The following is a 72,089-nucleotide window of genomic DNA, read 5'->3' as shown; positions in this document are numbered from 1 at the left end:
GTGGCCCTCGTCTGATCTCACAGCTCGTCCTTGTTTGGCCTCAGCTGCATCAGAGCGCCACTTCTCCCCAGGTTCACCAGAGGAAACACCACTGCACAAAATGCTTTTCCTCCCAGCTGCTGCTCTGTGCTGTCTGTGTTCAGGTGAGTGTTTCCAGCCAATCAGGAGCCAACAACCTGGAACAAACACTGTCACACTAACCTTCATCTATCTGTCTGTGTCTCTACAGCACTGGTTACCATGGCAGCAGAACAGCTGATTCAGGACGATTTAACATTGACCAGGAGAGCTGGAGAAAGTGTCTCCTTCAGCTGTGGAGGGACTGAACAGTGTGATAATGATTATATAATCTGGCTCCAGAAGAAAGAAAATGAAACATTCAAATTAATTTTTGTTTTTCATAAAGATAACGGTGAAGCTCCACCTGGTTTTGAGAACAGTACTTTCACAGCTGTAAATAAAGGGAACGGCTGGGAGTTAGAGATTAAGGATATTAATTTAAATCATTCAGCCACCTACTACTGCACGTGTGCAAAGAGAGATCCCCACAATGAGAAATGATCCCTGCAGCCTGAACAAAAACCAACAGATGAACAGATGTCAGTGTTTGTGACAGGAAGAGAGCAGTAAACCACAGCCCAGGTTCACAGATTTCACCTCCATCTCAGAGTCACAAACATACTGAGCTCAGGGATGATTTTTATTTACTGAGATATTTGTAAATAAACAAAGGAGCCAGTTTGTGCCCTTTTTGAAAAAGCAAAATGTTTTAGAGGTTTTCCAATTTGGTTTTAAGTCCTTTCACAGCACTGAAAGTTTTTAATCACATATTTTTAGCCACTGATGCTGGTGACTGTGTTGTTCTTGTCCTTTTAAATTTGACAGCTACATTTGAAACAGTCAGTCATGCTATTTTAATCTCTCGTTTGGAGCAGTGGTGGGCATTGAAGGTGCTGCACTGGAGTGCAGTTGTAAGCAGCCTCCTCTTTTGTTAGTATCTGCACCCTCTTGCTTTTATACTGAGAAAACAGGTCATTGCTGAAGACGGTTAGATCTATTCTGTACAGCCATTAATCCAGTGTGTTGATGACATTAAAGCTTGGATGTCTCTTAACCTTTTAAAATTCAGTAACAAAATGACTGAGGTGATGGTTTTTGGTAGCCCAATCTGTATTTAGATACCTTGGCCCAGTATGTTAAGCTAACTGTCACAAATCTGGGGGTCAAAGTGGACTCTGAACTGAAGCTTGACAGCCAGATTAAGTAAAATCAAGTTTTTGCCCTTTGTCTCATCTCAGACAGCTGGCAAAATTTAAGCCAATTCTTTAACAACAGCACTTTGAGACAGTTATCCATGCCTTTGTTAGCACTCGGCTGGATTACTGTAATGCACTTTATATCGGCGTCACTGCATCATACGTTACTCATTTACAGAGGGTGAAAAATGCCACAGCTCATCTTTTAACTGGCACTCGAAACTTTGAGCACATTTCCGCTATTATAGTTTCACTTCACTGGCTGCCCATTCCTTCTAGGACTCATTTTAAAATTATTTTATTTGCTTTTAAAGCTCTCCATGGCCTAGCCCCATCTTAAAGCGCTATACAAATAAAACTTAGAGGAGATTATGCTTTTGCTATAGCAGCTCCAAAACTGTGGAGTGATCTGCCTTTAAAGATTAGGCAGGCCTCTTCTCTGCCTGTTTTTAAATCACTCCTGAAAGCAAACCTCTTCACCTTGTGAGATGTTGGTTTTTATTTTATGTTCATTTCTGTTGTTGTTTTAGTTGATTGTATGTTGTTTTATTTATTGATTGATTGATTGATTTATTGATTGATTCTTTGGACTTTCATTTTATCTATTGTTCTTAACTTATTAACTGTACATCACTTTGGTCGTGTGCTATTTTAAAGTGCTTTATGAATAAAGTTGTATTGGATTTAGTGTTGTCAGAAATGGAATTCTATTTATTTCTGTTTTTCATTTTGTTCAATGTTCAATTTTTCATCTTGTTTTAAGAAAATAATGGAACAGATGACATCAAACTTCCAAATGTAAACAAATGTATCCTCAGTCCCACAAAAACATTTATTCAAAGTGAAAGAAAAACAGGTTGCGTCAAGAAACTGAACTCAAATCCCATCCATTGTAAGTCAGTGCTGCTACTATCAGTCAATGCTGCTTCCAGAGCAATAGAAGTAACTTTTAGGATGCAGCACCTTTTTCATCCCGATCAGAGTGAACTTTTCATTTTTCATCAATCTGGACAAAGATCTGTAGTTGATTCATGATCATAAAACTGAAAACAGTCAGTGGAACTGGCTCTTCAGTATCTACATGTTCATCTTATTTTTTATGGCTACAACTTTTTGATGACACCTGTTCTCCGTTCAGACATCACTCTCTTCATGTCAGGAGCTCTGAATCGTTGCCAACGTCAGCCTCCGCCTGCTTCAGCAACTGTGTGTTTTCTCTCTTGATTCATCTTCTCATCCCGGCTCAGCTCGCTTTCCGTCTGTAACGTCGGTTCCGAAGCCGTGCTTTGTGCCCCGAACGTTACTAGAGTAACTGCGTGCCTGTCCCAACCCATCGCTAGCCTTCACTGCGTTTGGGTCTAGCCAGCACGCCACACGGGCACCCCGAATTACTGTGTTTAATTCGCGCATTTCCCTCGATCGTGACAGGATGTCTGAGCCCGTAATAGACCCAGCGGAATTCGAACGGCTGAAAGCCGAAGTAATATACCTTCGCGTTGTGGTAGATCGGCTGAGCACGAAAGTGGAATCTCTCACTGGAACTTTCCACTTCCGTCACCGCGCTGCAACGGCAGCCTACGCCGGTGAGCGCGGAACCCCGGATCGGACTGCCAGATGAGTGGAACGGACGACCTGATGTCTTGCTTGCTACTCTAGACATGCTGTTTGAATGTTAGCCCACTAAATACGCCACCGCCCGCGCAAAAGTTGCAATGTTAACCTCTCTCTTGTCTGGCCAGGTCCAGGAATGGGCCACGGCTCTCTACAACAATAAATCCGCAGCTTGAAGTGACTATGCCCTGTTCGTGGAGGAATTAAAGAAGACATTTGTGCCCCAGAGCAGTGAAGTGGAAGTGGAGTCACAGCTGCTTCATTTACGCCAGGGCAATCGACCAGTTTGTCACTTTGCTTCACAATTCCGTACCCTGGCCGCTAAGCTGAATTGGGGAGATGCTTCTCTCCGATCCATGTTTTTGGAGGGGCTGGCTGATCACATCCGAGATGAGATGGCTGGTTGTGAGGCCTCCAGAACTCCGTGGCCGTGGACCTCGCCCGTGGCCATGGACCAACGCGTGATGTCGCGGCCTCGCCACACCCCTCGGGCCTCGAAACCCTTCCAGCCTCGGAGGGCCACGTCTTCGCAGTCTCCTCCCCCCTCTGAAGGAGCAGCCGCTAGCCCAAGCAGTACGTCCAGCGGTAGCCCATGCAGCTGGGTAGACTGCCCAAAGAGGAGAGAGAGAGAGAGATGCTGGCGTAAGGGTCTCTGTGCCTACTGTGGATCAGCTCGACACTGTCTTCCCCAGTGCCCGCTATGCCCGGGAAATGTAGACTGCGGGGGTGTCCCACCTGGCCCATCCCATTGCTCTGACCCCTCTCGTTTTCTGTTACCAGTAACATTTCACCTGAAACACCAGCAGTACTCATCTGAGGCTCTCCTGGAGCAGCTGAGAACTTCATCGACCAGAAACTGGCTTCTCGACTTCGCATTCCGTTAACCCCTGTTGATCGATTTCTCCTGGTGACCTCCATAGATGGGCGACCCCTCCAACCCTACCCAATCCAATTCCAGACCCAGCCGGTCCACATGTCGATCGGGGATCATCAGGAGGCGATCGGGTTTCTAGTAGTCTCGGCCACTTCCTCCCCTGTCATCCTAGGATATCCCTGGTTCCATCGCCATGACCCCCACATCTCCTGGTCATCCTGCCAGATCCTGGATTGGGGCCCCCAATGTCCCTACCACTGCCTTCTCTCTCGGACCCAAGTGAACTCCAAGTCGGAAGAGGCCTCTCCCCTGGAGCCCATTGATCTGGACAAGATCCCTCCGGCCTATCACGACCTATCTGAGGTCTTTAGTTTTTTTTTTTTTTTTTTTTTCCTCTGTCCCGTTTGGATCTTTAGCCATCAGAATTGTTGTCTTAAGGCCAAGAGAGATGCCAGATTTACTTTACCAAGTGGATCATCATGGCCTTGCCATATGGGTCCATTTGATTAACCTTTATTACAATTTATTTTATTTTCAGTTGTTACAGTCGGGACAGACATGACTGGAGGATAGGACAGGGAGAAAGAATGAAAGAAAGAGAGGGAGAGAAAGAAAAATAGAGGGGAGAAGAGATGGTGAGAAAGGGGAGAAGAAAGAATAAGAAAACAAACAAAACACCTGGATCACCTGTATGGAGAAAAAAAAACAGAAGAGAAAACAAACAAACAAAAAACAGCAACATAATAAATACAGCACCATCACAATAAACTAGCTAGCAGTAGATAACAGGAGATACTAAATATTAAATGTTATTGTGCAGCATGCAAGATAGACAGCGCACAATGTGCTTTGAGGTAGCAGCCAAGAAAGGTGTAGTTGGTGTCTGTGAACACCCGTGTGTACACCTGTGTGCACAAGCACGCTTGTATTCCAAAGGTTTCTCCATGTAACGATCCGCTAGGGAGTGTGGGGAGCCATAGCCCCATCCCCCTGGGCATGAAGCAGGTATGGAGGAGATCCAGGCCCCAGACATCCAGAGGCTCCAGAGTATGATGACCCAAGGAGGACCACCAAAGAGGGGGAACCGTGCCACCCTCCTGGGAAGAGCTGAGTAGAGCCCCAAACGAGAGGTCACCCAGCAGCCACAGAGCAGAGGCCAGAGGGGGTTCCAGTGCAGCCCGCGGGCTCTGCCGGCGCCAGCTGCGCCAGAGAGGACCGAGCTTCAGGCCTAGAGGCCAGAGGCCTGAGGGCACCTCATCCCCCGGAAGGGGCCCAGCCGGGCCACAGGCACCAGGCCCCGCCAATCGGCCACCAGGAGTGAGCCGGTACATCCATGAGTGCCCAGCCCCAGTCGACAAGAACCACCAGCACACCAACGTCTGAGGGCATCAGCCACCGGCAGGGAGTGTGGTGAGGTGAGATAGGCCTCCGTACTTTGGAGGGCCTGAGATGTTCCCAGAGAGGTTGAGTCTAAGGCCCAACCTGACATATGGACACAGACTTACAGGCACACACAGATACAAACATCCATTCCCACCCTCATGCTCTCATATGCAATTACTCAACACTCAACCAATGTGGAGACAGACACAGAGAGACACTGTAGACACAATCACAATCGCCAAGCTTACTCTAAGCCCCAGGTCTAGGTACCCTTGCCCCTGGAGGGGGAAACTGCACCCAGACCCAGGTGATGTTACCCTTTTCACTGAGGTGGGGAGAAGCAGACCGCCCCGACTCGGCAGCAGCAGGGAGTCCCCACATTCCAGACCCCAGTCGGACGGCCAACTCTTCCTCCTAGCCCCCCTGCTCCAGCAGGCCGCAGAGAACGGGGGTGTGAGAAGACTCCAAACCTCCCTCCACCCGCTCAAATGTAGTGTTGATGTATGTTTGTTCTAAGGTGCATTTAAAACTCAGGAGGGCCTGGAGCTACCTGACAGAGAGCAGCATGCAAGCGGATAGCCCACCTGATAGCCTTCAATGTCTACGTGTATTTAAAATTGAGAGGTGGGCAACGACGCCAGGGGTGAGGTGTACACCCTGATGGTAATTTGGAGTCCGTGTAGCGTGCCCACCCCCAAGATCCTATATGTATGTGTTATGAGAGTGTGAGTAATGTGAATGTCTAAGTTGTGGGGGCTTGGGGGGAGTGCCTCCCTGCACCCTGGTGACACACCCTTACCCCAAGGCCCTACATGTGTGGGTGATTGTGGTGGAGCAGGAAGAGGAGGCAGCTGGAGACGGGGGACGGAAGGAAGGGATGGGCAAGTAACCCTCTCTGGGGCCAGATCCCCCGCTGACCCCAGTAGGCACCCCCATACTCCACAACCCGCCAGGAAAGGGGCCCAGGCCCATCCGGACCAGGGCCCAGTATAGCAGCGTCGCCTGACCCCCCAACCGGACAGCCCACCCAACCCCCACCACAGAGAAAACTGCACCCACCCCGTCATCCACTCATCTTCCAGACTACACAAGACAATAGACGCCTCAACCTCTCCTGTATCTCCCCCTCCTGCAGAAAGAGTTCCTGAAGAGAGGAGAGCTCCTGAAAGATGTAACAACCTCCCCCACAAGTTGAAGAGCCCCTCAGGTGGCTCAATGCACTGGCGGCACCCTGCGCCAGAGCCCTTAATTGGCCATGACCGCTACCCCGGGTTGAGCCCTCCAAGGAAGATGCTCCTGGGGAACCCCCAACGCCCTAAGCCCGTCCCTACCCCACAACCATCACAACAGTGAAGGTGGGACCAAACTATGACCCCCCACCCCCACTAGGTGATGGAGCTGATCAAAGTAGCCCAGAGCAATTGATCTGATGTGGTGGCAGAGGCTGTATCAAGACTAATGTAATCTAATAGATAATTTCTATATTGGTTAGAATTACCATTATTTTTATTTTTCCAGTTCATGAGGACTGTTTTCTTGGCTATGCATAGGGCAGTGAAAACCATATGGGCTATATTCTTTTCTGTAGTGACATTATCTAAGCTGCCCAACAAACACACTAAAGGGGAAGTTGGAATGTTACAATTTAGACACTTTGACAAGTCTTCACATATCTCGCGCCAAAACTTCTGAACTGGTGGACAGAACCAAAGAGTGTGGATATAATTGTCCGCTGAATTGGTTTGGCAGTGTGAGCAGTTGTTGGTAGATGTAAAGCCCATCTTGAACATCCGATGACCTGTGTAGTGCACTCTATGTAGTATTTTGTATTGAATTAATTGAAGACTGGGATTTCTAATTAGATGAAAGGTTTTTAAGCAAATCTGAGACCAGAAGTTTTGGTCTAAGTTAACAGATAAATCCGCTTCCCATTTTGCAATAGGAAGTGATATTGATTAATCTATTTTAGAAAGTATTCCGTATATTTTAGATAGTAATTTGGGGAATTTAAGAGTAAGAAATTGAACCACACTTGGTGGTGTTTGTAGTTCAACTTGATACTCTAAAAATCTTTTCTTGTTGATCCCATATTGTGTAACTAGTCTGTCAAATAGAATAAATTATGTTCCTTCTAGTATATGTTCTAAATATTTGATTCCTTTACCATTCCAATCTGAAAAGTTTATCATATTATTGTTTAGTAATATGTCAAGGTTGTTCCACATAGGTGTACGTTTGCATGGGATTAATGAAGACTCTGTCAACTTCAGAAACTCCCACCATGCTGTCAGAGAAGAGCTGATGTTGACGCTTTTGAAGCATTCATGTCGTTGGATGTTTGAGCTGATAAATGGTAGATCTGAAATCTCTAGATTACTGCAAAGTGCTTGTTCTACATCTAGCCAAGGTTCATCTAAGAGGGTATGTTTTAGCCATCCTGAGATAAACTGAAGCCTGTTGGCTAAGAAGTAGTGCTGAAAGTTAGGTAGTTCTAATCCCCCTTTATCCTTGGTCTTTTGTTGTGTTTTTAAACTTATGCATGGGGGTTTATCTTTCCAAAGGAATTTGGACATATATGAATCTAGAGATCTGAACTAATCTTGTGGCGGTTTAGTTGGGATCATTGAGAATAAATTCCTTCTACACCTTCTACTTTCTTTAAAAGTGGGATATGGTTTAATTTAGTTATATCTGCAAGCTTGGGAGAAACATTAATACCTAAATATTTTATATTTCCTGATTGCAGTGGAGAAGAAGAGGAATTATGGAAGGAGCAATTAATTGGAAGGACTGTAGATTTTGAACAGTTAATTGAGTAATCTGAAATTTTTGCAAACGAGTTTATCAATTCAATCACCCCAGAGATATTGGTTTGTGAATTTTGGAGACACAGTAACACATCATCCGCATAAAGGCTGATTTTATGTTCCACATTCTTGCATTTTATGCCCTTTACTGAATTCTGTCTAATTGCTGCTGCTAATGGTTTGATAAAAATTGCAAACAGTGAAGGGGAGAGTGGGCATCACTGCCTGGTGCCCCTCAGGAGACAGAAGCTGGAGGATGTCTGGTCATTTGTTCTGACACAAGCTGTTTGGGAATTATATAATATTTTTAACCAGTTGATGAAAGAAGATCCAAAACCAAATTTGTGTAAAGTTGCAAATAGAAATTTCCAGTTAACTCTGTCAAATGCTTTTTCTCCATCTAAAGATAATATTGTAGTTTCAAGGTTTTTACTGTATGAGTAGTCTATCAAATTAAGTAATCTATGTGTATTTGTTGATGAGTGCCTACCTTTTATGAAACCAGTTTGGTCAGTGTTATGGCCCTAGCTGGGCCTCCTGAAACTGCCCTTGTGTGGGTGTGGTTTTTCTCTCCGCCTCCTCCTCTCTTGCCACTCCTACCCCCTCTGTCTCTCTCACTCTCTTCTCTCCCCAGGACACAGCTGCTTTTGACTAGCCTCGTTTGCCACCTGAATCCAGTTAGCGATCACCTCTAAGGCTATTTAAGCTGGGGATGAGCTGTGAGCAGGGTGGTATTTCCCTCTGTGGCTCTACACGTTTTTGTGCTAGGTTTTGGACAGACAGCCTCCTTTTGACTAGTGAGTAGATGGGCTTGTGGGCCCTGAGAGTGTCTCCCCGTGGTGAGGAGTAAGTGGGAAGTGCCTCCCTTTTTTGTTTAGTAGTTTTCTTGTCTTTTGTTGCTGTGAGTGTTTCCTTTGATTCTTTGGCATTATTGATAAAATGGCGTTGCCGGCTCTTTAAGTTAATGTCGTTTGTAATAAACCTATATCATTTGTAATAAAACTATATTATTACAGAACAACTTTCTCTGTTTTCCTTTTCATTCTGTTTCCGGACTCATTTGTTACTGGTCCCCTCACTCGTATGCCTAGACCCCTTTGGGGGGAACATAACAATGTGGGAGCTCGTCCGGGATCTGAATGGAAGGAACAGCAGTTGAGTTTTAGCGAATTGTTTGCCGGTGGCCTGTTTAGTTATATGGTATCTGCTGCGCTCTCTCTCCAGTTATCAAAGGGGGTCTAGCTGAGCGTGAGCTTCTCCTTCAGGCGCTCAGTTTTTTTATTTTGCCTTTTTTATTTTCGGAGTAATCCCGGGTGGGGATTAATTCCCTGTTGGGGGTAGGCTTTAAAGTTGCCTGGAGCCTGGTACACTCCAGAAGCTGACTATGCTAAGATTTTAGTAGGTAGGCCTGGGGAGAGGGTCGGTGGTATTTTTATTTATTGGTTAACCTGTGGCCACACATATTTCCCACCTGTTTTTCGTTTGTGTATTGGAGGTGGTGCTTCGTTGTTGTTGTTAGCCTCAGGTAGTTTTTGTTTTGGATTTAATAGCTACCTTTGATATTGCTGTGTTTAAGGAAAACCCTTCGCTTGTCCAGCTGGACGCCTGTAGGAAGAGGGATTTGCATGAGGTGGCATCATTGTATAGCATTTCTGTCTCCACGGCTCTGCGTAAGGCTGAGCTGAAAGCTGCTCTTGTGTCTGGCTTGGTGGAGAAAGAGATAGTGGCCTTGCCAGTATCTGCCAGTCCACTTGAGCATGGTGTAGCATCTCAGCCTGTTCCGCAGGTGCCAGCTCAAGCTGTAGGTCCATCGGTGTCTACACCTATTGCTCAGGGGCTGCCTGAGGACCCACCCATGACATTGCCTCGCTTTGAACCTCTCTCCATTGAATCAAGTGTAGGCTCGAAGCAGGATGCTAAGCTCCAGTTGGAAAAGGAGGACCGTGAGAGGGAGTTGCAGCTAAAGAAGGAGTTGGAGCATAGGCGTTTAGATGCGGAGCTTGCCAGAGCCAGGGAGGTTGAATTGAAAAAAAGTGGAGGCTGAGACAACTGTCAAGTAGCGACAGTTGGAACTCCAGCAGGCTTCCCTTCCTGCGATCGTCTCCAGTTGGCAGGCAGACGGACCGTTTGATGTAGGGAAAAACAGTCGTCTGGTTCCAGTCTTCCGTGACACTGAGGTTGACAGCTACTTTGAATCATTTGAACGGATAGCCACAGCTTTGCACTGGCCATGGGATTTGTGGGCTATTTTGCTACAATGTAAGCTGGCAGGTAAGGTTTAGGAAGTTTGTTCCTCGCTGTCGGCTGAGGACAGCTTGGACTATGACAAGCTGAAAAGTGCTATCCTATTGGCTTATGAGCTGGTCCCAGAAGCCTATAGGCAGCGTTTCTGGGGTTGAAAAGGGGACAGGGTCAGTCTTATCTTGATTTTGCAAGGAAGAAAAGTGTGGTTTTTGATCGGTGGTGTGTGTCCAGCAAAGTTACTGACCTGGTGTCGATGCGTGAATTAATGCTGGTGGAGGAATTTAAGAATTGCGTCTCAGAGCGCATTGCAGTACACCTTAGTGAACAGAAGGTGTCCTCATTACAGCAGGCTGCAACACTGGCTGATGAGTTTGCCCTCATCCATAAAACCAGTGTCATTAAGCATGACCGACACGACGCCTCAGTGAAGGTTAGTGATGTGCCAGCTGCACAGTACCCAACGAGTAAGGTACTTGTGTTTCGTCCCAAGGCAGACCGAAAGTGTTTTTTTCTGTTTAAAGCCTGGCCACTTGATCGCAGATTGTGAAGCTTACAAACAGAAACAGTCGGGCTCGAGGGCTAGGATTGTGCCAGCTAACAATGCTAATACAGGCATGGTGGCAAGAGCCAAAATAAAGCTCTGTTTTTTTCTGCCACAAACCTGGCCACCTGATTGCTCACTGTTTAAAAGCCAACTCAAAGCAAAAACGACCTGCTTTCAAAACAGTGAACCGTGGTTCGCAGACAGACAAAGTTGCCAGTCCTAGGCCACAATTGGAGCATAATTGCTCAGTGGTGTCATTTGGTCACTGTGAGAAATCGATTAATTGTGATCCACCACCTGTTGCCCGTCTTTCTGATCCAGATGACCTGCAGTGTGACACATTGTGTACGACACAACCATTCAAACCCGCACCCCTGGCTAACCAGCATACCTGTCGCCATGACCTAGCGAAGAAGTGTCTGAAAAGTGTTTCGGAAAGGCCTTCAAGCTATTCACTGGGTTCTCCATATGTGATGGCTCAAAAAACATCTGGCTGTCACTTGGGTCACTATGTTGAGGGACCTGAGCCAACCCCGTGCAGTGTTTTCAACCCATCAAAAAGGTCTTGGCACATTTGGCAGGGTATGCCTAACCGTTATTATGGTGCATGGTAGGTGATATGTTTAAAAGTTGGGTAGGACATTCTGTGACAAACCACTGGTTTGTATTTATGGGAGGGGGTGTTACGGCCCTAGCTAGGCTCCCTGGATGAATTGAGAGGGGGGTTATTTTCTCTAGTCTCTTCAAAAGAGCTTTGCAGATAGCTTGAGGGATATACAGGGTCTTTGCCTGGTTTTAGCAGGAGATTAATGTTTGCAGAATTCATATTTGATGGAATTCTGCCCTTTTCTTTGATTTCCAACAGTGTTCTGTAAAAAACTGGTTCCAGAATCGTCCAGAATTCTTTGTAGAATTCTGCAGGAAAGCCGTCTGGACCTGGAGCCTTATTATTGGGCATACTTATCAGGGCTTCCTGGAGTTCACCTGGTGTCAGTGACGAATCCAGTGCAATTGCGTGAGAGTCTAATAATTTTGGGAGAGTTATGCTGTCTAAAAACTGATCAATTTCTTTTTTAGATGGGTTTATTTGTGGTGAATACAACGTTTTATAGAAATCCCTGAAAATGTTGTTTATTTGTTTCGGCTCATATACTGTGTTCCCAGATGAATCTTGAACAGCACATATAGTTGTTTTTTCTTTATTTATTTTTAGCTGATTTGCTAGAAATTGACTGGATTTATTACTATGTTCATAATTTGTCTGTGAAGGTTCTCAGTCATCCAGGTCATCGTAGACTAAGGAGCTTGGAAAGAAAAGCGTCTGGACTTCTTGAGTTGCTTGAAGACGTTTCACCTGTCATCCGAGAAGCTTCTTCAGTTCTAAGGATCAGTGGTGGAGAGTCCCAGATTTAAACCTAGTGGGAGTTTCCCCCCCCAAAGGGGGACAAAGGACCCCCTGATGATCCTCTACCTAATCACATGAGCCAAGGTGTGAAAGCGGGTGTGGGTCCTAATCAGCCAGAGTTTCGGGTGAGCTCATTGTGAAACCTGGCCCCACCCTATCATGTGATTTGCTGAGGTCAGATGGCCCAGGGTGTGAGTGGGCGTTAAGGCGTCTGGGAAGGGATCTCAAAACTGGATTATAGATGGCAGACAGTTGGTGTCGTAAACCCCCGCCTCTGTTCAAAGATGGTCGCTCACAGTGGACGTAAATGGCTTCTTTCACTCCTCTTTCAAACCATTTGTCCTCTCTGTCCAAAATGTGAATGTTGGCATCCTCGAAAGAGTGTCCTTTATCCTTTAGATGCAGATGAACTGCTGAGTCTTGTCCCGTGGAGGTGGCTCTTCTATGTTGTGCCATGCGCTCGTGAAGTGGCTGTTTGGTCTCTCCAATGTAGAGGTCTGGGCATTCCTCGCTGCACTGTACAGCATACACCACGTTGTTCAGTTTGTGTTTAGGAGTTTTGTCTTTAGGGTGAACCAGTTTCTATCTGAGTGTGTTGCTGGGTCTGAAGTACACTGGGATGTTGTGTTTGGAGAAAACTCTCCTGAGTTTCTCTGATACACCGGCTACATAGGGGAAGACAACGTTGTTGAGTTTGTCCTTCTTATCCTCCCTTGCTGGTATCTTATCTTCTTTTTTGTGCCTCTTTGCTGACTTTATAAATGCCCAATTAGGATAACCGCATGTTTTAAGTGCTTCCTTTACATGTGTGTGTTCCTTCTTTTTCCCTTCAGGCTTAGAGGGAACATGTTCTGCCCATTGGTGTAGGGTCCTGATTACTCCAAGTTTGTGTTCCAGAGGGTGATGGGAGTCAAAGAGGAGGTACTGGTCCGTGTGTGTGGGCTTCCGGTAAACTTCAATGTTGAGGTTGCCATTCTCTTCAATGTGCACGGCGCAGTCCAGGAAAGGCAAGCAGTTGTCCTTTGTGTCTTCCCTGGTGAACTTGATGTTTTTGTCCACGGTGTTAATGTGCGCAGTGAAGGATTCCACTTCTTGTCTTTTGATTTTGACCCAGGTGTCGTCTACATATCTGTACCAGTAGCTGGGTACTCTCCCTTTAAAAGAGCCAAGAGCCTTTCTTTCCACTTCCTCCATGTCAAGGTTGGCTACAATAGGTGACACAGGGGAGCCCATGGCGCAGCCATGTTTCTGTCTGTAGAAACCCTCGTTGTATTTGAAATATGTAGTGGTGAGGCAGAGGTCTAACAGTGTGCAAATCTGATCGGGTGTGAAGTTGGTCCTGTCTTCCAAGGAGCTGTCTTCTTGTAGTCGTTTTCTGACAGTCTCCACTGCCTCCGTGGTGGGTATGCAAGTGAAGAGTGAGACTACATCAAAGGACACCATGGTTTCATCTGTGTCCAGGGTAAGTTTCTGGACCTTGTCTGTGAAGTCGGTGGAGTTCTTGATGTGATGTGGGGTGTTCCCCACAAGAGGTGCTAGGACGGTTGCAAGGTGTTTCGCGATGTTGTAAGTGGCTGAGTTTATGCTACTGACAATGGGTCTGAGTGGGACACCTTCCTTGTGGATCTTAGGAAGTCCGTAAATGCAGGGTATGGCATCCCCTGGGTAAAGGCGGTGATATGCGAGGCGGTCAATGTCTTTGTCCCTTTCAAGGTCTTGAAATCAAGCTATAACTTTCTTTTTGTAGCTGCTTGTGGGGTCTCGCTTTAAGGCTTCATAGGTATTGTTGTCACTGATGAGAGTAGTGATCTTTGTGTGGTAATCCGTTGTGTTCAGGACCACGGTGCACCTTCCCTTATCTGCTGGTAATATAGTGATGTTGTGGTCTTTACTCAGGGAAGCGACGGCCTTCTTTTCTTGTAATGTGAGGTTAGACGGAGGGACTTTGGTACTGGAGAGGGTGGCTGAGACTTTCATCCTGATCTGTTCTGCTTCTGTCTGGGATAATTTGTTAATCCGTATGGCAGTTTCTGTGGCTGTGATGAGGTCCACTATGGGCAACTGTTGCGGAGAAATGGCAAAATTGAGTCCTTTGGCTAAAACCCTCTTTTCAGGTTCAGTGAGATTCCGGTCTGAAAAGTTCTTCACCCATTTTTCCTGACTGTCCTCAGGTGTGTGTTCTTCGCTGAGTTGTGTAGATTCAGACTGAGGGGTGAGGGTTTTCAAAAGTAAGGTGTAAAAATCAAAAGATCTTGTCTTTTGATTTTTACACCTTACTTTTACACCTTACGTGGAATCCTTCACTGCGCACATTAACGCCGTGGACAAAAACATCAAGTTCACCAGGGAAGACACAAAGGACAACTGCTTGCCTTTCCTGGACTGCGCCATGCACATTGAAGAGAATGGCAACCTCAACATTGAAGTTTACCGGAAGCCCACACACACAGACCAGTACCTCCTCTTTGACTCCCATCACCCTCTGGAACATAAACTTGGAGTAATCAGGACCCTACACCAACGGGCAGAACATGTTCCCTCTAAGCCTGAAGGGAAAAAGAAGGAACACACACATGTAAAGGAAGCACTTAAAACATGCGGTTATCCTAATTGGGCATTTATAAAGTCAGCAAAGAGGCACAAAAAAGAAGATAAGATACCAGCAAGGGAGGATAAGAAGGACAAACGCAACAACGTTGTCTTCCCCTATGTAGCCGGTGTATCAGAGAAACTCAGGAGAGTTTTCTCCAAACACAACATCCCAGTGTACTTCAGACCCAGCAACACACTCAGACAGAAACTGGTTCACCCTAAAGACAAAACTCCTAAACACAAACTGAACAATGTGGTGTATGCTGTACAGTGCAGCGAGGAATGCCCAGACCTCTACATTGGAGAGACCAAACAGCCACTTCACAAGCGCATGGCACAACATAGAAGAGCCACCTCCACGGGACAAGACTCAGCAGTTCATCTGCATCTAAAGGACAAAGGTCACTCTTTCGAGGATGCCAACGTTCACATTTTGGACAGAGAGGACAAATGGTTTGAAAGAGGAGTGAAAGAAGCCATTTACGTCCACTGTGAGCGACCATCTTTGAACAGAGGCGGGGGTTTATGACACCAACTGTCTGCCATTTATAATCCAGTTTTGAGATCCCTCCCCAGACGCCTTAACGCCCACTCACACCCTGGGCCATCTGACCTCAGCAAATCACATGATAGGGTGGGGCCAGGTTTCACAATGAGCTCACCCGAAACTCTGGCTGATTAGGACCCACACCCGCTTTCACACCTTGGCTCATGTGATTCCCACTAGGTTTAAATCTGGGACTCTCCACCACTGATCCTTAGAACTGAAGAAGCTTCTCGGATGACAGGTGAAACGTCTTCAAGCAACTCAAGAAGTCCAGATGCTTTTCTTTCCAAGCTCCTTAGTCTATGTTCATAATTTTGTAAGCGTAGTCTTTGCACTAAGAATTTTGTTTTTTTTTTATCAATTATCTCATTTAATTCTAGTTTTGTTTTGCATATTTTGTGCAATGTTTCCTGATCTTGTTGGGACGCGTAGGCTTCTTCTAGTGATTTGATGTTTTTTTCTAATTCCTGAATATTTTTGTTTTCTTTTTTCTTTTTATGTGATGAGACAGAAATTATTTTACCTCTCATCACAGCTTTCCCTGCTTCCCATAGAACAGAAGCTGATGTTCCGGGAGTGTCATTAAAGTCTAAATATGAAGTCCATTCTTTTTAAAAAATATTTAATAAAGTCTTCATCTTTAAGCAGTGATGTATTAAATCTCCAGATTTTACTTGGTGTAGTATTATTCTTGTGCATCAGTGTTAAAGATACAGGAGCATGATCGCTGACAGATATAGGGTGAATCTCAGTGTCTGAAATGTCACTCAGCAGTGAGCTGCTGACCAAAAAATAATCCAGAGGAGAGTAGGAGCGATGCACATGTGAGGAAAAAAAAGTATATTCCTTACTGGTGGGGTGAAGGGAGCGCCAAAGTCGCTCATATACTGTTTGATTATGTTTGTGGACTGCCAATTACGCTGAGTTCCTGCTGTATTGAGCCTATCCATTTCTTCATTTAGTCCAAGGTTGAGGTCGCCTCCAAGAACAAGTATTCAGAGTGTTCAGAGAGTGCACTGAAAAAACTGTGAAAGAATGAGGGATCATCAACATTTGGACCATAGACACTTATAATACATAGCTTTTTATCAAGTAAGGATAGTTTAATGATTAAGAATCTGCCCTCTGGATCTATAACTGTATCGAGTACTGTGAAATTAATATTTTTATGTATTAAAATTGCTACTCCCCTTTGTCTAGAATTATAACAAGCTGAGAACACATTAGGAAACTCAGGTGTTTTAAGTTCATTCGAACCTCTAAGACAGGGGTGTCGGAATCCAGGCCTCGATGTCTAAATTTCCTCTTCAACATGTCTTGCAGTTCTCCAGAGGCCTGGTAATGAACTAATCATTTGATACAGGTGTGTTGACACAGGGTGGGATCCAAACCTGCAGGACACCGGCCCTCGAGGCCTGGAGTTTGACACCCCTGCTCTAAGAGGTCTGTGGATCTCTTGTAGAAGGACAACATCTGCCAGTAGTTTTTCGAGTTAAATATTTTTAACCTCTTTTCTCTGGAGCCAGCTCCATTTACATTCCATGAGATGAACCTTGGTGGACCCATAGATGTCTGTGTATAACTAGGGGTGTATGCTGTGCGTGTCGCTTAGACAGGTGGAGAGAAAACATCACTTGTTCATACAGTGGGGCAAAAAAGTATTTAGTCAGCCACCGATTGTGCAAGTGCCCCCACCTAAAATGATGACAGAGGCCAGTAATTTGCACCAGAGGTACACGTCAACTGTGAGAGACAGAATGTGAAAAAAAAATCCATGAATACACATGGTAGGATTTGTAAAGAATTTATTAATAAATCAGGGTGGCAAATAAGTATTTGGTCAATAACAAAAATACAACTCAATACTTTGTAACATAACCTTTGTTGGCAATAACAGAGGTCAAACGTTTACTATAGGTCTTTACCAGGTTTGCACACACAGTAGCTGGTATTTTGGCCCATTCCTCCATGCAGATCTTCTCCAGAGCAGTGATGTTTTGGGGCTGTCGCCGAGCAACACGGACTTTCAACTCCCGCCACAGATTTTCTATGGGGTTGAGGTCTGGAGACTGGCTAGGCCACTCCAGGACTTCCAAATGCTTCTTACGGAGCCACTCCTTTGTTGCCCGGCGGTGTGTTTTGGATCATTGTCATGTTGGAAGACCCAGCCGCGTTTCATCTTCAAAGTTCTCACTGATGGAAGGAGGTTTTGGCTCAAAATCTCACGATACATGGCCCCATTCATTCTGTCCTTAACACGGATCAGTCGTCCTGTCCCCTTGGCAGAAAAAAACAGCCCCATAGCATGATGTTTCCACCCCATGCTTCACAGTAGGTATGGTGTTCTTGGGATGCAACTCAGTATTCTTCGTCCTCCAAACACGACGAGTTGAGTTTATACCAAAAGTTCTACTTTGGTTTCATCTGACCACATGACATTCTCCCAATCCTCTGCTGTATCATCCATGTGCTCTCTGGCAAACTTCAGACGGGCCTGGACATGCACTGGCTTCAGCAGCTGAACACGTCTGGCACTGCGGGATCTGATTCCCTGCCGTTTTAGTGTGTTACTGATGGTGACCTTTGTTACTTTGGTCCCAGCTCTCTGTAGGTCATTCACCAGGTCCCCCCGTGTGGTTCTGGGATCTTTGCTCACCGTTCTCATGATCATTTTGACCCCACGGGATGAGATCTTGCGTGGAGCCCCAGATCGTGGGAGATTATCAGTGGTCTTGTAGGTCTTCCATTTTCTGATGATTGCTCCCACAGTTGATTTTTTTCACACCAAGCTGCTTGCCTATTGTAGATTCACTCTTCCCAGCCTGGTGCAGGTCTACAATACTTTTCCTGGTGTCCTTCGAGAGCTCTTTGGTCTTGGCCATGGCGGAGTTTGGAGTCTGACTGTTTGAGGCTGTGGACAGGTGTCTTTTATACAGATGATGAGTTCGAACAGGTGCCATTCATACAGGTAACGAGTGGGGGACAGAAAAGCGTCTTACAGAAGACGTTACAGGTCTGTGGGAGCCAGGGATTGTCCATGTTTGAGGTGACCAAATACTTATTTGCCACCCTGATTTACGAATAAATTCTTTACAAATCCTACCATGTGTATTCATGGATTTTTTTTTTCACATTCTGTCTCTCACAGTTGACGTGTACCTCTGGTGCAAATTACTGGCCTCTGTCATCATTTTAGGTGGGGGCACTTGCACAATCGGTGGCTGACTAAATACTTTTTTGCCCCACTGTAAATAAAGAGAAGGAGAGAGAGAAAAAATGTGTGGCGAGATGCTCCCTGAGTCTGACTATGTGTTTGCATATTTACTAATATGAGTACTCTTGGCTTAAGTGTGTGTATCCTGTAGGTCTGTGTGCGCTGTCTGACTGATGTAAATGTGCTGCCGTTGAGCGCATGACTGTGCGTAATCGTGCTGTGCATATATTTCGAAATAAAGGATGTTGTTTGTGGATGAGTCTGGAAGCAGGTGATCGAAGCAGTGAAATAAATAAATAAATAAAGAAACCAAGGACAAGGGTGAGCAGAATAAAAACAAGAGGGGGAAAAAGAGAGAAGAAAAAAACGAGAAGAAAAAAACCCCGGAAACAACCCAATCAAACCATTGATGGAGAGTGACGGTGATAATTTTGCTATGATATCATACTTAAGATGCGATTTAATACTACGAAGTTAGACAGATGTTAATGCAAATTAGTGTGAGTGGATGGGGAAAGGGTGTAGCGGATTCTTATCTGGTGTGAAGTTAATACAGCCACGGAGTGATGCCGGGGCCGCGGTGGAGCTGTCCGTCCACGTACAGCCGGTCCACAGCGATGACAGCGCGGGAGCCCTTCTGGATGAAGCCGTGTTGGATTGGGAAGAGGACCCTGCGTCGTTCCAGGATCTCTTTGGGGAACTGGTCGTTCACGCTGTAGTCCGTTCCTTTTAATTCCCTGCCGCGGCTTTTCACATGTTCCTTTTGTTTGAAGTGGCCGAATTTGGCCACAATAGGACGTGGTCTCCCGGCTGAAGCCCGCCTGGGGCCGAGGCGACGTACCCTATCGAAGACGATGTTCTTCACAGTGTCCTCCGGCAGCTTCAGGTGGGTTTTGATGAAGCTTTTTACCGTTCTCTCCAGCGGCTTCTGGAATACCAGAAAATACCAGATTATCACGCATGCCACAAGCTTGTAGATCAATAACTGTTTCTTTTATTTTTTTATTTTCTCTATTTAGCTCAGTAACATTGTCTGTGTGACATTTCACTGACTCCCTTAGAGTCAGTGAAATGAGAGTACTCAGAAAGAACAACATCACACAGAGACTGCTGGTGTCTTTTTACAGAGCTTCCATCGAAAGCATACTAACGTACTGCATAAGCATCTGGTACGCTAGCTGCACAGTGGCTCAGAAGAAAGCACTACAGGGAGTAATCAACGCTGCTCAAAGGACAATCGGCTGCCCTGTCCTCAAACTGGAAGACCTACACAGTTCTCGCTGCCTCAAAAGAGCCCATAACATTATAAAAGACATCTCACACCCTGGACACTCCATGTTCGAACTGTTGCCTTCAGGTAAACGGTATAGAACAATATACACAAGGACTAACAGACTCAAACACAGTTTCTACCCAATTGCAATATCCTGTCTCAATGCTACTTGGGGCGATCGTGGCTCAAGAGTTGGGAGTTCGCCTTGTAATCGGAAGGTTACCGGTTCGAGCCCCGGCTCGGACAGTCTCGGTCGTTGTGTCCTTGGGCAAGACACTTCACCCGTTGCCTACTGGTGGTGGTCAGAGGGCCCGGTGGCGCCAGTGTCCGGCAGCCTCGCCTCTGTCAGTGCGCCCCAGGGTGGCTGTGGCTACAACGTAGCTTGCCATCACCAGTGTGTGAATGTGTGCGTGAATGGGTGGATGACTGGATATGTAAAGCGCTTTGGGGTCCTTAGGGACTAGAAAAGCGCTATATAAATACAGGCCATTTACCATTTTACCATTTTACTAAAAGTAGATGACGTTCACTGCCCCTGCTGTTATTTATGCCCTGCTGTTGGAATGTTTTAGACATGTCTTGTTGGATACGCTAAATTGACTGAGTGTTTGATTGTTGAGTGATATATCAACTAGGACGTATGTTGAATGACTGTATGTGGCATTAGGCCTGGATTACTTGGGTGCATTTACTGTATGAGAAGATTGCACTTTATTTTATTTTATTTTCTACAGTATTTAAAACATAGTTTTTAATATTTACAACATAGTTTTTAAGTATTTATTTTCGTGAATGTTGCATTGACCAGAGACATCTCTCTCAATTTCATTGTACTTATGACAATGACAATAAAGAATATTCTATTCTATTCTATTCTTAGAGTGGCATTTTCAGCAGCGAGCGTTTCCACCTGCTGCTGGCTGAACTCCAGGGATTCTCGCAAGCATTTAAATTCCCGGTGAAGAATCTCCACCAAGGACAGCCTTGCGTCGAAACTGGACAGTCGGTTGTCGATTGACTCCAGTATGTCAACAATATCTTTGCTGGCTGGCGATGTTGTGCCGGGGGAATCTGCCGGGCGAAGACTTTTCGTCTCAGATTTTACCAGGGAAGCTGCACACTGGGCCTTCTTCATCAGATCCTGAAAGCACTTATCAATGTAATCTTGGAGAGCCTCTAAACTCTCCCCGTTGTTCTCCAGGGTGTTGGGGATTATTTAAACAAATAATGTTAGTTGTAAGACATTTGATAAGTGTATTTGGTTATATTGAAGCTTAAAGGAATTTGTTCAAATCTAAACTACCATTCAAAATCTCCGGCGTCTGACGTCAGTTTCAACATGAGTCACTTACCTTGTCCGTCACTTCCGACCATACAAGTGTATGGTCACAATTACAATTGTGACCATACACTTGTGGGCGTCACATATACAACATTATATAGTGAGACAAAAACATAGATTATAGCAGCTATCTTCCTCCCGCACGGACGTGGCAGTCTTGGTAAATGGCCTGCATTTGTATAGCGCTTTACTCAGTCCCTAAGGACCCCAAAGCACTTTACACTACATTCAGTCATTCACACACAGGTGATGGCAGCTACATTGTAGCCACAGCTGCCCTGGGGTGCACTGACAGAGGCGAGGCTGCCACACCGGCGCCACCACCTGACCACCACCAGTAGGCAAACATGGGGTTAGTATCTAGTATCTCTATTTTCTGCATTAATCACTTGGTTATCAGAATCAGAATCAGAATACTTTATTGATCCCTAGGGGAAATTATGTTTTTGTTACAGTGCTCCATAATAAAGACATTAACAAGACAGACAATACACTAACTAAGAATAGTACAATATATACAGGCATATATATACATAAGTCGTTTATTAATAAATAGCTAAAAAGAAAAAGAAAAAAGAAACATGTGTGTGTTAAGCAGATGCGTTGTACAGGGAGATGGCCACAGGCAGGAATGATTTCCTGTGTCGTTCAGTGGTGCATCATGGGTAATCTCAGTCTCTCACTGAACGCGCTCCTGTGACTGACCAGCATGTCATGGAGTGGGTGGGAGGTGTTATCCAACATTGTCTTTATTTTGGACAACATCCGCCTCTCCGACACCACCTTGAGGGAGTCCAGCTCTATCCCCACAACACTACTGGCCTTACGGACCAGTTTATCGAGTCTGTTGGCATCAGCGACCCTAAGCCTGCTCCCCCAGCATGCAACAGCATAGAGGATCGCACTGGCCTAACAGACTCATAGAAAATCCTCAGCATTTTCTGGCAGATGTTGAAGGACCTCAGTTGCCTCAAGAAATAGAGACGACTCTGGCCCTTTCTGTAAAGTGCTGTGGTGTTTGTAGCCCAGTCCAGTTTATTGTCAATGTGTACTCCAAGGTATTTATAGTCCTCCACAATGTCAACACTGACCCCCTGGATTGAAACAGGGGACAAGTGTTTCCTGGTCTTCCTGAAGTCCACTATTAATTCCTTGGTCTTTGCCACGTTGAGCTGCAGATGATTCTGCTCACACCACGTGACAAAGGAGTCGACCACAGCCCGGTACTCCGTCTCATCATCCCTGCTGATGCATCCAACCACTGCGTAGTCATCAGAAAACTTCTGAAGATGGCAGGTCTCTGTGCAGTGGCTGAAGTCTGTGGTGTAGAGGGTGAAGAGGAAGGGGGAGAGGACAGTCCCCTGTGGTGCCCTTGTGTTGCTGATTACCTTGTCAGACACACACTGTGGGAGACACACATATTCTGGTCTTCCTGTCAGGTAATCAACAATCCAGGACACCAGAGAAGCATCCACCTGCATCGTTGTTAACTTATCACCCAGGAGAAAGTATGGTATTGAAAGCACTGGAAAAGTCAAAAAACATGACCCTCACAGTGCTCGCCGGCTGGTCCAGATGGGTGTAGACATGATCGAGCAGGTAGATGATGGCGTCCTCTGTTCCGAGACGAGGCTGATAGGCAAATTGAAGGGGATCCAGATGTGGTCTGACAATGGGTCGCAGCTGGTCCAGGATGAGCCTTTCCAGGGTCTTCATGATGTGGGAGGTCAGTGCCACGGGCCTGTAATCCTGGGGGCCACTGGGACATGGCGTCTTTGGAATAGGGACGAGGCATGATGTCTTCCACATCACTGGGACCCTCTGCAGACTCAAACTCAACATAAACAGTTTATGAAAGACTCCACACAGCTGGGGGCACAGGCCTTGAGGGCGCGGGACTCACTCCGTCTGGTCCAGCAGACTTGCCTGAGTGAAGTCTCCTCATTTGCCTCTCAACCTGGTATTGAGTGATGCACCAGTTTAACTATGTGTACAGTGATGTATTTTTATATGACCTCTCTTAAATGAGGCTAATTTCTGCTGTTCAATTCCAAAGGAATTTAAACTTTTTCTAAATTATGCCAAATTGCAAAACTCTTAGCTCTGTCTCTAAAAAAACCCCTGTCAGTTAAAAATGTCATATAGTGGATGGGGAAAGGGTGTAGCGGAGAAGTCCACTCTACAGGTGGGGAGAGACACAGGAGAGGTGGAGAATAAACCTAACCTGGGTGTCTGTTGTCTTGTGTAGTCTGGAGATGATTGAATGTTGGGGTGGGTAATGTTAAGATTCAAAATTGGAGAAAGGAGTGCGGAGGGCTCTCGAGCAAAAACAACTCTGGTCCACGAGGTATGATCAAAGCAAAGTTTTATTGGTTACATGCATGGAGTTCAACACTGAGCAGATTCAGCATTGAACTCCTGACAATACTCAGAACAAAGGCTTTATAGGGGTGAAATGGTACAGCCCCCTTTCCTGTTGCCAGGCAGATTCAGTACAGCATACGTCAAATCAAAACCACAACTGTTCAGTTAACTTTTGACACAGTTTAAAGAACCTCGCGTCTCCATCCAGGTGTTGTCCCCACAAGCTCGCTCTTATCTTGATGACCTATCTAGCGTCTTCCTGTTTCAACTGACAGCCTCGGCACACTTGTGGTTACAGCAAAAACACATCTCAACTTCTAACCTACTAAAATGATTCTACTCCTATGCTCGTGTATGGGTATATGTGTGTGTGTGTGTGTGTGCTCTGTGTATGGTGTCATGACCCCTTCTGCGCCTCACACCTACCGAAGGCCCGCACGTACACAGCTGAAACGATATGTGTAATTTCTAGACTAAATGTCACACTCAAATGATGCTACTCAACCCATAAATGAAACTGCTTAACTCTTAAAACTTAACTCTAAAGAATGTAAGTAATAAAGGATAATCAAATAACTGAAAAATATGACATGTAAGCAGGTGTGTTGCAATTCCTTTCAGAGCTCCGTCATCCTCACCATGTATTGGCCGATCATTAACGTCAGCCAAGAGTTCCTGACCTTCACTCGACCAGGAGCCACAGCTCATTTAATAAGCACAAATGCAACCATGTATAAGAAATTAAAATCCTTTTCCTTACGAATGGGTCTTTCCCAGACTGCCAATATGTTTGCTCATCTAAATGCACTATCCCTACTTGGAGATTATGCCCCTCCCTTCTTTTTCTCCCCATCCCCGGTTGCCTCCCTCTTCCCGCTCCACCACACCCACCCACACAGGTAGGGCCTTGGGGTGCGGGTGTGTCACCAGGGTGCAGGGGAGGCATCCCCCCCCCTCTGTCCCCTTCTGGCCACCTGTGCCTCAATTTTATTTCACAACTTAGACATCCACATTATTCACACTCTCATAACACACACATATATATAGGGCCTTGAGGGTGACCACGTTAACGGCGTCCAGTGGACGGTCTGTGTATTCAACCCTACCTCTGGCGCCGGTGCCCACCTCTCAATTTTAAATCCATGTAGACATTGAGGGTTCTCGGGAGGGGCTGTGCTAACACCTGCTGCTCTGGCAGCAGCACCATGCCCTCCCTTGTTTTAAATGCACTTTAGAACAACACGCAACTACACATGAGCGGGAGGAGGGAGGTATGGGGTCTTCACACACCCCCGTTCTCTACTAGCCATCGGGGCGGGGGGCTGGGAGGAGGTGTTGGCTGTCCGATTGGCCTCCCTGCTGCTGCAGAGCCTGGGGTGGTCTGCTTGCCTCCACCCCGGGGGAAAGGGTCACATGTCTTGGGTCTGGGTGCCGTTTCCCCCTCTGGGGGCGAGGGTACCTGGACCCGGGGCATAGAGTATGTTTGGGGAGTATGATTGTGTGTACATGTCTATGTATGTCTATCCCTACGTCGGGTGAGTGCTGAGTGTTTGTATATGTGTGCATGAGGGTGGGAAAGCATATTTATTTCTGTGTGTGCCTGTTTGTCTGTGTTTATATGTCAGGTCGGGTCTTAGACTCCACCTCCCTGGGTACTTCCAGGCCCTCCAAGTGTGGAGGCCTATCTCCCCTCACCACACTTCCTGCTGGTAACTGATGCCCTCAGGGGTTGGTGCATTGGTGGTTCTTGGTGTCCAGGGCTGGGCGCTCAGGTATGCACCAGCTCACTCCCGGTGGCTACTTGGCGGGGACTGGTGCCTGTCGCTCAGTCAGGCCTCTTCCGGGGCAAAGGGGGCCCTCGGGCCTCCAGCCTCGGGGCCTGCAACTCGGTTCACTCTGGCACAGCTGGCTGCCGGCAGAGCCGGCGGGCGCGCCAGTGCAGCCCCCTCTGGCTTCTGCTCCGTGGCTACTGGGTGACCCCCTCGTCTGGGGATCTACTCAGCCCTTCCCAGGAGGGTGGCACGGATGCCCCTCCGGTGGTACTCCTTGGGCTTTCGCACTCTGGGGCCTCTGGATGTCTGGAGCCTGGATCTCCTCCATGCCTGCTTCATGCCCTGGGGGACGGGGCTATGGGCCTCCACACCCTCTAGTAGACCGTTACATGGGAAAACCTTTTGTATACAAGCGCATTGATCCACACAGGTGTGCACACGGGTGTTCACTGTTCGTAGACATAAACTACACCTTTCTTAGCTGCTACTTCAAAGCACATTGTGCGCTGTCTGTCCTGCGTGCTGCACAACAACATTCAATATTTAGTATTTACTGCTGTTCACACTTAGCTATTTTAACGTGATGGTGTTGTGTTTAGTATATTGCTTTGTTTTTGTTTTGGTTTTTTTTTTGCTTGTTTTCTCTTCTTTTTCTCTCAACAGGTGATCCAGGAGATTTTTTTTTCTTTTTCTTTGTAAGTGCCCTTTCTCACTGTCCCTTTTCCCTTCTGTTTTTCTTTTCCTTCCTCTCTTTCTCCCTTTCCTATCCCCCAGTCATGTCTGTCCCATCTGTAACAACTGAAAATAAAATAAATAATAACAACAAAGTTTGATCAAATGGACCAATACGGCAATGCCATGATGATCCATTTGGCAAAATAAGTCCATTTGGTATCCTTGTTGGTCTTCAGACAACAATTCTGACGGCTTAAGAACCAAATGGGACAGACAAAGAAAAAAAAAAAAAAAAAAAAAAAAATCATATAGGAGACACACAGTGATATTTGAGAAGTGAAATAAAGTTGAATTTACAGAAAGTGTGCAATAATTGTTTATACAAAATCAGGCAGGTGCATAAATTTGGGAACTGTTGTCATTTTACTGATTCCAAAACCTTTAGAACTAATTATTGGAACCCAAATTGACTTGGTAAGCTCAGTGACCCCTGACCTACATACACAGGTGAATCCAATTCTAAGGGGGTCAATTGTAAGTTTCCCTCCTCTTTTAATTTTCTCTGAAGAGTAGGAACATAGGGGTCTCAAAACAACAGGGTAGACTTTGTGGTCGGCCGAGCAGATCCAACGGTAGGTGAGCAACTTAGCATCAGAGCTAAGAAGATAAAATATCCAGGCTGGCATGAGGGAAGCCTGTGGCTCTGGCTTTAAAGTAGACCCTGAGGCAAACGTGACGGCCGCTCCTTCTACCGCGTTTCCTATAGCGTTTTTTGTGTAGATTCGGAATAAGTAGGTGGAGGAAGCCGGTTGGAGGGTCCGGTCGGATTCAACATCTACACTTTGGAAAAGTGGCAAGAGGGAATCTCCCTCTCAGATCATTTCATGCACCTTTATGAGCAACAGTTTATGCTTCCATCATAGCTTAATGAGCCCTCATTCATTTGACCATATTTGATTCATGTCCTGGGATAGATGACATTGTGAAGGAATTCCCAAACCTGGGCGGATGACTCTGGAGAACTTGCATCAAAAACAAAAAAGGCTTTCAAACAGCCATCAACAGACCTTAGATTGCTGCAAAAAGCAGAAACAAATCTATGGAAGAAATATAGTGTCATCAGAATCCAACTATTTTTAGACATTGAATTTCCATCCATCCATCCATTCGCTTCCGCTTATCCTTTTCAGGGTCGCGGGGGGCGCTGGAGCCTATCCCAGCTGTCATAGGGCGAGAGGCGGGGTACACCCTGGACAGGCCGCCAGTCTGTCGCAGGGCCGACATTGAATTTATAACACTGAATTTTTATCCTCCAAATTTCCCTGCAAAAAATATTCACCTGCAAAAATTCGCTTGCAAAAAAATCACCTGCAAAAATTCACCTGCAAAAAATTCAACTGCAAAAATTCACCTGCAAAAATTCACCCGGAAAAAATTCACCTGCAAAAATTCGCTTGCAAAAAAATCACCTGCAAAAATTCACCTGCAAAAATTCACCTGCAAAAAATTCAACTGCAAACATTCACCTGCAAAAAATTCACCTGCAAAAATTCACCCGGAAAAAATTCACCTGCAAAAATTCACCTGCAAAAGTAATGTCCTTAAATGACCCAAGCCAGAACAATCAGCACTAGATCGAGTCGAGCGGCTCTCAGCCAATTAAATTACGCTGTTTGATCACATGACATCGTTAGCCAGCAGTGTGTCTCCTAGAAGATAGCTGTTTAGAGGTGAGGGATTAAGGCTGTATCCCAATTCAGGGGCTGTATCACAATTCAGGGTCTGCAGCCTTAAAGTAGGCAGCCTCAACGATCTTCAAGGGCCGCGTACTCAAAGACCGCTAAGGCCGGAAGTGCGAGGCTCGTGAAATGGGACGGTCTAGCCTCCGTCGCGCTGCCCAGGTTGCCTAGCAACCATAACACCAACCGCTGGAAACGTTTCATACAGCTTTGACGGAAATGAAGGAGAACATATTTTGTTCGTGTGTTTGTTTCTACACGAGCATTGTGTGATTTAATAAGTATCTAAGGCTGAGACCACAGGACTGTAAAACATGATTGTTGGCCTTCATATCTGTGCTGAACAGTCATTTAAGATTAGCTAGTAAATAACAATTAGCCAATGTTGTTCATGAGACTAAAGTCAGTGTAAATATGATAGTTATATTAATCATTATAAGTTATTACAGCAGTGAGTTTGAACTCTCAAATCAAATCACTTCTATTGTCACATCACATGTGCAGGTACACTGGTACAGCACATGTGAGTGAACTCTGTGTCTAACACTGAGCTTCAGTAAAGATTCAAGTTCCAGTTATTTATAAGTCCTATCACCTTAAATCTTCACTCAAAGACAAATATGTTTGACAGTGTATATGTATTATATATAAGAGACAAATGTTGTTCGTTTGGTATGTTGGCATTACTAAATTTGGCTCAATTCTCACATATATGTGTAAAAAGAAAATGTACGAGCTGTGATAACTGTTTCTAATAAACAAAGAGTAGACTGATATATTAAATATTCCTTTATTGGGTGAGAAAATCATACCATGTCATAACTGCTTTAAGTCATACAGAATAGATATCAGAGCCTTAAACAGACTGACGTCTGCTAAATGGGTCAAACTGGGCAGAAAGTATACAAACACATAACATCCTTATAGAATATGATGTAACACTATAGATCAACTTACCTCAGAATATATAAAGCATATAAACAGTTACAGCAATATGATGCAACAAACACAGCAGTACTACTAATGCAAAATACTCAAAGCTTCATAGAACTGAAACAAACATTTATTTTTATCTCCATTCTGCTGCTGATACATACTTTAGGTTTCTGAATATTAAACTTGTTGCTGCCTTTCATAGTGTGTAACTTGAAGGCCCTGAGTACTTTCTCCCACACTGGAAACACTGGAATGATAACATTATTTGAACATTACCTAATAAGACTGATTCAGGACAGACAATTAGTTATGTTAAACTTTCCTAGCAGTCCTTCACAAACAGGGAACAGTCTGTCTATTCTCTCCATCTGTCAGCTGCTGCTGGCTCTTCCTCCTCCTCTTCCTCACACACTGCTGAGTTTGTCCTGGTGGATCATCAGGGGTGCAAAGCCTCACAGATGATGTGCAGCAGTGGGTCCCTCAGTCTGTCCTCACTCTGGACACTTGCAGTTGTCACACATGGAAATCAAATGTGCGATAAGCTGCAGGATTCAAACACAAGTGTAACTTATAAATACATGTTCATACTTTTATTCCACAGTCAGAGAGAAAGAAACAGAGAGAGAGTGCAGGACAGACAGACAGGTGACAGTCTCAGGTGTATACACTGCTACACAACAGCACAAGAGAAGGAGGATTTAGTGTTTGTGTTATTACGAGTGCTAAACAAGAAGAGTTCCAGATGGTCCAGTGGACACATGTGTGACTCCTGTGATTAAAGCATCTTTCTTTCAGCTTAACGAGTGAACCGTCAGCTCGTTAAAACACACGTTAAAGTCCGTTTGGCTCGACACCACTGAACAGAGGCAGCAATATAACATAGCTAACATTAACAGTGCAGTGAATCCTGCTTGTGCCGTGATATTCAGGACTGCAAACCGAGCAGCATTCACTGACTTTCAGCTTGTTGTGTTTGTGGATATATGACTGACTTTAATTATCCATAAAATCATCACATTCTCTGTAAGAGAATCAATGAGTACTAAAAATGTGCACCTTTACCTGTGTGTTTTCTGGAACAGGAACAGGGTGATATCTGTGACCCAACTCCCACAGCTGGTTGGGGACTCATGTTGTTTCTTCGCGCAGTGGATGGTTGTCCCATCCACTGCAAAATGTATTAAAATTATCCTCTAGTCGAGGAAGAAAGCTGTAATGGCAGCAAAAGAGGTGTGCAGCATTTGAAATATCAAGAAGGCCTTCTTCCTCAGTGTTGTGAAGAACATCGTAGTAAATGCATGTAACGGCCACCCAGAGGTCTCTCCACAGTCGCTCTATTCCGAAATAATATATAAAAAATATTTAAATTAGGTATGGCCTTTCTTTTGGTGTGTATGAGAAATTCCCTGCTTGTTTCTAACCCTACATGAAATGTGTGCATGACAACAGTAATAATACATTATCAGGGCATGTAGAAAGGACCCAGGCATATCACTTAAAAGGTGCCAAAAGGGTTGTGATGATCAGTGGCAATACATGAGATGACAACCAGACCATTAACACAGAATGAACATTCAGGGAAGGAAGTAACAGACTGGAAAAGGTGTGTGAATAACTAAAAATAGGGCAGAGTCCTGAAGGCTCTTTGGGGTTTGTAGGACCTGTCCAATATTTTCTTCCTTGAGGGGTAAATAATGGAAATTGAAAGAAACAACAAAACAAAACAAAACAAAACAAAAAACACCTGACACATCTCAGACAATATATCCTGCTGGATAGGGCACTGTTCTCTAAAGACATATTACTATAAAACTTTTTTCATAAAACTATACCCTTTAAATTTTTATGTATTTTTAAATAATGGAAATAAAGCTGCAACACCTTCCATCTTATGTCAGAAACATTTGAGGTTGACAGTATTTTATGAGAACAAACCTTTGATTGTGCACACTCATTCCTGAAATGAAACTGCCTCTTCCTGTGCCACGAACAGTAAACATCAGCCGTGCAACCTCCACATTTTCCCATCCGTGGTTGCCACGAACCCTGAAAACAAAGAAAAGTACCCCAAAACATTCGACGCTTTAAACAAACTTAGATCTGATGATAAAGAACAACTTATGCCCGAATTGTCTCATGAATGCACTTTCCAGCATGTGTCAGTATGAAGTTTAATTTAACACAGCTGTTAAAACATTTTTCAGGATTTACCGGGTTGATAACAATTATTTAGATTTATTGAATTTATAGGAAATTACACAAGTGCCATCTTGTATCATTATGATCTGTGTAAAGAGACAATTTTAAGAATATTTTTGCAAAAACACGTTAAAGTTGGAAGTAATTGGCCGATGTTCCAATCTTGAAGATCAGCTGTGCCCATTTGTTGCACATTGTGGGAATGGAGAAGTTGAGGCCCTTGCAGGCTACCCACAATTTTCCCCAAACTGAGCGACCCAGCTAATTCAACACCTTTACTAAGCAGTGCTGTTATGTAATTGGATACAAGGGGTGAGATAGTAATATTTTCCCTCCTTGGTTGTAGCTCCCTGACATTACAAGGGTAATCATTTTACGATGTCGGGTTCAGTGTTACACCAGGATTTCAAATACAATATCATCATCAATAAGAATTAGTATTATCATTTCAGAATTGTAGGTAACCACTTTTAAATGCCATAGACTACTTATTTGTTGTGTGGATGCCTTCAAAGGCATCCACACTATTGAGTTCCTGTTTCTCTTTATTCTTTATTATTCTAGTTGCTTCCGTACACTTTTTGGCACTTAACTACTCCCTCAGTTTTCAGCCGATTTTCTCAGTTCAAACTCTAAAATGTTCTGCTCTTTCTGCTAATGTGTGCTATGACTTTTGGTGTTTATTACTATTATACTTTTTAAAATATTACACTTTTTTCCTTTAATTTGTCCCATTGAAATGAATGGGAAACTTCCACAATTCTGCTAAAACTTGCTTGGTTTTGAAACTTAACTGCTTCCTCATACTTTCACCTAGAAACTCCATTCAAACTTTAAAATGTTCTCAAAGTATTGGGCTATTCCTGTGTGATTCAGCTTTTTCAGACCTTCTACCGTTTTAATCTTATCTCTCTTTAAGTTTTCAGTTGCAAAATTGTGATCTTTCAGAAAATACATGCGTTGCTATGGTTGCTATGCAATTAACTCAGAGTGAGTGCTGGTCTGTTCTGAATTTTCTCTTCATGTCTGAACAACTTCTTGCTACTCGCTCAATTTCCACTCAACCCCCACAAATTATACATCAAAACGTAGGTATTTTTGCTGGCTTTCAGACAATGTCACTATCTTTATTGTGAGATTTACCATATTTTCGCAATTTGCCTCGAAGTGACACAAGGTGTGACAAGTCCCCATTCAAAGTCAATAGGGAGGTTTTGAAATTCAGAGCTGAAATTCTGTAACAGGAGGCATTTTCAAATCGCCATATCTAATTAACAAAGCAAAGTTAGGACATGAGGCTTGTGCCAATATATCTTCAGACACTGCTGACACTCACAGTGGAATCAGTTTTTACATTCATCTTACCGTTGAGCAATGAATTACGTTTGTTTGAGGGGTGGAAATCTGTCCTCCTCTCAGTTCTCACACTCTGAAAATGAAGCCGTTTCTTCTCTCGTCATATCTCCGCGACGGAGGTACAAAGAGCTATGAAAATCGCCGTCAAAATACACCAAAGTCCGCTGATTCACCCAGTACAAGAATTAGGCTGCTAGCCCTCCTAGTTTTTGAGTTACACGACGTTTTGTAACTCCAAAAAACGGCGCTTTTCGCCGCTCACCGCGATCTATTTCTGATTGCTGATCTCTTTGTTTTTCGGCCGCCCGGCCTCTTCCCAGGTGGCGCAATCAGTAATGACTTGGCTCTGCAGCTCAAAGGTCGTCGGTTCAAACCCACCTTAGTCAATACAAGTACCCAGCCTAATGAAGCAGACAGAGGCAGTAGCTCTGATTGGTGAATTTGAGCAGAATCAGGTTGTTCTTTCATTTCATTTCTTTATTTATTTCACACATGGTTCATCCTGTTTCTTTTTCTACATACAGAACCTTCTGCCTCTTTTCAGCAGAAATTCTGCCTCTTTTCAGCAGAAATTCTGCTCATTCACCTCTTTTCAGTGCAACGTTCAGCTTCTTTGCCTCTTTTCTGCAGAAATTCTGCTGATTCATCTCTTTTCTGCTCATTTCAGCCTTTTCATGTTTTTCAATGCTTCCATCTTTTTCAAATCATAGAGTTAAAATTACTGCAATTTCATAGTATTTTGAGGAATCCCTTTTGTTATAGTATTACTTCTAAGTCATAGTATTTCTGCTTTGTCATAGTATTTGTACTGAAACATAGTATTTCTGCCAAATCATAGTATTACTGCTATTTCATAGTATATGAGTGAAATTACAGTCTTTCTGCAAAAACATTGTATTTCTGCTACTGTATTTCCGCTGTATTACGTAGTGGCAAAGTAGGAGGCTGACTGTTACTAAGTGCATCAGTGTACATAGGTCATCTCTTGTGTTGGAGTGCCCTCTTGTGGCGCCTGTTGGGTAGTGCCTTAGTAAACGTGAAGACTGCAAAGTAGTGGTATCACACTGGTTTGTAGTGGAGGAATTTGTTGCCAGTTTCTTTCATCTTTAATCCGTATTCATGTTGTAATATGGAAGTTTTGGCACAAATACTTTGATTTGGTATACTTTAGCTTCTTCACCCCTTTTCAGCAAAATTTTCTTTTTTTTTCACCCCTTTTCAGCACAAATTCCAGCTTTTTTGGCTGTTTTCATTAAAAAAATTATTTTCAGCAGAAACTCTGCTGATTCATCTCTTTTCAGTGCAAGTATCTGCTTCTTTGCCTCTTTTCTGCAGAAATTCTGCTGATTCACCTCTTTTCTGCAAAATTTTCAGCCTTTTCACCTCTTATCAGCACAATTGTTAACGCTCCATGGCAGAAACAAGTACACAGCCTGATGAAGCAGACAGAGGCAGTACCTCTGATTGGTGAGATTGAGCAGAACCAGGTTGTTCTTTCATTTCATTTATTTATTTATTTCACACATGGTTGAACAGTGTTTCTTTTTCTACATACAGAAACTTCTGCCTCTTTTCAGCAGAAATTCTGCTCATTCACCTCTTTTCTCAACAGCCTCTGCTCATTCCACCATAATTGTCAGTCTCTCCATCTCTTTCCTTGTGAGAGTGAGTATGGCACAGTGAGATGAGTCTCTGCCTTGAGCATAGGAGGGCCAGGTTCAAATCCTGCTCAGGGAGACATTTTTTTTTCACCACCATACAACTTTTTGCAACTTTCATATTTTTCAGCTTTTCAGCAGACAGCTTCAGCGATAAGGCATCCACACAGCATTTTCGCAGGAAATGCAAATTTTCTAGTTTAATTTGATGTATTCACTCTAGGAGAGCGCAGAGGGAATATCCCGTTTAACTTATGCTATCTGTTTAAGTTTAGATAGTATTTGTAAAGATATTGACCATATCCTTTTCTGAAAGTGTGGATATAATGGATGGGGTAAGGTACTGGCATGCCACAACTTTATAGTTGTTAAATTCTGGGTACATGTATACATGCCCATCTTGTACATGCTTTTTTAATATTATTATTATTATTATCATCATCATCATCATCATCATTACCACCCTACCCAATTACATGTGTCTTTTAATCAGGTTATGCTGTTTTAATGACTTTACAGTATAATTGTGTGGATGCTTTTTGCATCCACACTATTGAGTTCCTGTTTCTCTTTAGTTGCTCCGTATTTCGCCGATTAACTACTCCCTCAGTTTTCAGCCGATTTTCACCTTTCAAACTCTAATCTGTTCTGCTATTTCTGCTAATGTGTGCTATGACTTTTGGTGTTTATTACTATTATACTTTTTAAAATATTACACTTTTTGTGTCCCATTAAAATGAAAGGAAAACTTCCACAATTCTGCTAAAACTTGCTTGGTTTTGAAACTTAACTGCTTCCTCATACTTTCACCTAGAAACTCCATTCAAACTTTAAAATGTTCTCTTTATTGATGATTATTGGGCTATTTCTGTGTGATTCAGCTTTTTCAGATCTTTTACCATTTTCATTTTATACCTCTTTAAGCTTTCAGTTGCAGCTTTGTGATTTTTCAGAAAATACATGCGTTGCTATGGTTGCTATGCAATTAACTCAGAGTGTGTGCTGGTCTGTTCTGAATTTTCTCTTCATGTCTGAACAACTTCTTGCTACTCGCTCAATTTTCACTCAACCTCCACAAATTATACATCAAAACGTAGGTATTTTTGCTGGCTTTCAGACAATGTTACTATCTTTATTGTGAGATTTACCGTTTTTTCACAATTTGCCTCGAAGTGACACAAGGACTGACAACTCCACATTCAAAGTCTATGTGGAGGTTTTGAAATTCAGAGCTGAAATTCTGTAATGAGAGGCATTTTCAAATCGTCATATCTCTTGAACAAAGCAAAGTTAGGACATGAGGCTTGTGCCAATATATCTTCAGACACTCCTGACACTCACAGTGGAAGCAGTTTTTACAATTATCTTACCGTTGAGCCATAAATTACGTCCTCCTCTCAGTTTTCACACTCTGAAAATGAAGCCGTTTCTTCTCTCGTCATATCTCCGCGACGGAGGTACAAAGAGCTATGAAAATCGCAGTCAAAATACAACAAAGTCCGCTGATTCACCCAGTACAAGAATTATTCTGCTAGCCCTCCTAGTTTTTGAGTTACACGACGTTTTGTAACTCCAAAAAACTGCGCTTTTCGCTGCTCAGCGCGATCTATTTTCTGACTGCTCAAGTCTGTGTTTTAGACACCCGCCCCCTTTGTGACCAGACCTCATTTGGCTCAGAGGGTTGAGCCGCTGCTGTGAGACCCGGTGGCAGAGGTTCGAGTCCTACCTGTAACAGTTGCTACACATCTTCCCTGCTTGCATGCACTCTCCTTTCTTGACACCCTTCAGTGTACCCTTACACATAAAGCCATCTCCATCAAGCGCGTCTACACCTCTTTTTTAGCAGATAATTCTGCTTTTTCAGTTGTTTTCAGCAACTGCTGATGCTGATAGTCCTCCTAGTTTTTGAGTTACACGACGTTTTGTAACTCCAAAAAACGGCGCTTTTCGCCGCTCACCGCGATCTATTTCTGATTGCTGATCTACCTGTTTTTCAGCCGCCCGCCCCCTTGCTAGCTGGCGCAATCAGTAATGACTCAGCTCTGCACCTCACAGGTCGTGGGTTCAATCCCACCTTGGTCAATATTTTTTTTTCACTACAAATTTATACACTATCACAGACCTGTCATTTATATTGATCATTTATTACAATTCTGCAAAGTTTCATAATTTTAGCAGCTTTTCTAATATGGACCGAAATACATACAAGTACACAGCCTAATGAAGCAGACAGAGGCAGTAGCTCTGATTGGTGAATTTGAGCAGAATCAGGTTGTACTTTCATTTCATTTCTTTATTTATTTCACACATGGTTCATCGTGTTTCTTTTTCTACATACAGAACCTTCTGCCTCTTTTCAGCAGAAATTCTGCCTCTTTTCAGCAGAAATTCTGCTCATTCACCTCTTTTCAATGCAACATTCTGCTTCTTTGCCTCTTTTCAGCAGAAATTCTGCTGATTCATCTCTTTTCTGCAAAAGTTTCAGCCTTTTCACCTTTTTCAATGCTTTCATCTTTTTCAAATCATAGAGTTAAAATCAAAATATAGTATTTTTACCAAAGCATTGCTATTTCATAGTATTTGAGTGAAATTACAGTGTTTCTGCAAAAACATTGTATTTCTGCTACTGTATTTCCGCTGTATTACGTAGTGGCAAAGTAGGAGGCTGACTGTTACTAAGTGCATCAGTGTACATAGGTCATCTCTTGTGTTGGAGTGCCTTCTTGTGGCACCTTTTGGGTAGTGCCTTAGTAAACGTTAACACTGCAAAGAAGTGGTATCAGACTGGTTTGTAGTGGAGGAATTTGTTGCCAGTTTCTTTCATCTTTAATCCGTATTCATGTTGTAATGTAGTAGTACCACAATATGGAAGTTTTGGCACAAATACTTTGATTTGGTATACTTTAGCTTCTTCACCCCTTTTCAGCAAAATTTTCATTTTTTTCACCCCTTTTCAGCACAAGTTCCAGCTTTTTTGGCTGTTTTCAGAAAAAAAAACTCTTTTCCGCAGAAACTCTGCTGATTCATCTCTTTTCAGCGCAAGTTTCTGCTTCTTTGCGTCTTTTCTGCAGAAATTCTGCTGATTCACCTCCTTTTTGCAAAATTTTCACAATTCCCAGCAGCTTCTGCTAATTTCAGCAGAATTGTCAGTCTGTCCACCTCTTCTCTGTGAGAATGAGTTTGGCTCAGTGAGATGAGTTGCTGCCTTCAGCCCAAGAGGGCCAGGTTCAGATCCTGCTCATGGCAACATTTTTTTTTTCATCACCATACAACTTTTTGCAACTTTTCATCTTTTCAGCAGACAGCTTCAGGGATAAGTCATCCACACAGCATTTTCGCAGGAAATGCAATTTTTTCTAGTTCTTTATACTTTATTCTTCAAGTTGCTTTTTTTCTTACGTTTTTTGGACTTTAACTACTTCCACAATTTTTGTGCTATTTTCGCCGTTCAAATTTTAAAATATTCTGCTATTTCAGGAGATGGGTGCTATGACTTTTGGTATTTTATGCCATTATACTTTTTAATATATTAAGCTTTTTATGCAATTTTTTGTCCCATTGAAATGAATGGAAATCTTCAGAAATTCTGCTAAAACTTGCTTTTTTTTGAAACTTAACTACTTCCTCATACTTTCACCTAGAACAACCATTCAAACCTTAAAATGTTCACAAATTATTGGGCTATGCGTGTATGATTCAGCTTTTTCACAGCTGTTACCGTTTTCATCTTATCCCTCTTTAAGTTTTAAGTTTCATTTTTGTGATTTTTCAGAAAATACATGCGTTGTTATGGTTGCTATGCACTTGGCTTTCAGTGAGCCACTGTAAGTTTCGCAGTCTTCTCTTCATGTTCGAACAACTTCTTGCTACTTGCTCAATTTTCACTCAACTCACACAAATTATACATCAAAACCTAGGTATTTTTGATGGCTTTCAGAAAATGTCACTATCATTGTTGTGGGATTTATAGAATTTTGGCAAATCTCCTCAGAGCAACACAGAGTCTAAAAAATCCTCATAGAGAGTCAATGGATCGTTCGTTTAAAATCACCGCTTGATTTCTGTAATGAGAGGCATTTTGGAATCGTCATATCTCCCGAACGAAGCGAATTTAAGACATGAGGCTTGTCCCAGTATATCTTCAGACACTCCTGACGCTCACAATTCAAGAATTTTATTCTCAACTATTACCGTTCTGAGATGAGTTACACTTGTTTGAGGGTAGGAAATTCATCCTTCGCTCAGATTTCTTCAGATTTCAAACTCTGGAAATGAGGCACTTTTTTCTCTCGTCATATCTTTTTTTTTAGATTTCCACAGAGACCTGAAAATTTCCATGACTGTTCACCAAAGCCTGCTGTCTCTTAAGGTGAAAGAATGATATCGATACTCCAAATAGATTTAGAGTTAGAAAGCGTTGTTTGAGGGCAAGTCAAGGCAGTTTTCGCTTTGCCTCTACTCGGTTATGGTGCATTAGAAGTCAAATATCTTCAATAATTCATATTTTAATGATAAATTGTCAACACTTTAAGATTCCCCCATCTCTTCTGAACAAAACGGTGTAAGAATTACTGTTCTAGCCCCTACGGTTAGGAAATTATAGCCATTTGTTTGAGGGGAGTCCTCACTATGAAAAATAGACAGCACAAATCCTGTCTCTGTGCTGCCTGTGTGTAAAAACAGGTGCACCTGTTTTGGCGGGAAAAAGCACAGAGCCTCTCTGATTGGTGGATTCAAATTTAGCAGCTCCCAGGCTGCTGGACTGACCTAGAAACTTGATTTTCTGTGTGTGTGTGTGTGTGTGTGTGTGTGTGTGTGTGTGTGTGTGTGTGTGTGTGTGTGAGAGAGAGAGAGAGAAAGCGAGGGCGAGAGAGAGGTTTTATGGGAGCATCTTATTGTATGATTTAAATTAAATAGATTTAGACTGGTTTACTGAATTTGATCCTGTGTGTCTCTCTGTGCTTGTGTGTTTCCATATGTGTCCATATTTGTGATTGGGTGACTGTTATACTTTTTTTGCTGATTAACAATTACATTTGAGGGACCCTTAGCATGTTCAGCATTTTTTCAGCTGTTCATTTTTCTTTTCCAATTTTTCTATTTAAGTTATTAATATTGTGCTAAGTCATAGCATTTCTGCTGCTTTTCAGTATTTCTGCTAAATACAGCATTTCTGCTAAATCATACTATTTCTGCTATTTTATAAGATTTGTACTAAACATAGTATTTCCTCTAAAACATAGTATTTCTGCCAAATATAGTATTTATGATTAATTATAGATTTTCTACCAAATCATAGAACCGTATTTCTCCTTTTTATAAGATTTGTACTTAATATAGTATTTCTGCCATTTTATAGTATTTGTGCTAAAACATAGTATTTCTACTAAATGCAGTATTGCTGGGTAATCATAGTATTTTTATATATTTCTGCCAGCTCCCCAGGGAGTCAATCCTAAGATAACAGAATGGCTTCTAAGACAACCAATCCAATCATCTATGTCATATATCTATGATATTTCATATTTTTATTTTAAATGGTCAACATTTCAAGATTCCCCCATGTCCTCTCAACAAAACGGTGTAAGCGTGTGTAAAAGCCTGCACTTGGTGCACCTGTTTTGGCGGGAAAAAGCACAGAGCCTCTCTGAATGGTGGATTCAAATTGAGAAGCTCACAGCTGTTTGACTGACCTAGAAACTTCACTTCCTTCTCTCCCTGTGTGTGTGTGTGTGTGTGTGTGTGTGTGTGTGTGTGTGTGTGTGTGTGTGTGAGGAGTGCAGGTTTGTTGGTGGGAAAAAGTAAACAGACTCTCTGATTGTTGGATTCAAATTGAGCAGCACATCCCGGCCGTTTGCCTGTCATAGATATAGCTGAAAATATAAAGATGAAAATACAAGAAGAAGCTGAGGTGCCACATTTAGTACTTCTCCTAAATTATAGTATTTTTGCTAAATCATAGGATTTATGTTATCTGATCCCCAGGGCAGCTGTGGCTACAACTGTAGCTTGCCTCCACCAATGTGTGAATGTGAGAGTGAATGAATAGTGGCATTGTAAAGCGCTTTGGGTGCTTTGAAAAGCGCTATATAAATCAAATCTATTATTATCTATGCAGAGTGACCAGCACCATGTTATAGGTCTGGTGAACTCCATCATCAGCTCATTGTGTTCAAGAGGAGACACTTCCTATGACTCCAGTCATTTTCACTTTTACCTAATTTTTGTGCTGTGTTTGCCTATGTGCTGGCTGAAGCGTGTATCTCTCTCTCTCTCTCTCTCTCTGTTACTGTGTGTGTAAAAGCCACCCCCGCACTAATTACTGATAGTTGAGAACAAGTCTTTGTGTATTAACAGGTTTCCACTCTATGAAACCGATTTTTCTTACAAATATGATTTTTACATTAACATGTGGTTTCACAAAGTGTAACTGTTAAGGCTATAGTTTAGATGGTTGTCTTTAAAACCTTCACTGAAGAGTCTTGTTGGAGACAGCCACAGCTTTACCTCACTGTAGCAGGGGTGAACAAGTGGGTGCAAGTCCATTTAGGTCAGAATTCATATGATTACAACCAATATGTATTAGAATAAAAGAAATAAATGTGCCATGAACATGTCAGGAGTCACTGTTAAAAAGTCTTATGGCAGTGGGGTTAAAGGACCTCCTGAACCTCTGATTCCTGCAGTGCAGTGAGGTGAGCCTCTGCAGCTCCTACTGTCCTGTGAGGATGATTAGGCGATCACCAACACCAGCTCCTTGGTATTGGTTTTCAGAAGAAGACTGTTCTTATTTCTGCAGTCAGTTAAATAAATCTATCATAATACAGTACATTTTAACATAATGACCTTATGTTCATTTATGTCTTTTAACCATTATTTCAAATTCAAAGAATCCTGTTTGAAACAGGATTCTATAAGTTATTAAACTTATAGAATTAAACTTCTGCTAGTTGGTTTTATTTAACAGAAATAAACTGTACAACGACTTGGCTGGTGACCCACTTCACATCTCCTTGCTAAACACTGGAGAATCATGCAAAGACTTTGATGTAACTGATTGACCTATAACAGCAACCATGGGCATCAGTGATGAGAAGACCTGTGTTGAGACAGCATTGGAGAGTGTGCTTTCTTACCAGCAGCCCAAATTAGCCACAACATCTGTAAACATTTACCAAGATCCTCCTCTTTACCTGCCACTGCTACTCAGTGAGTACAGGCTGGACCCCACAGAGTGTGTGCATGTCTGCAGTGAGGATGAACTCTTCCACCTTGAAAGTACAGATGACATGGCGAATAAGATTGAGACAGCAACAGGAGAACAGGCAGCTGACCAGGAGTGGCATCAGCTCCACAGGCCAAGATTACATCTTCATATTTAAGAGGTTTGTTATATAAAGGACGTGAAACTGTGCAGAGAGAATCCTCAAAGGAACGTGACAGACTGCAGATGTGAGCACAGGGACAGACATGGAGTTTAACGCAGCTGGAGAAAAATGCAAATTGAAAAACTAACTATAGACCTCATGGCCTCGTTGTCCACCCTGACGCTCCCTGGCTTGGTTCCTCACCAGATGGGTTGATCTTTGATTCATCTCCACTGCCACCGTTTGGACTGCTTGAGATAAGGTGTCTTTATGTGAGGAATTATGTTCACTTCAGATACCTTCAACTAAGAATGGCACCCTGTCTCTCTGTAAAAGTCAGTTGTACCGATTATGTTGACACAAAGTTAACAGCAGCATCAGAGAGAGCGTGGACTGGTGTTACTTTCGTGTTCACACGCTGATGCACTTCTCTCTTAAAAAGAATTTGATTTTTATTGTGTGGTCTTAAAAGGGAACAGATGATTGAAAGATGCCAAATTAAATGTTCAGTATGTTGGTCACACCACACACATGCACTCTCCAGTTTCTTCTTCTCATCTAATGCAATCTTAATGGTAAATCAACAGGGTGCTTGGTTGCATAATTAGCTGTGCATATATTGAAATAAATGTAAGTTTTCCTTATTCTTGGCAGGAAAAACATATATTCAAGTGCAAATCAGTGCAATTCATAAATATGATTATGTAAACATTATCAAAAGAGCCAAAGCAGAGTTCACAATATTTACATTTGAGGGGCTAATCACTAAAATCTGAATTTTATTAAAACCATTTTTTACATTTACTTGTTAAAAGTTGTTGTTTGTTATCAATAATTAGAGTTCTAATCATTTACATCATATATAATCTACTTGAACCAATATAAAACTATTTACTATGAAAATAGTGCAGTTACAAGCACGGGTCAGAGCGGTGCCGCTTTTTAAAACATTTTGTTGAATTCAATCAGTGGAATAAATACAAGACTACAGCTGCTGCAGAGGTCTTGTAGCTTTAGTATATGAGGTGCCCTATCTACCAGATAAGCAATCTAAATGCCAAGTGAACTGTGCAACTTCACTGACAGTGAAATCTTTAGCCAAAGTTTCAACCAGGGGTTTGTTTTGATAATACTTAAGAAGCAGACGTGTCACTGCCATCACCGTTCAGAGGGATAATAGTGTCAAATACTTTGTTCGCCTTGATGTTTCTAATTGCTCTCTCCACATGTATCATTAGACATGAAATCTTCTAAGTGAATAGTGTGTGGTAATAAATTTTATCATTCAATTCAGGGTAGTGTGGGATTTGTACTGTGAAAACATTTTAATCTCAGTATTCAGACATGGGTGTCAGAACACTGAAAATACACTTGGAATCATGGTTCCAATCATCTCAGGAGAAAATGCATATCCCAATTGCATTGAGTAAGGTGCACCAATTTCATGATGATGGTTTTTTTTTTTTTTTTTTAAAGAAAATAAATGTGTTGACATGGTTTTTCTGCCAATTTTTCACAGTTGAGCAACAAGTAGTTTTGAGGTAACGTCATCTTGTTCTGTTTATTTAAAAAAAAATTCAGTTTTGTGTCATAACTGTCATAAATGTTCACTAAGTTATGACATTTTTAACTGGGTATATTTTTTGCTATGATATAGAATTTGTGCTAAGTTATTATATTTCTGCTGAGTCACACTGTTTTCCAAAGTTGTTACTTTTCTGCTAAATTATAGTATTTCTGCTACAATGTTATAGTATTGTATACCAAGTTATATTGTTAAACCATTTCTTTCAAATTGTTATGTTTGTGCTAACTATTAACATTTCACCTGAATTACAATACTTCTGCTATATTATACATATTATATATATATTATATATATATATATATATTTCTTAGTATTACAATATTTCGGCCAAGTTGCAATTTTTTTAATTTGTGCTAAGTTGTTATGCTTCTGCAAAATGATTAAAAGTTCAACTACTTTTCAAATACTTATTTGACGGACATATCACTGCCCTATTCCCGCCTTGTCTGACCGTGTTTTGTGACTTTGGTTGGTTCACTTCTCCTCACTCTTCCCCATTCTTGTCATTAAATCAGGCCGTTCTGCAACCATGGCAGCCATTCACTCTATGGCTTTATTCATGGTGTATTTTACCCCTTCACCCAATGCCGTTCTCGTTTCCCACATTATGTTTGCAGTGTTCGTCTATCTATCAATATCTGCGGATTATGGTTTTGTACCGAGTATCCTATTTTGTAGAGCACAGCATGTAAAGGTTAGCTCGGTTAGCTCGGTTAGCAGGATGCTAGCATGTAGCGCTTAGTGAGACACGCATCAGACGAGTTGAGCAAAGACCCCGTCTGTGTACCTTATACGTGACCAACGGATTTAAATAAAATTAACGTTTCAAAAGACAAACTTGAAGATAAAACATAATATACTTACCGGAGAACCGCCAGGGTTTGCCGCTGTCATCTTGCCGCTCCTGAATTCAAAACTGCCTCTGCAGACAGGCAGGGGAGGCGCGGAAATTTTCTTTGAGTTAGTCAAACGTTTTCCTCAGTTCGAGTAGATGATAAAATAAAATAAAAATGAATGGTATTTTAAGTAGGACTAGGCGTTCTGTAATGATCTCTATTTAGGAGAAAAACTTAATCACTCACCTCTAAACAGCTCTCTTTTCAGAAGACACTGCCGGCTAACATGTCATGTGATCAAACAGCGTAATTTAATTGGCTGAGAGCCGCTCGACTCGATCTAGTGCTGATTGCTCTGGCTTGGGTCATTTAAGGTCATCACTTTTGCAGGTGAATTTTTGCAGTTGAATTTTTGCAGGTGAATTTTTGCAGGTGAATTTTTGCAGGTGAATTTTTGCAGGTGAATTTTTGCAGGTGAATTTTTTGCAGGTGAATTTTTGCAGTTGAATTTTTTGCAGATGAATTTTTGCAGGTGACCTTTTTGCAGGCGAATTTTTGCAGGTGACTATTTTTTTCAGGGAAATTTGGAGGATAAAAATTCAGTGTTATAAATTCAATGTCTAAAAATAGTTGGATTCTGATGACACTATATTTCTTCCATACAAATCTATCTTCTAGTACCAGGCAAGATGACAGTTTTTTCTTGGGGTTCCTTTGGTGCTGAATTCTTCTTCCTAATAGAATGAAGCCTTTTCCTGACATTGCTCCTTCAGAAATCCAGTTACTGGTCTATGAGTTCTGCAAGGGCTGAACCACACATCCTGTAACTTTTAAACAAAAGAAAAGGGTCAGTAAAGTAAAATTTAAAGATTATTTCCAGTTGTTTGGTTAATGTCAAGTTGTCTGTAATCCTGGAGTGGTGAGCTCCAACACTATGCCTGACATTTGCTCAGAGAGGACAAAACAACAATGAAGCAGACCAGTCTGTGGTTGTGAATGCTTGCAATTATGTGTTAGGAGATGGACTAAGCCAAGATCAAGTATCATTTTTCACACACTTTATACTGTCACAAACTTGTGCAAACCTTTTTGCCAACTTCGCAATAGATTTTAACAAATGTTATTATTTATGCATCTATAATGAGCAAATGACTGAAGATGTCCCTTGGATGCGTGGCATATAATGTGCATAATAATGTCACTTTTAATGAGATATCTAAATGAGGCTTTCACTGAAATTGACCTACCTTGTTGAGTCTTTTCTACCTTTTTTTTTATCTGTAATGCCAAAAAAATCCACCAGAAGACACTGTGAATGGAAACTGTTGGCTCTTCTTATATCTTTCCCAACCAGGAAGTCAAAAACATCAAACATATTTTGAGTGTTTTTGATGAAACTACGGTAGGAAGATATAATTTTTTTGATATATGACAGTGTTAGAAGACTTACTAAACAGATGTATGTCACTAGACAGCATTAAAAGAATGAAATTAAATGTTGAATATTTTTTTTAAAAAGTGGTCAACCAAACGGTTGATTTGGCCCTTTATGGTGCTAATGCTAACATAACCTAAATTTTATTAAAATTTATCATTTGCCATAAAATCAGACTCTAAAAAGTAATTCACCAGGCCTTTTACCTCCACTTGATTAAATCGATGGCTGCAACATAAAAATTCGAATTTATTGATTAAGATAGACCTCTTTTTTGGGGTTGTGTTGAATTAATAATGTTGGTAATTACATTAAATTAATTTTATATGTAATTTCAAATTAAATCCCAATGTTAGTGGGTTCAAAATAAAATTCAAGTTGTAATTACTTAAAGAAATTGAATAGATAACTTTTTTTTTCCACTGTAACTTCTGATTTCAAGTTCCCTCCCTTAACAAGCCCGGACAAATTCACATATGGTGCGTTGCATGGTGGACTTGCAAGCTTTTATAAAAGACATTTCGAGGTAAATAACATTTCATTTACAATAACAGTTCTAACAAAGCAAAGCATTTGTGCTAGTCACTTGTACTGGATGATGTGATGTTCATACAGTTAAGGAAATATTTTGCACTACCACAAGTAGCTAATGCTAGCCCTTCTTGACTTTAGCACAGAAGAGGATAATAATGATAATGAATAATGGATTACATTGCTCCCCTCAGTGAAAAGGAACAGAAGCTACCTCTAAGGGGCCAAAGTTGGGGCCAAAGTTGTAAAAAACACTATGCAAACCCATAAAAGAAGTTTCAGCTTGGTCCAGAACTTGCACACCTCCTTGGGTGTCAGGTGCATTGGTACTTGTAACCAAACTGCACCGGTGGAGCTCCCCTGATGGCAGACAAAGACCTGATAAAGAAGGGCCATGGAGCCTGTTATTACAGGTCTGATGAAAATCTGATTGCAATGAAATGGTTTGACAAGAAATGTGTCAACTTCCTAAACAATGCCTGTGGGTTCATGTTTCTTTCAATCCAATGCAGAGATCACCATTCTATGCCCATCACTCATCCCTGCATATAATTAGCATATGGGAGAAATTAAGCTTTGATATGCTATTACAGTTGTATAAGACAAGTTATAAGTTACAAGTTAAGGAGATGGCATATTCCACTGTTCGGATACATCCTTGACCTGGTCTACATGAGGGACTGTGCCCTACTGGACCAGAAACCGTAGCTCTCAAAAGGTTTCCACCTGGCTGTGTCTGAACCAAGTTAACAAGCCAGCATCTAGAGTTGGACAACCATGATCCAGCTCTCCAAGACCACAGAATAAATGCTAGACCCTAAGACCCCAACGACCAAAACCACAAGCAGATGTGCCGGATTTGCTCTGTTTTTATTTTATTTTTTTAAAAACAAAACTGATTTTGCACAGTAGCATTCAATCAGAAGTGGCCTGAATGTGAGTATTTTGTGCTGTAGCACATTTTTCACATTTGCAGATGAAAAAACTATGTATTTTGTTGTTTGATATAATACTTTCCGTTGATGGAATTTTCACCTGTATTATCTAATGTACTTGTATTTGCATGACATTTCATACTTTTACCATAAAGGGACATCTCAACCATTTGGTAGATATCAATATTTTAAAAACTACAGGGTCTATTGAAAAATATTGATTGTGGTTATTACTCACCCAAATCAATAAGAAATGTAAACAAAATAAATTTCCATTGCTTTTTTTCTTGGTGAGGACATCAAAGGGATTCATTTTTATAATACTTTTTTATAATCACAATGACACTCAGTATACTGATTAAAACTGGCCAGTATTCAGGTTTTTTAATTATTGTTTTGTGTATCCATTGAAGTGTAGATACTAACATATCCTGTGCCATGGCAGTCCTTTAAACATGGAAACTGATCAACTATTGATGATGCCAAAATTGCCCTTATTCCTGAAGTTGGGCTGCAAGCAAAAACAGTTGCATTTAATAAAATTGTAAATTGCCACACACACACACAAACCACCACCAACAACAAAAACATAACTGATTTAGTTTATGTACAAGAAATACTCACTTTTCTCCATAGCGTTACATTAAGTGTAAAATAAGAATTTGTACCCTCCTTCCTTCATGTACGGATATGTGCTGGTGTTCCTCAAGACTGGCAACCTAAGATATCCCCCCCAGGTGTACCTCACGGATGTTCTAAAGTTAAATAATCAAAGTTAAAACACTTTTAATGGTCATTTTAGAATAATTGAATCTACTTGTGATGGCTGCAGTTACAGCCACGCAGTCTCAATATATACCAAACATCAGTATTACAATAGAGGCTTAACCATAACACTCCACTTACATTTTTCTTTCTTTAAATATAGGATTCAATTTAGAGGAAAATAAAGAATTGGTTTTGCTGTAGAATTAATTTACTTATATAATCAAATTATACTGTATTCTAAAATAAGTGCACACATTTTAGTTTACACTGTCATGTATGTATGATTTAATCTTTCTTTGTTTTTCGAGTTACTTCAGTGGCAGCTGCTCCCAGTCCCTTGGTTGATGAGCTAAAAGATGGAGCAAGCCTATGTGGGGACCTGCAAATTGTGTCATACCACATTTCTGGATCATCGGGGGAAATGGAATTTGTGATGTTAGTTTTAGTTGGGTTTTGAGTGTTCTACACCTTTCTGTGTTTTTGTTGGCTGATCAGCCACTGTTTAAGTTTCCCCTTTGTCTCATTTAGGTAGGTTAGTTTGTTTGAGTTAGTAGTATTGTTTTTTACCAGCTTTTGAGTAGAGTTCTGTTACTTTGACCTCTTTTATGGGCCCAAGTTTTTGAATTTTCTGTATAATTTAACCAAGTTTGTTTAAGCAAGTGTGATTGCACAGCTTGTGTACCCTGAACCAATCGTTCGGACAATTAAGTTGGTGACTTTCGTCTGTGAAGTAATGACAGGCTGCGTTCACACAGTGTCATAGAGTTAGCTAGCACTGCCTCCATCTAACCATCTAAGTGAAGAGTAGATTAGCTGTTAGGGGTCCGAATGCAGTCAACATTCTCAGCCCCGCAAGGTTAACCTTTTCACAACTGTAGTGGGATTTCTCTTTAATGTATTGTCTTAATGAAGATGCTTTGATGTCACTTGGTTTTAGGTACGTCCACACTAGCCCGGAAAGATTTGAAAACGTCGTTTTTGTCTGAAAACGCTCCGCGTCCACACCAGCATTTTCAGTCATTTTCACAGAGTTGTGTATCCACACTGAAACGGCTGAAAATCTTACGTTCCAGTACTGCGCATGAGTGAAACGCAAGAATATTCGGCTTGCCTCATTTCTGTCTGCTGCTTATTTATTTTCTGGCTCGTTAAAATGTCACGGCAAAATGTCGAGGAAAAGCACCGAGTTTTTTAATGGACTAACAATGAGGTGCAGTTGTTGCTGGGAGTAACACAAAAGTACAAAGTTGCAAAAGCGAGTAAGAATTAAAGAATTTGTAGAAAAGCTATCTGGAGCATGTATAAACTCATATTAATCTCTTTTAGGGCTGTCAAAATTGAGAGCAATCAAAATAACTGCTGTATAATGCCCTCCGCTATCTTTGTTTAATTGGTCACATAACTGTATCACATGACTAAAATGCGTCATCGTTTTAGAAAGTCTGTGTTTTCGAGTGTTCACAATACCATCCCAAGTGCAGGTATACGCGTGCCCTTTGTGTGGTCTAGTGAATGAGGGAAAGAAGGGGATCAAAGTATTAGCGCAATCTACCCTTAAAAAGTCTAAATGGGACAAATTATCATTTCCTTTAAATTTTAAAATAAAAAGTTGTTATCAACATAGAGGTGATTTAGGTTAAATTAAATAATTGAATTGAATTAAATAGTTAGACTGTGTTCCTTTTTCTTTTTTAACCTTTTCCCCCACAAATGCAACACCCAATCTCACACCTTCTATCTATATGCAGTGATCTCTAAATAGTTTGTCAAACAGAGCAACCTCAGCTTAATTTCAAATAATAACTTTAAAAGATGATATCAAGCCTTTGTAAGTTGAAATAACTTTCTTCATCACAAGCTAGCTGATGTAATCTGTTAAAAAGACCTTTGATGAGTAGATAAAGTTCTAGAATAAACCAATCAATTGCATTATCAACCATATGATTTTCAAACTGTTAGAATTCACCTTTTACTTACCATGTTTTATTTCACAGTGGAGGAGACGTCCAGTGATATCTGATCAGGTCACAGTCTAGTTGAAAATGGCAGTTTTTGAAGAATGATGTGGCTTCTTGAGGCTCATCTTCAACTCTAACAATTAGGTAAACTTTTTACACAATATTTTATCAAAGATGCCCAACCTATGACCCAACAGAATTAGTCAAGCTGTGGAGTGAATTGAAGAACCCGGCACATTACTAACCCAACTCCTGAGTCATGACTTTTGAACCAATATTTGGTCACAATGACCCAACTTACGAACCTACGGCTTTTACCCAGAAGTTGAGTTATGAAAATAACCCAGCATTTTTTTTTAGGTTTTAGTAACCAGGGCAGCACAAACTGAGATTACTCTTGTGCCAAAGATGAAATCAGATTTTGAACTTTTCATCCTGGATGCCATCATGAAATTCATCCATATCAGGAGATGTTCCAGATCAAAACTCTTTTTTACATGCAGATGCAACAAAAGTGCTGCAGTGACAATGTCACGGCCCGGAGGATCAGCAGGCCGCTGATTAGTAGTTTTGTCTCTCTCTCTCTCTCCCTCCCTCTCTCTCTCTCTCTCTCTCTCTCTCTCGCCAGGGCAGAACTCACTGCAGTTTCACGCCCTCGACTCACGCCCCTCTGAAGAAGAAACACCTGGGCCTCATTAGTGCAGCCAGCATTTAATCCAGGGAGTGACTTCTACTCATCGCTGGATTGTTAGGTGGGACTTATATCCCCTGAGTGGATTCCTATTTTTGTGAGTGTTTGGAGAGAGACTGATTGCGAGTGGAGCGTGTCTGAAGAGGAGCAAGTGTCTTTTCCCCTACCTGGATTCCCCCGGAGCCTTTTTCACTGTCACTGCTTTGTATATAGCACCACCCCTGTACTATTTGTATATACACCTGGTGGAACTGTAATAAATACCAACTGTGTGCCTCTAAGCTTCTGAGTCCTGTGTGTGAGTCTTCAAGTGAACTGTGACAGACAAGGATGGAGATAAAGACACAGGATTAATTCATCATGTAAAAGAAATACATTTTTAAAATACACAGAGCAAAACATCTGCATTAAGCATCAGGGAGTACTTTAAATTGATGGAGTCAAGTGACAGTTTGGATTTATTTGTGGAAGAGAGGACTGTTGAAAATCTTTGAGCACTTAAGCATGACATGGTGAAGCTCTACACGGGGTAACCTTAATGTGTCTGAATAAATGGTGAGGCATTTAGCATAAATACCACGAGTCATGGTCATTTTAATAATGAATAGATGACTTTTTTTTCTCAATGTGTATTTTTAAATCTGTCTCTGTGCTTTTTGTTCTTAAGGCCTTTAGTGAGCTGTTCATGGTGCTGAACAAGCATAAATCTGGATTTAACTAATTTTCCTTTGGATATTATCCATGCTCATCCAGTCACTTTAAATTCCATAACACAATAAAGTGTTACTATTAATAGTTTGAAGGAGGGGTAGGACTACACTATTAAAATGAATTCCCAGATCCTCTGCTGCCTACCCACCATCGATCTTTCCTCCTTCTGTTTTCTATCTTTGTCTCTCTGTGAGTGTGGCATTTGTGGTGTGTGTGATGTGTGATGTGTGTCAGTGGGGTTTGGCAGTTCTGCTGGTTCCTGCTCCTCCTCGGCTGGAGCACCTGCAGTAACTGATAATCAGTCCAGCACATCAGTTTGGAAGAATCTGACTCCATTTTTGACACAGAGCAGCTTTAATTCTGACATGTTGGATTTTCTCACATGAACTGCTCGCTTCCAGCTCTTTCACACCATCTTTGTTGGACTCTGTTGGACTTGGTTGTTCCAAAGCTCTATTTTTAACAGCAGGCATGAGCGCTTTGTGTTCCTACGAGGATGCTGGAGCTGATTGAGGCCACTCAATACAACACTGATGATTCCAGCAAACATGCCACAGCACATTTCAGAAGCGTCCCTGAAGCCAATGTTCCCTCTAATTTTTCACGTGTCTGAGCGAACACACAAACTCCCTGAGCGATCCCTTGGACCACTGTGAGCGACATCAGATGTGTGCACTGTGGTCACGCCAGCATCGAATCCATCCAAGTTACATGGTTTATTAAAATAATCAAATTACAGCATTTACTTTTATGTTAGACTACTTTTAATTAACTGCTTTAGCCCACTTACAATGAAACTGTAAAAAAAAATCTAGTCATTGACCTGTGTAGTATGTTAACACTATTGGAAGTAAAAATAACTTGAACTCCAATTTTGAAAACACAACTTTCTTTCTTTTTGAAAAAAGCTCTGACTTGTATTATGAGTCTGTGGTCTGGGAGAGAGTCCTGTAACTCTCGGTCTGCAAAATACAGTATATAATGACCAATGTTGGGCAATTAATTATATAGTTACTTCTTCAAAAAAGTAACTCAGTTTGGCAAACAACAAAAATTTTTGCAGCTATTTTTTTTAAATGCAGCCACGGCATTTTTAAATAAACATTTCAAACTATTTACAGAACAATCAGCTGTTCTGCATCAAATCTGATGCCACACAAATTATTTGTGCCACTGCAAAAAATAATTTCTGTCCACTCTGAGATAAAGGAGATCAACAGCCTGATACCTGCAGGCCTGACAACAGGAGATGTATCACTCCTGTAACACCTGTAACATTCAGCAGTCGCCTCATTGTTCTGACACACACAACAAAACTATTGACTACACTACACACTAACTACACAAGATTTACGCAAAAGGTGGCAAATCTCTCACATCTCAAAGCACCGCCGTCACTCCTAAAACTTCCCCCCGTGTCTTAACAACTAGATGCCACGTTGCCATATCATTTTTTGATTGGTCGACATGGTACTTTTTTGGACGGGGGAGAAGGGGGTGGGGTTTGTTTTTGCTCACAGGCTTTCGAGCGTTTTCCTTATAAAACGCCGTTTCTACCGTTTCTTCCCGTAGTAAATATAAACGATAGTATTCAGGAAGAAAACCAAACATTGCAGATATTTTTATCATAACTCTGGTTTTACGTGGCCTATCAACACAATTTAAAAACTGGTATAAAGTCCACACTTTTCCCTTCAATTGTTCATCTGTCCTGCTCACATCTCCAATGGTTGTACACGTTGTCATTAACGTGGCTTCACTCCACATCAGCCACGCCACTTTGCTAGCTAAAACACCGGTGTCGGCACATAAGGACGCTGTCATAGCCTGTCAACCACGTTGATTAGCTGCGTATATACGAATGTAAATCGCATCATTGGCTGGACTATGGGATAAGGTGGCATCATTCTAATACAATAAGGGAGCAGCCAGTCACTTACTGACTAACACTGCAAAACAGAATTGTTAAAGTATTAATTTTAATTTCAATTCAGGTTAATTTTTTTTGTGCGCAATGCAGATTTTCTGTGCGCAGAGACCGTGCCAGCAGTGCGCAATTGCGCACGTGCGCAGCTTAGAGGGAACATTGCCTGAAGCATCTCTTTGCTCCACACCACTAAAAATAACTCTGGCTCTATTTTTTACAGAAGCTCCATCAAGCTGCACAAAACAGAGGAAAATGTGCAGGACAGAAGAAACAGCAAAGGAAATCCTGTCAGTGTTGAAAATAGAAGAGCCTGTGCAGACCAACATGTTTCACTTCTAAAATACAGCAGGCGTGGTTTGAAGGACGCAACAAAACCACATCAGAGACTCATCACATCACTCGCTGGATTCACTGGATTATTTTTCTTTCACCATATTTGGAACAAAGATAAAAACTTGACTGGTTTGTGTCATTGTGGTGCTGCATGGCCCACTTTCTCCTGAGATTCAGGTCACAGACAGATGTTCTGATAGTTTTCTTTAGAATTTGCTGCTATAATTCAAAATTGATTGTGTGATTAATGATGGTGAGCCAGATGGACCAAACCATGATACTATCAGCAGCATGTTTCATTGTAGTGGTGGTATCATTGATGGGATAAATGGACTGGTGCTTATACAGTGATTTTCTATTTTCATGTGGACTAAAGTAGTGGACTGACCAACAGACTGACATTAACATCAGAGCCGTGCTGCTAGTGTGGCTAAAAGAAAAGAGAAGAAGAGACAGTCATGTTGATATGAACATTAGAGAAAAACATCATGGAGCTGAAATATGATCCTGCTTCCTCATTTGGACTCATTCACCTCAGCTGACACATTCAACAGCGACAGGTTTTTGTAGCAGTCTGTCTCACTGTGGGAGGATGGATCTACTTAATTTTTGGCTCTGGAACTAAACTGTCTGTAACAGGTAAGAACAAACATTTATTTTCCTTCAGTTGTTTTATTGTAGAAGCTGAAAATGTGTTTAAAGTCAGTTTCTGCTGCTTCAGGCTTTACATGTTAGTTTTTCATCATTCAACATGTTGAAATTTCACTGAACAACTAAAGTTATTCTTTATTTCTGCAAATATTAGTGATGTTACAAATATTTAGGATTTGATCATCTCAGTAATTTTGCACCATCTGCTGGTCTTTCAACACAAGATCATATTTGATGTTAAAAATTAATATAGATTAAAAAATATGGTCCCAGAAAATATTTGCTTTATGTTGAGGAACAAATATTTTTGTAATAGTCAAGCATTTATCTAGCTACTTCAAAAAGTGTTTTCTAGTTAAAAAAAACAAAAAAAAAACAGATACTGGTTAGAAAACTCAGAAATGATATGACATATAAATTTAGGATGAATATGACATATTTAAACTCCGATATTTATTTCTGAGATGAAGTCGTGTGTGTGGATTTATACGTGACAATAAAAAGTTAATAATTCTTAAATTTTCCAAATACTTTTTGATACAAATTTTTATTAAACACATTTAGTCATATAATTTCTATTTTATGACTAAAAATATCATGAAGTATATCTCATATTATTGAAAATATTTTATTCACCATTTCAGTTTTAGTGTTTTAAAATGTTTGCTACAGTTTTTTATGTGAATAAAAACATAACTAAAAATAATCACTGCATTACTTTTCCAATTTTTTAAAAAATATTTAAGAGTGAATAATACTGAAAGACAAATATGATCTTTATGGTAAAATATATCAAAAACAAGAATAATGGAAATTTTATCTGCTGAATTGAATTTTGTGAAATAATTTTATTAATAGTACAAAACAATATGAAAAAAGATGAATTTGTTTTTGGACAGAAGAGTATCTCTGCTAGAACTCGTGTCTAAGGACTAATATGGAAAATACATTTTGACTTGTATAAAGACAAATGTATATATTTTAAAATCGGACTGAATTCAATTTCTATAAAACAATAGAAACAAATGACAAATTGAACTGAAATGAATTTAATTTGATTTTAAAATAACGTTGAGTGTTCCACATGTGAGCCACGATGACATGAGGTGATGACTGTGTTTGATATGAAGCTGAATCCAGTGTATGTAGTGAACTTTGTATTGATGAGTAGTTTAGTGATCAGAGTCCATGTAGTTTCCAGGATCAGACTGAATGCAGTGCAGTGCTGGAAGCTGCTGCTGACTGTGTGAATGTGTGTCTGTGCTGCTTGTTGCTGCTGTCAAACTTCAGATGAGCAGGTAGTGAAGCCCGTGGTGAGCGTGTACCCAGCAGCATCCAGAGCCCACCTGGAGGAACAGCTCCCTGCTGTGTGTGGCCTCAGCCATGTTTCCTCCTCTGGTCCAGTTCTCCTGGAAAAGACAGAAGAAGAACGGCGGAGAAGCGGAGGAGCTGCCCCTGCTGAGGGAGAGCAGCTGGAGCTCAGAGAGTCGGGACGCACCATTGCCATCAGGATGGTTGATGGGAGTGATTCTGACACATATAAATACAGCTGCTGGGTGAAGTACGAGGGGGGCACAGTGGAGGCCCAAACACAACAAGGTAATGAAGGCTTGGTGACTGTGTTCAGCAGTGATTCAGCTTCATGTGGAGATGCTGTCAAAGAGAGCAGAGGAGCAGAGGACTGACATTTCTCACTGCAGCTCCAAACATCTGACTCCTTTTCTGTTTCAGAGCTTCCAGCTCCAGCAGCCTCCTGTCCTCCAGAGAGAGAGCCAGCAGACCTGCCAGCTCTGCAGCCAGCTGACTGTAAGATCACCTGCTGCCTCTCTGCATGGACAGCTCCAATGTCCAATGAGGGAACAAGTTTAGGGACTTAAAGTGTCACTAATTGATCAAATCTTCATCCAACGAGCTCTGATAAAGCCACTGTACACTAGCTGCTCAGCACCAAACAGCAGACAGACCATAATATGTCAGAGATCAGTTTGTTAGCTGCTTGTGGAGTTCTTCTGCCCCCAAGTGGACACAAACACTACATCAATTCATCCACTTGAAGAAGAAGCTGTTTCTATTTGGACTTTTTCTCCTTGATCTGAGAGGAATAACCCGACTGTCTGTCTGTCTCTTTGTGTCTGTCTGTCCTTCAGTGTCCTTCCAGTCTCAGTGCAGGGTGAAGCTGCTCTGCCTGCTGTACACAGTGCTGATAGTGAAGAGTCTGATGTACTGCTGTGGACTCTCTCTGCTGATGATCCTCACAAACAAGGGAGCGTCCACCAACTGCACACATGCTGACTGACTGTTTTCTGCTCGCCTTTTCTCACCATCAAATCTCATCAATTCATCTCATTCATCACTTTCATCAGTATCACAAATGTTAGTTATGATGTGTTGTGCTTATTTTGGCTTTTTCTTCAATAGTTAGAAGATCATCTGAAATAAATACATCTTTACATGTATTGTTACTCTGAGTTAGAATTCTTTTGTACTTATTGTGACTTTTATTGTAGTAACAAAAATCATCAGGTATATTTTTATCACAAGTTTTCTGTTTGATTTGTTTTGGTTGATTTTCAAATGTCAAACAGTGTAGTTGTGTTTGTAAGTGTGAATAATAAAGATTTCAAGATGAAGAATTTGATTCTACTTTCATTGTGTGATAAACAACAACCCGTGTGAGTGAAGCACAAACTGACTGTATCCAAACTTGCTCTCCTGCAGCAGACGGGCTGTGTGGGTTTCTGCTCTGCAGCCTCCACACCGTTAGCTGTGGCTTTTCACTTTAATAACACAATGACAGTTACAAGCATGAACTCTGCTTCAAGAATGATTCCAGGAAGGATCTGTGTTCATGTATGTGAGAGAAACAAAGTGTGAACTCAGAGCTGTTACAGAGTTGATGTTTAGTACAATCACAAGAGGAAAATCCAAGATGAAGTCTAAACATCAAATCCCACAGAAGTCATGTAAATGGTAAATGGCCTGTATTTGTATAGCGCTTTTTCTAGCCCCGCCTAAGGACCCCAAAGCGCTTTACATACCCAGTCATCCACCCATTCACACACTGGTGGAGGCAGCTACAGTTGTAGCCACAGCTGCCCTGGGGCAGACTGACAGAAGCGAGGCTGCCATAACGCGCCATCGGCCCCTCTGGCCAACACCAGTAGGCGGTAGGTGAAGTGTCTTGCCAAAGGACACAACGACCGAGACTGTCCGAGCTGGGGCTCGAACCGGCAACCTTCCGATTACAAGGCGGACTCCAAACTCTTGAGCCACGCTCGTAAATAACTCATTTACAAGGATGTAGAACCATTATGATTGAAAAACACTGAAAAAGTGACTAAATTAAAACAACATTTGTTAAATTAAATTCACAAGACACCATCAGTTCAGACAGATATTGAGCATCTTTCTAACTTTTCCTAATAATCATAAATATGTAAAACATTTAACTGCCTAGGACCTGGTGTCCACATATATGGACATCACATTTTGGGTTGTTTAGACCAAATTACTACATTTTGCTCTACAAGGGCCTGATATCCACTTACAAGGACATCATACTAACACTGTCCCATCGAAAAGCAAATTTCCTCATATGTGGATCTCATTTTTCTCAGAAACAAAAACATTCATCAGGTCCCAAACAGCCCAAAGAGCAAAGAGAAATTAAAAATGTATTTCATGAAAGAATTCGTGTCTCAGGAGGTTAAAATAAATGTGTCGTTGATTAATCAGCTTAATTATTCAGACTAGTACAATTTATACAAATAATAAATTTGAGTTAAAAATGTAAACAAAATCATAATTATTATAATCAAGACCAGCAAAGAGAAACGAACTCAAAACAAAGATCATTTACTAATTTGATGATTTAACCAGTGGTGAATATTTATTAAATTCACTGACGGTGTACTATAAATTCTGTTGATATTTATATTAATATTTCAATCAGTGATAATTTTTTAAAACAATGTTTTAAAATATTAAATATAAATTCACTTAGTGATGCTTTTAAAGAATTCATTATTTTAAAATCTTGAATGTAAATATAAAATATATTTTCCTGATGAGATTTACTCCACACAGCTTTGTGTTTTATGTCAGGGTAAATAAAACATGAATTATCTGATTATTTACTATGAAGTGAAAAAGACAAAATATGAAACAGATGTTGTCATCGAGGAGTGGACTCAGGCGCAGACAAAACGCTCGATGGTGAAGAATTAAGTGAAGTTTATTACAGGAGGTTTGGTGTGACGACAACGAGTGATGGAAACAAACATGAACTAAAGGCGAGAGCCTAAAAATCAGCTCTGAGGTAAATAACTCATTTACAAGGATGTAGCACGTATCCCACCACGAAAACACTATGAACAGTGTTGAGACGATGCCAGCCTCTCCGATCCTTTTGTCTTGGCAGAGATCACAGAGATGTTTCATAGTTGGCCTACTTTTGTACTGTTGTGTAAATGTGTATGTAAAGGTGGATGACTGCCTACTGCAAATGAAATCTAACCATGGGTACAAATAAATGAAGCTGAAGCTGACGTAAAACACAGCCCTGTTTTTATTACTGTTTATAGATATTATCATTGATGATCATCATTTTGAATGATTCTTAAAAAGGGTTTAATGAATCCTTCAGTCTGAAACCAACTTGGAACAAAACACATTAGAAGATGTGGGAAAGAACCACAGTGTGCACATATTTTAAACACACAACCGAACCACATGTGTTTGTTTAAAATAAGATTTTGAGTGTGAATAATGTTATATGTGATTTTATTTTTTAAGTACTTTTTTTTCCAATTTATGAACTTTTAAATATTTTTTCCACCATATTAATTTGTATTTAGAATTTATTTATATTTCACTTACTTTCCGTTTGTATATTTAGTATTTTCATCACAGCTGTTAAACAACAGATAACAGTGTGTGTTAGTAAATTCACAGCAACCTGAATGTGTTTGTGGGAACATGAATGTGTTTGAGTGTTTCTGCATCATGTGACCCAGATTTTTGGATCTGCTGTCAGATTGAAATGAAGACGATGAAACCACACAGCAGCTTCAGCTGAGCTGTCAATAAGGCAGCAGCAGTCTTATCTGTGGGCCGCAGGGGCTGATGGGAGCTTTGAGGACCTGTTAGAAACCACGTGGCCCTCGTCTGATCTCACAGCTCGTCCTTGTTTGGCCTCAGCTGCATCAGAGCGCCACTTCTCCCCAGGTTCACCAGAGGAAACACCACTGCACAAAATGCTTTTCCTCCCAGCTGCTGCTCTGTGCTGTCTGTGTTCAGGTGAGTGTTTCCAGCCAATCAGGAGCCAACAAAGTCAACCTGGAACAAACACTGTCACACTAACCTTCATCTATCTGTCTGTGTCTCTACAGCACTGGTTACCATGGCAGCACAGCTGATTCAGGACGATTTAACATTGACCAGGAGAGTTGGAGAAAGTGTCTCCTTCAGCTTTGGAGGGACTGAACAGTGTAACTTCAATGAAGTATGGTGGTATCAAAAGGAAGAAACAGGAACTTTCAGAGTGATTGGGTATATGCCTAAGAGAGATAGCTGCACGCTTAACAAAGGTTACGGTCATCCTCAGAAAGATGATTTCTCATCCATGAATACACAGAACGGCTGTGAGTTGAAGATAAAGAAAGTCAAACGCGATCATTCAGCCACCTACTACTGTAACTGTCTTAAGTATGATACCCACAGTGAGAAATGATCCCTGCAGCCTGAACAAAAACCAACAGATGAACAGATGTCAAACAGTGTTTGTGACAGGAAGAGAGCAGTAAATCACAGCCCAGGTTCACAGATTTCACTGAGCTCAGGGAGATTTTTATTTACTGCTGTCAGAAATTCAATTCTATTTATTTCTGTTTAAACAGATTTTTCATCCTGTTTTAAGACAGAAACAAGAGGAACAGATGACATCAAACTTCCACAAAAACATTTATTCAAAGTGAAAGAAAAACAGATTGTGTCAAACTGAATCAAAGTCCATCCCTCATTCACAGTGTTAATGTTCTCTTCATGAAAACTCTTCCAGCAGCACTTGTTGTTTAACACCTTTCAGTACATTTAACCAGACACTTTCACTTTGGGACATTTTAAAGACAAATCTTGGACTGATGTCAGGTCAGGATTTTGTCCTTCTAGCAGCGGCTCATTAGGAGCAAATAAAGCAAAATAAAATTTAAACACAAGGATATATATTAAAAAAAACAAGTATTAAAGTATAAGTGCAAGTTTAAAATCTAAGCAAAGTAAAAATAGACTAAGACAGAATCATGGTGAGGGGATGCAGTTTTAAATAGATGGGTTTTAAAACGTGATTTAAAAGTGGAGAGAGAGTTTGTAGTCCAAAAGATCTGAAGGAAGTGCATTCCAAGGCAGAATAACTAAAGGCTTTGAGACCCATGGTACCCATTTCCTGACACCATAAAAGGCATGGTTCCTTCCCTGTACAGGATGAGGCATGCTAAAAAAAAGCAGAAGTGAGCGTCTCGCTAAACTATAACTTGCAATAGGTCATATCTCAAATGACCATTTAAAGGTGTGAAGTCTTTCACTTTAATAGAACAGAACAGTCTGGTTTCTAACGCTATAATGGAAAATTATAGCATCGAGGCTGATCCTGTCTGCACAAAGCTACATTAGTATTTTAATCAGCACACAAACAAGCAATGGGACTAAAGCTGATCTAGCTCTTTCTGCACAATGACAACCATATTAGGACACATAAAAGCAATGGTTGTATATATCTTAGCACAAATGACAATCTTAAATTATTAATTCTGACAGTATTCCTCAAGCTTCTCGTGTTCCTTCTTCCTGATGTTGCTCTCACTCAGTATTGCTACATCTATCACTACAGCTGACTTCCTCTGCTTGTCCAGCACTACTATGTCTGGTTGGTTAGCCATCACCAGTAGATCTCTGTATCTGGAAGCCCCACAGGATCTTAGCTCGGTCACTTAGCTTAGCCTGAAAGTTCTCTCAGGACTTCCAAGCCATTCTCAACACAGATGTTCGTGTATACTATGCTGGGAACTTGGTTATGGCATTCTGTGTATGCCCTGCCTGCTAGCATCTTGCACCCTGCTGTTATGTTATGTTAAGCACCTTGAGGCAACTGTTGTTGTGATTTGCCACTTTATAAAAAAATTTCAGTCCAGCCACTCATAGGATTTCTGGATGTCAGCCACTTCCTCTGTAGCATAAATAGCATAAATATGACATATGTACAGATTGGGAAGTTTTGAAGTCTTGTCTTGAAGAGGTGATCTTGATGCCCTAGTGGATGTTACTCGCTCATATGCAGTTTTTTGTAAAGACATGATTATACTTTGTAAGCGTGTTAAAGAGTACTCTAACAATAAGCCATGGGTCACCAAAAGCATTAACTCATGTTTAATGAAAAAGAAACAGGCTTTTAAAAGCCACCAAAGACCTGAAAAGCAAGTTCCTTATTATTCATTTTCTATAAAAACGTGACAGAATAGATATGAAAACAGGGCCATTATTAAATATGTGTTACACTGCTGAAATGATGGGCCAACTCATCTCCCGTGCAACATATTTATTTTTACAGAAACAGTGTAAAAACAGTGATCTGCTTTCCTCTCCCTCACTTTGTAGACTTGGTTCTCCCAAAAGGACTGGATCTTTGCGGGACCACCTCGAGGAGTGAGATTTCGGAGGAGCACCCTATCCCCAGGCTGAAGATCTCTCCCTTTAACTTTCTTGTCGTAGTACGCTTTGCCTCGAGCAGCTTCCTTGGTAGCAGTTTGAGAAGCCACTATGTATGCCTCCTGCATTCTCTTTTTCCAGCAGCTAACATAGTCATCATAGTCCACATGAGCTTCATCCCTTTTCAGGTCGAAGAGCAAGTCGATGGGCAGGCGTGGGGAACGTCCGAAAATGAGATAATATGGGGCGTAGCCTGTTGCCTCATTCTTCGTACAATTGTACGCGTGGACGACTTTAGCTAGCGACTCTTTCCAATCATCCTTCTCCTTGTCCTCCAGGGTCCGCAACATGGACAGCAGGGTGCGGTTGAATCTCTCCACCTGTCCATTACCCTGTGGGTGGTAAGGTGTCGTGTGGGAGCCCTGGATACCAGAGAGTTCTTTCAATCTTGCCATAAGTTTGTTTTTAAACTCCTTGCCCATGTCGTGGTGTAGTCTGGTCGGGAAGCCGAACTCTGAAATTAATCTTTGATTAATTTCAGAGGACTAACCTGGATAACTCCAACACCTTGGCAAGGGTCTCTCTCCTCCACCGTTACAGACTCCATTGATGCGCTTATGGCTTCCTGTCCAACTTCAGCTGTACAGCTCTTCATGTAGCTGTCAATGTCCAGCGGCATTCGCGACAACCCATCAGCATCTGCGTTGGTCTTGCCTGGACGGTAGCGGATTGTGAAGTTGTAGCTGGCCAGCTCCGCGACCCATCTGTGACCTGTGGCATTAAGCTTTGCAGTAGTGAGCACATATGTTAGTGGGTTATTATCAGTATACACCACAAACGATGGGGCATGGTACAGATAATCCCGGAAACGTTCACAAATCGCCCACTTCATAGCCAAAAACTCTAATTTGCCAGAGTGCAGGTGGTACTTTTTCTCTGCTGGACTCAGGGTGCGGGAGCCATACGCTTTGACTCTCATCTTGCCTTGTTGCCGCTGGTACAAAACAGCACCTAGCCCAACCTGTGATGCATCACAATGTAACACAAAAGGCTCTGTGAAGTCGGGGTACCCGAGAATGGGGGGTCTTGTAAGTGCATCTACAAGCTGGTTCAATGTCTCTTGGTGGGAGGTTGTCCACTGAACGGGCGCCCGTGATGGTAAGTGGCCTTTACTTTTCTTCATCTCCTTTTTGGACTTGTCGGCTGAGACTGGAGCAGAGTTCTCAGAAGATGGAGGGCTGAGCAGGCTGTAGAGTGGATGGGCTACACGGGAGAAGTTGGGGATGAAAGGCCTGTAATAAGAGAGGAAACCAAGCATTTGACGTACCTCTCAGACAGTTGCAGGTGTCTTTTCCTTTAACGCCATCACCGGGGCCAACTCTGCCGGGTCCATTGTGTAGCCTTCACCTGTTACCAGCTTGCCCAGAAACTTGACACTTCGCCTGAACAGTTCACATTTCTTTGAGGTCAGCTTAACACCATGCTCTCTGTAACGCTGGAGGACAAGGCGGATATGATCCAAGTGTTCATCAAAGCTGCTGCTGTGCACCAGGTTGTCGTCCAGGTATGGGAGACAGATAGTGTCTCTGAGCTCCATGCTCCTCTGGAACTCAGCGGGTGCGGAGCTCAGGCCAAAGGGAATGCGTACCCACTGATAGAGCCCCCAGGGTGTGATGAAGGCGGTTAAGGGGTGGCTTTCTTCATCCAAGAAACCCTGGTGGTACACCTTACCCTGGTCTAACACAGAAAACCAGGAGCTCCCACCCAGAGCATCCAACATGTCTTGGATCCTTGGGATTGGATGGCAGTCTGGGACTGACTTGCGGTTGAGCTCCCTAAAGTCACAACAAAGGCGGAGGGTGCCGTCTTTCTTGCGGACACACACCACAGGTGATGAGTAGGGGGACCGTGATGGTGTGATCCAGCCTTTGCTAAGCAGGTCTTGCAAATACTCTTTCACTTCGTTTTGAAGGGGTTTTGGGATGGACATGTAAGTCTTTTTCACAGGATTTGTGTCATGGAGGCTTATATGCATCCTCAGGGATGGTATGCAGCCAACATCGTCACTGTCATATGCAAATGCCTCACATTCCTCTCGCAACATCTTCCTCGCAGCCGCTCGCTGATTTTCATCCAGATGCTGGAGATCCACTGGTGGGTCCCATGACTTTGGTCTCTGTTGGTTCTCTCGTGTCTGTGTGTTACTCGGGTTGTGTGACTTTAGCTCTGTACCACTTTTGTTCTCTTGTGTCAGCTCATTTACTTTGGTCTGGATGCCAGCTGCATATACAGTCTTTACTGGTTCAAGGTATCCAATCACTTTACGGCTTTCCAGATAAAAGGTGTGGTCTGTAGTGTTAGTCACAGGGATGGGCACATATGGTACTTTTCTATCTGGGATTTTCACCAGTACATCATTGAATATTACGCCCTCTGGTGCTGGGTCAGCCCCATCAGGTAGAAAGAGCATGTCTTGGCCCCGGGCATGTGAACTAACGTGTGCCCGTACATAAACTGTGGTGACTTGGTTCGCTGACAAAGGCACTCTTCTTACACCAGTCCTTACCACACCTGTCTCTGTGCCTTCATTGCTGTTCTGCACAAGCTTGACAACATTATGTGCAGTGCGTACAGTTATTTCAAATGCTTTACTCACATAGTGTGCTAGCTGTTTTCTTCCTCTTTCTTCCTTCACGATAGCTTCAATGACATTGTAGCCGATGACGGGATCACTGGCCACAGCCGGGTCACTGGATACCAATATTGGTACTTGTAGCTCACTGGTTGGAGACAAATCACTGCCTAGTCTGAAGCTGACTTCTATCCAGCCAATGTAGGGAATAGGTGTGCCATTTGCAGCAAACACTGTGAGCGTCTCATTGTCTAAAAGCTCTGAAACGGGTCTGACAACCGTGTGGGGGAGGTGGTCTTGCCGCCAGTTTTCATTTATTATGCTGGACTGTGCCCCTGAATCCCACAACACCTTAGCTGGGTGATTGTCCATAAAACAGTTCACAGTACATCTGTTTCCCACTAGGCTTACTAGCCGTGACTTTCGTTGAGGGGGTAGATAGTGAACCTCAGTTACCGCTGATGGGACACTAGCTGCAGTTTCTTTGGAGGATGTTGGTGGGCTTGACTGTTCATTATGGGACCTTGGGCTTTGGACTACTGTTGGTCCCATCTCAGTAGTCCCTCCCCGTTTCCCGACGACAGTCTTGATGCTCGGCATCCACGGGAGTAGTGGCCCTCTCGCCCACATTTGAAACAGTGCAGGCAGTTCTCTCCTTTACCCTCTTCTTTGCACTCTTTACAGCCTTTTTCTCGTTGCTTTGGTGCCATGGTGCGTTGACTGGTTTCCATAGCAGCCATAAACATTTGTTTCATCTCTTTACGTAGTTCTTCTATAATCTGTTGCGTGTCTGACTTAGTCTCTTTATTTTTCACTGTTGTCATGGCCACTGTAGCGGGGGATTCTCTGGGTTTGGAGGGGCTCTGAACAGATGTCAGGGCTGTTTGGCATTCTGTTTGGAGCTCTTGGACCCTGGGAATCTTGGCTGCAGCAGACCTTTTCCGTTTCTCAAATCTTTCATTTTCTAGCTTTGAAGCTTCATTGACTTTCTCAATCAGTTCTTCATCTGTTATGGTTATGTCGTTTAGGGGGGACAGTAGCTGATACTTGATAGAGTCACTGAGCAGCCCAGTTTCAATGGAGCGGAGGAATTTGCGCTGGATGGGGGCTCTGCTATACAGTTCATCTGTCTCCTCATTTGCCGCTTTCCATAACAACTTCTCTTTAAGTTCAATGGCACAAAATACAAAGTTTAAGGCAGTTTCTTTGGGCTCTTGGGAGATATTGAGGAGCTGATGGTAAAGCTCAGTGGGGCTGTCTACCCTATAGTGTCCCTTTAATATGGTGAGCAGTTTGCTAAGTGTTAACCCACGTTTGATCTCCAACATGTCTCTTAGGGGCATTCCTGGACTAATGGCCCTAATTACTGCTTCCACTATTTCAGTCTCCGAGTGCCCTTTTTCACTCCCATTCTCAATCTGGCGAATCAGGCTGAGATAGGATAGCTTTTCCTTCTGCCCATGCTCTCCAATCTGCCCACAGATTTTAAACTCCCTCCTCAATGTTACCTCCTGAAGAGTTCGCGTCGCCTCTGGTCGGGCTCTGGGTGGGAAATCTGCAATCTGTGTTGGAGTAGCACATGTGGTGTCCTCAAGATCTTTCTTTTGCCCAGACTCTGTGCCACGGAGTTCCCTTTCTGACTGACTCTCCCCTTTGCTTAGTCTCTGGATGTATACAGCAATGTCTTTATAAAACTGTTTCACTTGATCCTCTTCCTCATTTTTCTCCACATCATCAAACATGCTCTCTGCCAACCTGATGAGTGTCCTCTTGGTCTTGCTGTGAGACTCTGCGCTGTCCAGGCCAGAACATTTCAGTCGCCTGCAGACGTCCACAAGATGCTCTCTCTCCAACTGCCACAAGGCTGCACTCACTTCATCACGCAGAGGTTGCAGAGATTCCATTTCTTCTGATTGAAGGTTCGTCTCTTGGGAAAGAAGGTGGTTGGTGATGGTGTTGACTCACTAGCGCCACCTCCTGGCTGGCTCGCCAAAATATGTTACACTGCTGAAATGATGGGCCAACTCATCTCCCGTGCAACATATTTATTTTTACAGAAACACTGTAAAAACAGAAAAATATGACAATCAGTTCTCATTGGCGCGCAGGCCATATGCTGCCTCTTCACCGCTGACACTACTTCTTCTAGTGTAGCAAACATTACTTTATACAAGTAACTTGTACAGTTCAATATTCATATGCACCAATTTTAGAAACTGCTTAAATGACAAAAATACATTTTACGATACGCACGAATAACACAGTGAACTCTGATTACAGTTTTATCTGGTTTTTACTACTGTTGTAATCTATTTATGAACCTGTCTTCTTAACTGTATTTATTAAACTAGATCTCTTTTAAATAAACATTTTCTTAACATATTTTTACAGCATTCACTTTTCATGAACTAAACATACATCAATTGACATTTTCTCTTATTGTGCAAAATATATATCTTGTGGCTTTAACCCAAAAATACACCTGCAATGAACTCACAAACTTTCGGTACAGTCTAACACTTGGATCGGCACAGGCTAACAACTAGACGAACTTTGAAATTAGCTCTTTAGCTTAACATTCGGCACAAACGACATTTATCATTCGTCACTGCTGTCTGTCAGTTTTATAACCTCTGTTTCATGTTCTCAACCACCCAGCTTACCTGTAAAAACAGAAAAATATGACAATCAGTTCTCTTTGGCGCGCAGGCCGTATGCTGCCTCTTCACCGCTGACACTACTTCTTCTAGTGTAGCGTCAGCTACCGATGCGTACAGGACCGAGCGCCCCCTGCTGGCGGAACATATATAACAGTAAAACTGACATTACAGTGGCCTACTAAACGAAAGTGTCTCTGAGCATCAAATAAAATGGGGGGCTACTATTTTCATGTCTCTGTCTTTAACATAGTGCCACATATGCAAGTGACTCTGTGATTCACAGCTACCTGAAAGAGGGTGAAACTAGCCACAGTCCAGTCATTGATGACTTTGTTCAGTGGTGCGAGGAGTCTCATTTCCAATTAAACATTTCTTAATGGCGACTTTTGTTGTGATTTGGCGCTATATGAATAAAATTGAATTGAATTGAATTGAATTAAACAACAGATATGTTATAGATTTTAGGAAACAACAAAATTGAAGAATTGTTTGAAGTTAGATAAAATTAAAGTTCGTCATTTAGCCACCTACTACTGCGCCTGTTGGAAGAGAGGTGCCCACAGTGAGAAATGATCCCTGCAGCCTGAACAAAAACCAACAGATGAACAGATGTCAAACAGTGTTTGTGACAGGAAGAGAGCAGTAAACCACAGCCCAGGTTCACAGATTTCACCTCCATCTCAGAGTCACAAACATACTGAGCTCAGGGACGATTTTATTTACTGCTGTCAGAAATTCAATTCTGTCAGATTTATATTCATTAGATCATCATGTCCAAATGAATAACAGAAAACTTGTTCCACATTAAGTGTTTGTTTTTCATGATGAATGAAGTCACTCTTGTTCATTATTTTGGTTCCAAGTCAAAAGAAACTATCTGAGCAGGAACGGGATAACATGAAGACACTTGAGATGTTCCTGCAACAGAATGAGAAAGAAAACATTTCAAGTCAGACCTGCAAATTCTAAACATGAAAAAAGGCATAAGAAAAAAAGATTTCTCTGCTTTATATTCAGTAATTATCTTGAGTAATGAGACAATACAGGCATTCTGTAAACAGAAAATTTACAGAAAGTGCTACCTCAAAGCACATTGTGCGCTGTTGGTCTTGCGTGCTGCACAATAACGTTCCATATTTAGTATTTACTGTTACCTACATGTATCTAGGTTATTGCAATGGTGTGGTGTTTATTATGTTGTTTTCTTTTTTTTCTTTCTTTCTTTCAAAAAGGTGATCAAGGTGATTTTTTCTTTTTAAGTGCCCTTTCTCACTGTCCCTCTTCCCGTCTGTTTTTCTTTCTCTCCCTCTCTTCCTTTCTCCCTTTCATATCCCCCAGTCATGTCTGTCTCATATGTAATAACTGAAAATACAATAAAATAAAACAATAATAACAAAGGTCAATCAAATGGACCAATACGGCAAGGCCGTGATGATCCACTTGGTAAAGTAAATCCGTTGGGCATCTCTCTTGGCCTTCAGACAAAAATTTTGATGGCTAAAAAACCAAAACGGGACAGGCAAAAAAATAAATAAATAAATTATTTTTAAATGAGTACATCAGTGGGACAGCTCAGAATGAATTGTTACAGAGAAGAAGTTAGAGAGACAAGGCTGAGATGGATTGATAGTTTGCTTGTACAGGTACATGACACCTACATTTTTAAATTAAGTGACCTCTAGTAGTCGTACATAAAACCACCTTGAGAAAAATTATTCATAACTCCTTTAGCACGTTAACAAGGGAATGGTCTGATGACAATGGAGAGGGGACAACAGCTCTCACCATGTCCGGTCTTATAAAACATTAAAGTTAAGCAGGTGCAGACTCAGCAGCACTTTCAGATTAGCATCTGTGAGAATGTCTGAATGTAATAAATTTAACTGCTGCTTTGCCGACACCCACATTCATTTTTCATTCATATTTTAATCTTCCCTGTAGATAAGATAAGATAAGATACCTTTATTAGTCCCACAAGGGGAAATTTCATGTTAAGGCTGCCGACCTATTGCACGCAATGGCGGCGCCATCTTACCCTCTGACCATACATACATTACACAAAAACATCACATGGGGGAGACAGGTCAGAGGGGTATAACATGGAAAAAGCACCACATGAGGAAAGATAAGGAGAAAAAAAATAACTCCCCCCAGACTGAGCTCCAACAGGGAGATCAGTTTGAGAACAGAAAAAAAAAACACCTCTGCACATAGCACATGAAAAAACTCTTAATACACCAAAGAAACACATGACAAGCAACAGGGGTGGGTAAAGGGTGAGAGACAGCCGATGTAGACAGTATATCCGAGCCTGCAGCATAAGCGCAGGTGGTTTTTACTTTAGGGTTAGGGGTTAGGGTTAGGGATATTGACGAACTGTATGACATCATTACTGGACTTGAGAACAAAAATCCAGAAGCTGCCTTTATTGTGCTGGGAGACTTCAACAGAGCCAACATGAAGAAGGTCCTCCCCAAATACTATCAGCACATCTCCTTCCCCACAAGAGCTGATCAAACACTGTTATACTCCATTCAAAGAGTGCTACAAATCCCTCCCCGCCCAGCTTTTGGTAAGGCAGACCATTGTTCCATTCTGCTGCTGCCTGCATACAGACAGGAAAAACCAGCTTCCAGGGTTATTTACAAATGGGACAGTGAGGCTGAGGAGGTCCTGCAGGACTGCTTTGAGACAACTGACTGGCAGATATTTGTGGATGCAGCTGATGGCAACATCAATGAACTCACAGACTCTGTCATTGGATATATTGGAAAGTGCATGGATGATATCATCACAAAAACCACTGTCCGCATATATCCAAATCAGAAACCCTGGGTAAATAAAGACGTTCGCGCCAAGCTAAAAGTGCGGACCTCTGCCTTTAACTCCGGGGATGCTGATGCATATAAAGCAGCCAGGTTTGACATCCGAAAGTCCATAAAAAAGGCCAGAAAGGACTACAGGAACAAAATGGAGTCAAGCTACCACAGCTTTGACACCAGGCGACTGTGGAATGGACTGCGCTGCATCACTGACTACAAGAAGGTCAACACAGTCAGTGTTCAGCCCACTGCATCTCTCGCAGACGACAACTTCTATGCTCGTTTTGACACAGACAACAGAGAGCAGATCCTCTACCCTCAGGAGGACAGTGAGGCTGCAACTTTAACTCTGAAAACAGAAGCTGTGAGATGGACCTTTAAAAAGGTCAATCCTCACAAAGCTCCTGGACCGGACGGCATCCCAGGCCAGCTCCTCAGAGTGTGTGCAGACGAGCTGGCAGAGGTGTTCACTAACATCTTCAACCTCTCCCTGAGGCAGTCAGTGGTCCCCACGTCCCTCAAAGCATCCACCATCATTCCTGTTCCCAAAAAAATCAGTGGTCTCCTGTCTGAATGACTACCGTCCTGTTGCACTGACATCCATCATCATGAAGTGCCTGGAGCGGCTGGTCAAAGGTCACATCTGCTCCTCCCTCCCTGACACACTGGACCCTCTTCAGTTTGCCTATCGGACAAACAGAGCCCCAGAGGATACCATCGCCCTGGCAACGCACACCACCCTCACTCACCTGGAAAAAGGGAATACATATGCAAGGATGCTCTTCATAGACTACAGCTCGGCATTTAACACCATCATCCCCTCGAAACTTGCCTTGAAGCTCGTCGACCTTGGGCTGGGAACACCAATCTGCAGATGGATTCTAAACTTCCTCACAAACAGGCCCCAGGTGGTGAGAGTTGGTAAGCATACCTCCTCATCACTCATCCTAAACACAGGTACGCCCCAGGGTTGTGTGCTTAGCCCCCTACTATATTCCCTGTTCACACACGACTGTGTTGTTAAACACGAGTCCAACATCATCATCAAGTTTGCGGATGACACAACCATCATAGGCCTCATCACAGACAGTGACGAGACGGAGGTTATGGCACTGTACGAGTGGTGTCTGGAAAATAACCTGACTCTCAACATCAGCAAAACTAGAGAAATGATAGTGGACTACCGGAAACGACCAGTCAGGGAACACCAGCCCATCCACATCAACGGTGTCAAGGTCGAAAGGGTCAGCAGCTTCAAATTCCTTGGAGTCAACATCACTGAGGACTTCTCCTGGACCCTTCACACAGACACTGCTATCAGGAAAGCTCGCCAGCGACTTTACTTCCTGAGGAGGCTGAGGAAGTTTGACATGAACGCCAACATCACCTCAAATTTCTACAGGTGTGCGATCGAGAGCTTGCTGACGAGCTGCATTACAGTTTGGTACGGAAGCTGCTCTGCCAGCAGCCGTAAATAACTACAGAGGGTGGTGAAGGCAGCAGAGCACATCACTGGCACGAGGCTTCCTGCCATTCAGGACATTTATCTCCAGCAATGCCTCCGTCAAGCACACAGCATCATCAAGGACCACAGCCACCCAGCACATCAGCTGTTCTCCTTGTTACCATCTGGCAGACGTTACAGGAGTCTGTCTGCTCGGACTACAAGACTTAAAAACAGTTTTTATCACCAAGCCATATGACACCTCAACCACAACACTTAAACACACACTACACAGTCCACAGGACGCACTCAGAAGCTACCCTGCAGCTTCACAAGTACTCTGTTTAATCTGCACTGGTCACTCCACTTTATTGTTATTGATAAATTAAAAAGTGCAATACTGTAATTTTCTGCTGCTCATTCCTGTGCAATATCCCATCTCCCATCCCCCCCCCACCCGTCATATTTCTTTTCAAGAGTTTCTTATTTTCTTAGTTAATCACTAGTGTACAATATATTTATATTTAAAGATACATATATATTTAGTTATCCTTTCTCTTTTACCACGTCTCTCTAATATTTTGTTCTTTACTATTTTTCTATTTTTTTTATTATTTTATTTTATATTATCTGATTATATTTTCTTCTACTGTACCATGCTGCTGAGTGTCTGCTGCTCGTCAACCACATTTCATTGCAATGTTGACCCTAACTTGCATATGACAAATAAAACTCGATTCTGAGAACTCACGACCGCAGTGAGCTTCTCCAAGATGTAATCCAGTTTGCACTCAGAGGTCTTATTCTGAGTGTTCACGGCAGCCGTAAGCTTTTCCAAAATCTTATCCGTGCTGCACTCAATGAGGCCATTTTGAGAAACTCACGCCTCGTCCCATTATTTCAATCCCAGCGGGCAGCCTTGTGGGGGTTTGAACAGCCGGTTCCGCTTTCTTAATTCTTCGATAAGCCAGGGCCAAGCCAGCTCCGATCAGCCACAACCCTGTTATCATGGTTCCGAATAGGTAGATATCTTCAGCACTCAGGCTCACCCGAGCCCAGACTTCTCGTTGAGAAAAGGGTGTCAATTGTATTCAGAGACCAGTTGATCAAATCCATAATTCCTCTTTAAGGTTTTAGAGAACAGACTGTGAGAGAGTGTTCCAGGGAAAGTAATACAAAAAACACGAGACAAGACAAGGACACAAGAGTCTAAGCAGGGAAGCTAAGGGAGAGGAGAGGAGGAGAGGAGAAAAGTGTGACCGCCTTCGTCAAGAGCAAGAGAAAGGTATTGACATCCTCCACCACTTG

Source organism: Oreochromis aureus, linkage group 18 (genome assembly GCF_013358895.1).
Source record: "Oreochromis aureus strain Israel breed Guangdong linkage group 18, ZZ_aureus, whole genome shotgun sequence".
NCBI lineage: Eukaryota > Metazoa > Chordata > Actinopteri > Cichliformes > Cichlidae > Oreochromis > Oreochromis aureus.
Note: the sequence above shows the minus strand (reverse complement) of the source record.